General features: G+C 41.1%; 2 protein-coding genes across 3 annotated transcripts; one reads left to right on the top strand and one right to left on the bottom strand.

Moving 5' to 3' along the window:
• Nucleotides 1-47,105: 47,105 nt before the first annotated feature.
• On the bottom strand, nt 47,106-54,921 carry LOC127357984 (toll-like receptor 13). 2 transcript variants are annotated; one of them, XM_051390713.1, is made up of 4 exons: nt 54,805-54,921; nt 51,166-53,771; nt 48,754-48,871; nt 47,106-48,642 (listed from the first exon to the last, which is right to left on the bottom strand). In XM_051390713.1, the coding sequence occupies exons 2-4, from the start codon at nt 53,681-53,683 to the stop codon at nt 48,402-48,404; spliced, it is 2,877 nt and encodes a 958-aa protein (XP_051246673.1). In that variant the 5' UTR covers nt 53,684-53,771; nt 54,805-54,921; the 3' UTR covers nt 47,106-48,401. The 2 variants fall into 2 exon arrangements, with proteins under 2 accessions (XP_051246673.1, XP_051246674.1); XM_051390714.1 differs by having other exon boundaries at nt 51,166-53,074; nt 54,805-54,878.
• A 15,756-nt stretch (nt 54,922-70,677) lies between these two features.
• LOC127358101 (toll-like receptor 13) lies at nt 70,678-71,638 on the top strand. The gene is made up of 2 exons (XM_051391008.1): nt 70,678-70,835; nt 70,947-71,638. Exons 1-2 carry the CDS (start codon nt 70,693-70,695, stop codon nt 71,185-71,187), a joined length of 384 nt encoding a protein of 127 aa, XP_051246968.1. The 5' UTR covers nt 70,678-70,692; the 3' UTR covers nt 71,188-71,638.
• The last annotated feature ends 451 nt before the right edge of the window (nt 71,639-72,089 follow it).

The following is a 72,089-nucleotide window of genomic DNA, read 5'->3' as shown; positions in this document are numbered from 1 at the left end:
TTGTCTTTGTTGTTCTTCAGTAGCAGTAGTATGTTGAAGGGGTAGAATTGCAGATCACACTCATTTTATTTCTCCTTATACTGATAATAAAATATTTTTTTAGACTTATGTGCTTTTATTCAAAGAATATATCATGTTCTTTTGACACACCTAAAGCAATTTACAATATTACAGTCCTGAAACCTTCCTACTAGTTTCATTATTATGGACAGTTTCTATTACTTTTACATTTACATTTTGTTATATTTGCCCTAAATATATCATTTTGATATTAGGGAGACGGTATAGCAGTTTTTTTCTGAATAAAGGGGAACAAGAAAATATTAAGAATACTGGTTAGGGCCTCCTACAAACTGAAATATGAGATAAGACATAGGTCAAGTCAGTTTAGCCTGGATTCACTAGACGTTCTGTATTCTCCATTAGTTAACAGATAGCCTTACATCAAAGCCGAGGTTAGTTGGTTAGCCCAAATATCTGCAGTAAAAATTGTGTTAAAGTTGTGGCATTAGCAGGACACTGACCCTGTCCTGCTAATACAAAGTGTCCACCTAAAGTCGGTGTGTATTCACATCAAATGTCCACTTGATACACAAAAACCAACACTCTCTCTCTCTCACACACACACACACACACACACACACACACACTTTGTTGTTCGGTTGCTGCCAACCTCCACCAGATGTACCAACGGACAGAAGTGACACACAAACACACAGTCTATCTCCCTACAGTTAAACACCATCTGCAGGACCATATGTCTCCACACACACACGCACACACACACACACACACACACACACACACACACACACACTCCTGAGGCCAGGTGTAAACAAGCTTGTCTCCCAGCAGATGTGTTTCCTGTCATTCTGCATATTGTTCCACTACAGCTCTCTCTCTCTCTCTCTCTCTGTGTGTGTGTGTGTGTGTGTGTGTGTGTGTGTGTGTGTGTGTGTGTGTGAGAGAGTGTGTGTGTTGTTGTTGTCTAAGCTTTGACAGCTTGATGCCTCTAAACCCTCCATTGGCTTCTCAGGACTGTCACACACACACACACACACACAATATGCATCTATGCACACACACATACATACACACACACACACACACACACACGCACACACACAGCAGCAGAAGAAGAAGGAGGATTTTCTTCCTCTTCTGGAACTGAACCCAGGATTCATATTGACAGTAGTTCAGCACTAATGTACTGTATGTTTATATGTATTTAAAGACTACAATGTTATTATATTATTGTTGTTTACTGTTTATTTTAATAATCAGACTTCAGCAGTTAGCTAGTGTTTCTGTAGTGGAGACTAAACGTTAACAATGATCCATATCAGCAGTTTGAATCCAACTAAAAGCTCCCTGCACCAAACTCCCTTTAAGAAATATCACATTTTAACAATTCCTAACGTGTTCGTAACAACACGTAACTCTAGAAACACGAGCTAAAGGCCGTCATATGTCCACAGTCTGACTGTCAATACAGGATCAATATCATCCATAAAGATACAGTGTATTCTGATCAATATCATCCATACAGATACAGTGTATACTGATCAATATCATCCATACAGATACAGTGTATACTGATCAATATCATCCATAAAGATACAGTGTATACTGATCAATAATCCATACAGATACAGTGTATTCTGATCAATATCATCCATACAGATACAGTGTATACTGATCAATATCATCCATACAGATACAGTGTATACTGATCAATATCATCCATAAAGATACAGTGTATGGCGTTTATTTAGCTGGTTACTGAACTATAGAGCATATCTGGTGGGATTCGAACCCACGGGGGAACCTCTTACACCACGACATGAAGCGCTGCACAGCGTGAAGCAGGTGATGCGGGGAGGAGCAGAGAATGCTGGGACTGGAGGAGGGCAGGAGGGATGTTCAGCTGTATGCCGGGCTGTCAATCAAAGAAGGTGGGTTTTATTCTCAGAGCGGGCGGCTGGAGCTCACGGCGCTGAACAACCTGAACGCCGCCGTCAAAATCAAACACGTAAAACTATCACAGCCTCCGGAGAGCTCGCACAGGCAGGGGAGTGCTTAGGAAAGTTTTAACACTGTTTATTTTCTGACATTTCTGGGACATTTTTGGCAGAACACCAACACACAGACAAAAACATCTTTTTATCCATGTAGGGACTCTTCAGCGACTACACTTATCCCCCAGGCCCTAATCCTTAACTTAGACCTAAACCTTAACCTAGACCTAAACCTAAACCTAAACCTTAACCTAGACCTAAACCTAAACCTAAACCTAAACCAAAAGAAAAAAGACACTGGATCAGAAAACTGAACACCAGATTTCCCCACAGTCTAAATATTAGAAATGATTAAAAACACACCAGAGCACAAACTTTATCTTTCTCAGAATAAAAACAACAGCAAGAATGGCCGGCACAAACCCTTTTCCCCAGGAAATCCCCACAAGGGATACCTGGGGAAAAGGGACTTCTCTTTCTAAACCTAAACCTAAACCAAAACCTTGACCTTGACCTTGACCTTGACCTGACCATTAAAACTGGGTTTAAGGTTGTGGGTGGGAGCTTGGTCCCGATAAGGTATGAGGACTTTATTCAGGTTTGTCAGCTGTAAAACTGGTGAAGTGTGTATTTCAGATGTTTGATCCCCAGAATGGATGTGAAGAAGTCTCATTCTGTGGTAAACTGGAGTCTGTAATCTCTGCACTTCTTCGGCCTGCCCCTTTCTGGAACCTCGGTCGACTTCCTCCTTTCTTGTACTCAGATATGCTACGTGCTAGGCTAAAATATGTTGAAAATACAACCACATTTAAAAAAGATAAGACACATATATAGCTAACTAGCTAAAAGCATGGCTAGCTAGCGGAGCTCACTGATCACTGTACAAACACAACTTTATCAGAGATTTGGTCAAACTGGATCAGATTTTATGGAGAGAATATTATATATATATTGTCTGCTTTTCCCTCTGACGTCCTCCGGCTGCTCTGCCTCAACTCTGCTTACTGCTAATGTAGCTGTAAGCCCCGGGGTGGTAGGAGCCAAACCCCGTAAAAACACCCATCAAACTGTCCTCCGTCAGCATCAGATGCTGCATCCAGTCCCGGTCTGGACCTGCTGTTCACTGGGAGTTCTGGGGGGACGTAGCACACAGTTAGTCCCTCGCTAACTGCCTGTTCTTACAGGAAGTAAGGATGCAACCAGCTCTGCTTTCTGTTTCATGTGGACCTTGAATACGGCGTTAGAGAAAACCTAATTTGCATTATTTGGTGTACGTGTGTTACCACCAATGTCACGTCTTCTTCTGGAAGGGTTGGGGCACTCTGAGCTCCTCAGTGGATCAGAGAGTTAGCTTAATGCTTTAAATGTAAAATGTAAATGTAATTTGCAGCATTAAAATTTCATGCAGTCTCATTTCCATGTGGAAGACTCATCCCCCTCTTCTTCCTCCTCCTCCTCCTCCTCCTCCTCCTCCTCCTGCCGCTCTCAGCTCCATCTTAATCTTGTACAGCAGAGACTCCTTGAAAACCGTTCTGACAGTGTTTACCCCCATTAGTGGAGCAAGTTGACAAACTTCATGCCTCCACCAGGAGTTTTCTCTTCACACAAACCTTCCCCAAATCTCCCCCACCCAACCAAAACCAATTACCTCCAGCAGCTTTACACCCGGCTCGTAATCCCAGAGCCCGGCAGATAGGATGATTCTCTTTCAGCTACTCAGCGTTATTCAGAGAAGAAGAAGAGGAGCGTCTGAGGGCGAGCGTGTCCGATGAGACCGGAGGAGGAGGAGGAGAAAGAGGAAATTAAGCGATTCAATTAGAGAGGCGAGGACTCGGTCGGGGGTCACAGAGGCGGTCTGAGTCGGACGCCGCAGACAAATCTGCGAGCTCGCCGTTAATGGGTTTTCTATTTTGGAGCTGTATTTCGCCATCTGTCTGCTTGGCCTCGTTCTGCCACTTTTTGAGGGGTTTAAACTCTGAAATGCTTTGTGGGCTCTGATGAGACAACGCTGCACACAAAGAGAGAGTTTCACGCAACTTTCAGACCCCAAAAATGGAAGATTAGAGCAGATTCATTATAAGGCAGGAACCTGTTTGTTGAGAGCCAGCAGATGGAGACTTACTCACAGACCGTCATCTCATTGTTAATTAGTTTGCTGTTGAACTGAAAAGTATCCGTCCCGGCGCTCTAATACTCCTGAATAACAATAATGTTAAAAGAACGTGTGCAGGATGGCTCTACAGCAGGAGCAGGTCCAGGCTTTGTTCACTGCGGTGGCCTCAAGTACATTTATTCCCAATTTACACAATAACACTGTTTATGGACCCAGCCTGGAGAAATATTCAAATACACATGCAAAAAACGACACAATACTCCGATGTATTTAGGCATTTTTTTTTGCAGTGAATTTGTGGGAGAAAGTAAAAATTGAAGGCAACTTGTTCCAGTCAGAATAAAATCGACTGTTGGAGGGTCGATGTGAGACGTCTGCATCTTCAACACTAGAGGAAGTAAATCTGGTGACTCGTCATTTTGTGCAGCAAACTATGATTGGTCAAATATGTGAAAGAGTTGAGGTGATTGGACAAAATTGCAATGTCATTATTTTGAGATATTAAGTCAAATTATTGTTAAAGTTTCTCATTATAATGACTTACAGAATCATTTTTTTTACCTCACATTGCGGTAATTGGGCTTCCATACATTTAGCTAACATCCAAACCTCTCATTGCTCTCTGGGGAACGGGGCAGAAGGGTAACGCTGTACAGTCACAGCGAGGGAACAGACCCTGAACTTCCTGCGTGATGCTCATTGTTATTCATGCTGTGTGTCCACCGCTCACTGTACTTCCTGAGGCGTGTTCACAGCTCAGGGATCTCACACTCCTCTCTATGTGTGTTTTTATTCGTTTCATGCTGCAGCTGATAGTGAACCTGTCAGCGCTGCTCTCCCAGTGCATGCTGGGTTTATTTTTACAGAGACATTAAACTGCGCTCAGGTCTGCTGCCTCGCCGATAAACACATCAATCTCCATGTTGGTAAATGAGTCGGCCTCGGCCTCCGAGGACAGCGAGACACATGCAGGAGTTTATCTCTGTGACACCGGAGCAGGAATGTGTTTAACGCAGCAGAACGGCGACACACAGACAGCGAGCAGGGCGTCTGATTACTCACATCGGCCTGTGTGTGTCGGGGGTCAGAAACAACCATAAAACGGCCCTGTGAGGAGAAATAAACTGCCGGGTAGAAGAGAAATGTACAGACGACCTTTGTATTCGTGGCTCTTTACCACTAGTGAGATAAAAAATGTAAAGTCTGTCCTGAAGGGGGCGACAGAGGACTCAAAATGTATCTTGGTGCCATTTTCATGTTCAACAAGAAACTCCTCCAAAAACCACAAACAATCAGATATAACGAGTTATTGGATCTGTAGAAGTGTTGGTAGGTGTGTTTTTGAACTTTGGACCAGGCTAGCTGTTTCCCTCTGCTTCCAGTCTTTGTGCTAAGCTAGGCTAACCACACCCCAATCAATAATATCTATCAGAACATACTCAGAAAGAAAGAAAATAATTGCCCAAAGTTGAGCAAGCATTTTAATATGGGGCTTTATGGAGACTGACTAACTAGTGGCCATTAGAGGAACTGCAGCTTTTATTACTTCAGTGTTAAAAATACATCAGAGACCTGCAAAGGGCAGTGTACTGGTAGTCAGAGCTAACAGAGCTAACCAGCTAACGTTAGCAGCAGCTCCTTATTAGCTGAAGTACTCGTCACTGGTTGGTTATGCCAAAATAGTTGAAGAGATTTCCAGTATTTCAGAATAAAAAAGTAAAAGAGACGGAGAACTTAGAGAAAAATAAACTCTGCATAATAGTGTTTTCTTTCTCCTTTGTTCTGTCAGATTTAGCTCCCGGCCCTGAAGGCCGTTTAGAAACCCCTGACCCACTGTTAAACGCTGTCAAATGAAATCATCATAATATAACAGTTTTCCAGAGTAAAAGTTCTCAGACAGTATTTCATCCCCCTCAACAAACTGTAACTTTACTGAGAGAGACGACCGATTTCTGCCTCCGTTTAACGTGACTGACGCTTCTCAGCAACTTCGCCGCCACTGCCGAGGGGAACGCTTCCCTCCACACATTTCCCCCGTGTGCCGCCCCTGCCACCAAACCGCCGCTCTCCTGCCGTTTTGAAGCTAAGATCCATCTCCGGCTCTCTCTCTCCGTCCTGACAGCCGGGAGACCGCCTGTCATGGCGCCTGTCAGCCTCCCTTCAGGAACAGGAACGGCGACGCGTGACAAACTCAGACAGACGCACACACACTCGTTCTGCTGCTCTGTGTGTGCGTTCCTCTGCTTCCTGTTGTGCCTGTTGAGCGTTTATCCTCCATCCTGCTCCGACGCTCCGCTGAGCTCCAACCTCCACCCAAAATCTTCAAATCAACTGACTCTGGAAACTAACAATGTCTCCCGAAGTTACCTTCATAAAGAGCTCATTTGTTGGGAAACTTCCTGGTTTATATTCGTAGTTTCTTCGAGTGGGAGGTGGTCCGTGCAGGGAATCCAACAACGAGGGGGTTTTCTTGGGTTTGGCTCCTGGCACCCCGGGGCTGAGTCAGTTATGTTAGCTGCACAGCTGACAGCTAACAGCAGTTAGCGGCTCTCTACTTACTTTTGTCTTTGCTTTTTAATATATTACACCCCAAAAACATTGCAACCATTTTTTTTTCATTGAAGAAAATACCGTAAAAACGAGATGTTGTGGTATCGGACATTTTAGGTCAGAAAAAAGCCTGTGACATCCTGAAGGGATTAATTAGCTGTTAGCTACTTCAGCAATTAGCACATAATTAGTGTGTATATCTTTATTTAGTGATTTTGGTGAAACTGGATCATATTTTATTTTTTCCGTATAATCAGGTACCAAGGGAGGGTTTTTGTGGCTAGTGGCCGGACCCGGGACAATACACCATCTCCAAGACCGACGTAGCGCTGTTCGATCCCGGTCTGGTCACTGAGCGCGCTCAGGCAGATACAGTTTTTAGCTAGTTTAACTAAAGCTATCTGTGTTACATCCCCGTTTAAAAAAACAAAGAAACAATATTTTAATGGGAGAAAAAAGTCAGGAGGAAGAGGAGGAGGAAGAGGAGGAGGAGGAGGAGGAGGGAGGAGGAGAGGAGGAGCAGGAGGAGGAAGGGGAGGAGGAGGAGGAAGAGGAGGAGGAGGAGGAGGAGGAACAGGAGGAGGAGGAGGAGGAGGAAGAGGAGGAGGAGCAGGAGGAGGAGGAGGAGGAGGAGGAGGAGGAGCAGGAGGAGGTGTTAGACAGATCTCCACATTAACACAGTAGAAACAATGTGACTTTGTATGAATCACTCTCGTATCAGCGTGTTGATCAGTTCTGATAATTAATGAACCCTCCACTCTGCTGCAATCACTGCTAATTAACTGATTCTAATCAGACGCCATCTTGGATTTCTCCCCCAGACAATAAGGTGGAGGAGGAGGACGGGGGGAGATGGAAGAGGAGAGAGACAGAGACAGTACAGGAGAGAAGAAGACCAAACAACTATGAAAGGAGGGAGGGAGGGAGGGAGGGAGGGCACACAAAGACAATGACAAAAAGAAACAGAAAGAGGAAAGAAAGAAGGAGGAAAAGAAACTGTACAGAGGAGACAAAAAACTGTAAGAAAATACAATGATGGAGGAGGAAGAGGAGGAGGAAGAGGAGGAGGAAATAACTGGATGGGGGAAGAAAAAAGGGAGATTAAGAAAACTTAAAAGAGGACAAAGGGAAGGAGGAAAGGAAGGAAGATAAGTGGAGGGGAGAAGGTGATAAAATGAAGAAAAGAAGAAGTGCTGACAGGTCGGGATTAAGAAAGGAAAGAGGAGGAGGGGGGGAGGGTGTAATGATGTGGTTACCTGAGAGACGGTAACCACGGCAGCAGAGCATCTGACCTCCAATCATCCTTCCTGGATATTTAATGTTTCATCTGTCAGTGTGTGTGTGTGTGTGTGTGTGTGTGTGTCAGTACGTTTTTATTCACTGTATTTTTTCACAACACACACACCAGTAAGAATTTGGTGTATTGCTCAAGGTCACGTTTTAGTGTGACTGCTGGGAGCCGTTCTCAAACTATAGCTCTCTCTCGTAGCGTAACGTTTCTGGCTCTCCGTCTCGTTGCGCAATGCAGGACACTCAAGTAGTTAGTCCCTGTCTGATGGTCAGATCATTGAACTGTACGTCAGAAAGAAGCATTACTGAAGCATCACGTCAGAAGGATGACAGCTGGAGCCCAGGAGACCTTTGAGTGCCATTGACATCCTGAAGGGAGCAGCTGGGATGGACGAGAACCAGGTCCATCTCTTCAAGGATACAGAGGCCATCGACCGGGTCTGGGAGAACCAGCAGAAACACCTGGAGAGTATTCAGGAGACATGTACACCATCACCAAGTATATCACCCATCCCGGTGTGCCACACTAAAGCACAGTGAGAGCGAGCAACAGACTGGAAGGCTTCCAGTCCTCCCTGTCCTCTTCCAGGTCTCATCAGTGGCATTGCATGCTGGAACTCTGCTAGGGAGTCAGCCAGTGTCAGAGGCCAGAAGGGAGGAAGCACATGGTGTATGTGTCTCCTCTGATACATCGCCTCAACCAGAGGTGCCAGGAGTTGTTTGGTGAAGTGGAGGAGGACAGCAACTTTTAAAGTGCTTTTTTGGGCATTTTATGGTATCGCTATGATAACATAATTCATATTTAAGTAGAACCGATGGCTGGAATAACAGACATATCTTCAGAACTTACCAGGTAGTCAACTTTCCTCTGCTCCTCCCCTCACTAGACCTTAAATGAAGCTTCCCAGCTCCCCTTCTCATGGATGCTTCCCAGCTGAACAGGATCCTAAGCCACACCCAGTTCTGGTATTTTCAGGACCTTTTAGCCCTGCACTGTGAAACCAGATAAGTTAATTTAACTCAAAACATTGCTGAAACTGATTACATCAAAATCTTTAAGTAACACAAATTACAACTAGTTTTAAATGAATACTTTTAGGTTCTACTAACTTAGTTTTGTAGGTTACAGAAAGATTGCTGATTAATAACTTTTTACTAGTTATTTTGTTTTCATACTGTAAATAAAAATTTTAAAACTAAGTAATTCTCACTGAAAATTACTAAAGATACTTTAACCTATAAAAGTTAGTTTTACTTAAAAATTTCGATGTGATCAGTTTCAACAATTTTTTAAAGTTAAATTAAGTTATCTGGTTCTACAGTGTGTTTGCCTGCCTATGAAAAGTGAAAAATGTGGCTGTGTTAAGCACCCCATAGCCCCCCCTCCTAACTTAACATGGAACTACAATGAGGCATGGAGGATCAGTGGTTGGCACTGTCGCCTCACAGCAAGAAGGTTGTTGGTTTAAATCCTGGCTGGGGCGGGGTCTTTCTGGGTGGAGTCTGAATGCTCTACCCAGGTATAATGAAATAGGACCGAGGAATGAGCCCTGCAAGACGGTAACTTTGATTAACCCTCCCATTAACTGTGCTGTGAAAAAGGTCTAAACTGTAAAACTGCTACTTAAATGGGAACTTCTTGGTATTTTGAGTTGGGAAAACTCAACAGTAGCTGCAAGACTAAAAACTGAGTCAGGCCAACATGAAAAAGACAAAAAAAATTATTATTATTAAACAATTATTAATTTATTTTTATTTCCTTTTTTAAATAATTAGTCAGCATTAAAACAGTTCACATTTTATCAAATAAAAGGCAATTGAAAAACGAATGTTAGCATTCAATCATTGATAAATAAATACTTTTAACAGTGTCTTAGTATAATAAATTCTCACACACACACACACACACACAGTATAAAGACACACAAACAGCAGAACAGAGCAACGTGATGCTGATCAGTGAGGAAGTCTTCATATTGGACCACACTGAGCTTTATATTTTATTCATCATGTGAAATGAGAAATAAAAACTGTTTCCCACCTCGCTGAGCAGGATCTGTGAATTCTTCATGAAGTCTCTTATTGGATTTTAGATCCTGCAGGTCAGTCACGTTTATGGACTCTGGCAGATAAAGAGGAGGATGTCTCTAACGTTCACAAATCTGCTCTGATATTGTCTTCAGCTGTTCACCAGCCAGAGACGTCTCAGTGAAAAAGCGTTTTCTGTCTTTTACGTTGGATTAAATTATGTTGGTGCTGCAGGTAACGCAAGATGAAGCTGCAATTGTTCAGTTTTTCAATTTTCCAGGATGTTCATTTAATCCTCATTCAGTAACATTCAGCTGTTATTCATTATATTTCTAGTAAAGTCGTGAGCCACCCGACTCTGACTCTGAATCGGGGCATTCAACAATGATAGCAGTAATCATTACATGACTAGAAGTATATGCAAATGTTTTAACCCACGTGACCTGGACCAGTACTCGTTAATCAGTTTCAGGAAGGAAGAAATGCCTCCATTTTACAAAAAATTGTTTCCAAAGAGATTTACTATAAAAAAAATCTCCTTCCTTTAAAAGACATTCCTACTAAATGTTTTTGCCTTTCAAAAAGATTCTTCAGTTTAGAAATTTCAGTTTTTTCCAAAAGAAAACTGTTCTCGCTTTAGAAAAGAATGTCTTCTCTCTCTTTTATAATACAACTCAAATCAACTTTATTGTCACATTAACCAGAGCTTCTCAACCTGCAGTCACCCTGAAGGATCCCACGGGGGGTCAGGGCCAGACGAGGTTGAAGACCTCCATGAGCAACGTCTCCAGCTGGTCAGCACCGCTTCTGATCATTAAGGTTATGATCAATCTGCTGGTCTTCAACCTCCTGAACTTCCTTTTCTCCTCTTTTCATAAAAATGTCCTCTTTCTAAAAACATGGCAGCATGAAAGAGAATAAAAAAGCTGAGTTGAACAAATTCTTTATGAACAGATTCTTAAATCAAAAGCTCCTCAGGATGAAAAAAAACCAATCAAACAAAGAAACTTTTACTTTTTTCTCCACAGAAACAATTAAATAATGTAAATGAATTAATTCATGTAAAATTCTCTCCTAAAACCTTCAGAAAGCCAGAACTAGAAGTCATCTTCTCACATCCAATAAACACCTCCGGTCTGCCTGCCAGGAAGATAAAGAGATAAAATATTCCTTTGAAGGATCTGAATGTGATCTGAAAGCAGCCGTCAGCGATCATCAACCCTGAGAGAACAACTGCTTCAGAGCTTCTGACTGTAACTGTAGATTTACAGCCTGAAAAGAGCTTAAATTACCTTTTATTTGAACCCAGTTGGTTGATGGAGTTTTGGTGAGGCTTAAATTCACAGGTATGTAAGTTCCTAATTACACAGTTACATATCAGTCCCTTTCTAATATTAACAAATAGAAATACTTAATGATTATTTTTTAGACAAAGAATATATTGAACAATGAATATCTTCACTTTGGCACAAAAATTCCTCTTTAGCACAAAAAAAACGTATTCCTTCTCCCTTTGGAAACATGTGTCAGCATGCAACAGAAAAGTTGATTTAAACAAATTCTTTATTATTCTCAGATGAAAGGATGTCTTTATTATATCAGGAAATATGATTCACGTTGAAATAAACAGTGAACACTGAAGCGCTAATGTCGCCATAGTATGAAAAACTGGGTCACATTAACACTTCCTACTTCACAGTTTTAAATCTTCCTAGCAACTAAAAGTGGGCATCATTAGGATGTTCCACACAGTTAACAAACAGCCTGAGGGCAGCTCATCTGAAAACCACACACAATGCTAATGAAGCAGCAGCATTAGCATTGATATTAGCATGGCATTAGCATGTCTACGATCTCCGTCTCAAACAGTTTGGTCACAACTAACTGAAACTTTTCCTGCTAATATATTCTGGGATGTAAAATCTGCCTGACAACACTCAAATCTGCACAAACAACACGAGTGAGGAGTCCTGTATTGTCCCCCGCCTGGATCCTGTTTAGCATACAGCTCTGTTTGTCTTTGATCCTCCGGTGCCCTGACCTGCTTTAGATCCTGGTGAAACCCCTCATTAGAATATCAAAGTTAATCTATTTTACCCCCAAACTCGTCTTCTGAGGGCTGAGCGCGAGTTTTACCTCCTCCTCAGCGATGTGTCCCCGAGGAAAGTGCTGCGAGCCGCTCTGCAGGGAGAGAAACAAACTGCAGGAGAAGAAGACGCTGACAGAATCAGGCTCTGAAGTTTCAGATCTGAGGGAGGATGTTCAGTGAATTATAATCTGTTTACTACTCACTGAGCAGGACTGCTCAGTGGGGTCAAAGGTCAGGTACATGACATCAGTGCTTGAAAAGGACCAGAAGGTGCAGGATAGAGGTCTTCAGGAACCCAATGTGAACCCAGTGCGAAGCAGATCCGATCATCTGTTCTCCCGGCTGAGTTAAAAACTGTAATATTCCAACAGATGCAACACCAAAATAATGCCATACATTTTTAGAAATGTATTAACAGTATTAAACTTTAATCTAACTGTTAAATAAACAGTAAATATCTGCAAATATTATAGATTTACAAATGTATTTTAATCTATTTATGTGAAAAAATGTAAACTCAAAGGCTATTTTGTAATTTTGTTAATATTTTAATCGATTTAAAAAATACAGGAGAAACCCAGTAAAGTTATAGATTTTTTTAAAGTCACTCCGTTTTTTTGCTATTTCTGGATGTTTATGATGTCACCGCTGGATGGTGAAACACATACAATGATTGCCACATTTACTGTATGTATATGTAAAATTATTTAACATCAGTTCGTCAGTTCATCCAGATGGAAAAGGTCTGATTTCATTCTGAACCAAAGATTCACTCTATCAGAAGATATATTGGTAATCTGAATGAGCAAATTCTGCTCTAAAATCTATTAATTAGTATGTCTCAAAAATCCCAGTACAAAATGATCAGAAGGTGGGAAGACAACAGCAGCTTCCTATCAGGAGAAATCAGATATTCTTCTGTTTATTTAAGTTTTAGTTAAAAATATTCCTTCTCTACATCATGTTCTACAAATCCGAAGGTATCAAGTTCAGAGAGGAATGTGAGTTTGTTGGCGGAGGACTCCTGAGGGTTGAGTCTGGAGAGTTTTATCTGAAGGACAGTTTCTTCATCAGAGAATCAGGTCAGCAGGAACGTCTTTGATATGCAGATATTTGGTTTGTTCTGCTGAGGAGAGAATTAAAACCAACAGGAGGGAATGAAATCACCTTCAACTCGAACCGCTACTCAAATAAACCCCCGAAATAATTTAAATACAGCTGGAAACTCTTTCACTTTAACTCTCTTTCTTCTTAAGTTCTGGTTTTATCATATTTCAGATCAGATTACAGTCAGAATTTTTACACACAGAAATTCAATTAAAATAATTCTGTATTTTCAGAATAAATAACATAAAAACAAGTCAAATTTACATTACATTAAATTCAGTGTCCAGTTATAAAATGTTTCTGTCCCATAATCTTTTTTCAGATTCATAATAATTTTGTTGTTGAAGTAAAAGAATTTACTTTCGTTTGTTAAGAATATTAAATAATAATATCTGTTTTCTATGGACAGAGAATAATCTTTTACCTCTTTGTTTTTGTTTTCAAACATACAGTATATATATGAAACTCACACTAGAGCGCCGGCATCTCAGACCACAACAATGGGCTCTACAGCCCACCAGACTCCATCCATAAAATCATCATCATCAATCATTAAACACACTTCAACTGGACAGTGACTAAATAAAACTCACCCAAAACAGTCTTTGTTAGTCTTTCCAGCAATCACCAACTCCGGTTTGGTTGAAATAAACCTTTTATTCACTGAGATGTGTAAATAGCCGCAAAACGGACTGCTGCCATGTGACGTCAGCTAATCCTTGCAGATAAATGTGCCTGTGAATGTACGACCACTGTCTTTAGAGCTCTATTGTGAACCCAGAAATGTTGAGAGGAGTTGAAAACTGCCAGAAGCCAACTTGCATATGTTGGGCAACTAGCATAATTAGCATTAATAATCATAATAACCTCATAGAGACATTTCAGCAGCTGATTGGCTGATTTGGACAGTATTAGAGTGGTTCTGGAGGTTATTGAGGAAGCTGAATCCATTTTTGTTTCTACAAAATGGCCGTTAAAACCGGACAAAAAACATTTTGATTCATTTTGTGTCAGTTTTTATTTATATGATTAATAGCAGCAAAAACACAGGAGCAAATTATTAACCCTTTAGGCGGTGGGTTTTATTTTTAAAAATACTAGATTTTGTTACATACTTTATAACCTTTAGCGGGGTTCTATCTAGGCTCTGGCTTGAAAGTGGTTTGAGATAGAGACAAAGTGTAAATGAGACAAATATTGAGAATGACCTAAAGTTTATCTAGGGAGTAAATGTTCCCATCTAATTTGCATATTATGACGTCATATGGCGACGGCCATATTGGATTATATAATTTCCATGAAATACCTGATATTTTGAAAGAGAGTTGAACTTATTTCATCAGATTCACCCCCTCCATCCATTTGTTATGTTGTCCACAGATCAAATGAACAGGTAAAAGTAAATTGTAAGCCAACAGTCGTAAACTAGAACTATTATTACCACAAAACTCATGTAAACAGTAGGCGTTTTTTATGATTTTTTTTACCCACCACCACCACCCCCCCATTGGAGGACATTTCTTTTATTTTTTTATTCTCTTCTTCATTATTATTTTCATTATTATTATTATTATTATTATTATTATTATTATTATCATCATAATATGATAATAATAATAACAGTAGGTGTCTTTTAGCTGCAGAGGCCTAATCTGTGCCCATCCAGATAAAAGTTTGTAGTATTTGTAGAGTGTGGAACCTCTCATTGCAAGGCACAGTACAGAGACAATATGAACAATATTGAGGACCCCCCCCACCACCACCACCACCACCACCACCACCACCACATAGCCTAACAAATGGACAGCCACACTGCTGGGTCGGATGGCTGCGCCACTGCCGCGCATGGACACACTGTGACCGGCGCGGTAGAAAGAGTGAACACTAACACTGGTCCCAGCGCTATTCTCACCACCCCCGCTACTTCTACCACATCCATTAGCTCCCTTACTGATACTACGAGTTCTCCCACCTATGTTGGGCAAAGGGTCGTGTGTTTGTGCTTGTGTGCTTTCCCCGCTCTGCCCGGCAGCGCCGGTGCAAAGACGCACCGTGACTATCACGCTCACTAAACGACCGGCCGTCATCTCCCAAAGGTAGATTTTCCCCTTCAGAATCAGAGTCAGCGAATAGGAGACCCATCACTTCCCTAAGCGTCAACTTTTTGCTTGCCATTTTTGTTTATTTTGTCTCAATAACTCCTAAATCCAGCATAAATAGCGCTGTGGCACACTATTTCCAGTTTCTCACCCAATAGTTTGGACGGGACTTCCTCAAACATTTTGCATTGAAACATGACGTTTTTCTGAGCTAAGGTCTAAGTACGGGATGTCTGCCTAACTAGTGGAGGGGAGTATGAACGATATATAACACTCTATTAGGAGAAAACAGCTGTTCAGTACCGCATCCTGTCGCAATTTTGCGACTTTAACGCTTAAAGGGTTAATGCTTATTATGCTAATTGCCCAGCATATGCAGGTCTGCATCTGGCAGTTTCCAAGTGCCGGGGAGCCGTACTGTTCATTTGTAACTTTAAACTTGTGGGGTTCAGCATTTTGAAACCAGTCGGTCCCCACAAGTCTAGTGGGCTCCTAGTTTTTGCACCCTTCGAATGCAGTAAAACAAGCACACACACACACACACACACACACACACACACACACACACACACACACACACACACACACTCGGCCCCCTGCATGCTAATGAAGCAGCAGCCCACAGGTGGAGCTAAATATGGTTTTAATGAAGACAGCTCTTCTCCTCCTCCTCTCCCTCTTCTCTCTCTGCCAGATGAGCATTAGTGATGGAGCTCGGCCTCGTTTCTTCCCTGCCCGTCAGTAATTGCTGCTGATATGAGTTCGGCTGAGTCACGCCGCCTGGAGAGCTTTCCGACGGTCAACAAGGAGAGTGTGAAGACGCAGAAAATGTACAGGAATCAGTTCCACTGCTGCAGAGAAACTGTGCTGATACCATGAGGGCGGACACAGATGTTTGCTGCAGCTGTTTAACGTCTAAATAAAACTTCCAGTGGACAGTTTCACAAGGTTTCCAACCCAGGCTGTCACAATATCAGAGTTTTACTACACGATTATGGTGACTGACAGAGTTAACAGTAACAATATTAATGTAATATATCTAGAAAATGTGAAAATAAATAAATAAATGAATACAAGAGGTAGAGAGGTGGAGTAACCATAACTGTACAAAAAGAACAGTTGACCCTTCGTAAGCCATGCCCCTTTTTGCTCTGTGCTCCAATAACAGTTGAGCAAACCTCGGTCAACTTCCTCCTTTCCTGTATTCAGATATGCTATGTGCTAGGCTAATCTATGTTGGAAAGACAACCACATTTATATATAGTCACATCTTAAGTTTACTAATGTTAGCAAATCTCTGGACCTTTAATGTCACCAACAACCTCTGCAGTCTCATTTAGTCTTATTTAGAATTACAGAACAAATACTTTACTGTTTAGAAATGTATTAACAGTATTATTTAATTTAACAGTTTAATCTATTAGATGAACCGTAAATATCTACGCAATCATTTTATGATGATTTACAGTTACAGGTTATTTTTAAATGAAACATGTAAATTCACAGGCTAGATTTGTCATTTTATTTTAAAAAGCCAGTAAACGTACAGATTTGTTTTACAGTGCACTGCCTCATGAGGGAACTGAGGGAGCTAAAATGTAAAAACTGTAACTAATGACCACCTTTTATTTCTTACAACAGGAAGCAGTCTGTATTTAATGCAGATCCATGACGGACATCAACAAACCTGTTTCACAATCATTTGTTTGCTTAAATTTCTAAATCTGAAGTAAAAACAACTGTAACTCTGGTTCCTGTCTGAGTTTATCGCTCTGTTTACTGACAGACTCCCTCCCGCCTGAACCCTGCAACCTTTGACCCTGTCAAATCCCGCTGATCCAGCTGGTGAAAGCTTTTATATCTCTGGTTCTCAGGGAAGTGGATGTGGGTGTTGGCAGACGGCCACAACCTTCTTTCTCTCTAAGTTGTTTGTTTGTTCTCAGAGGAGGAATTCAACTGTCGACTGATCTGAAAACAGCTGAGAAAAGTTTCCAGCTGACAGAAGTTGAGAGGAACTCTTTTATCAGAGAGAATATAATGAGCTCACTGTGATTCAACTTAATATTTACTGTCAAACATTCAGAGATCTAAAGCATAATTTACCTGATTGAGTCACTGAGAGTAAAACTGAGACTGCAGTTTCCCAAAAGTTTGATTCCTTACACAGAATAAAAATGTCTTCCATTTCCAAGTCTTGAATTTACAAAATATCCGTATATTATATAGGACATTTAAATTGTACACCTTCCAAACATTTGTTCCCACTTGTCCTCACTTAACAAAAAATGTCCCTTTTCAAAAACTTTATGACTTTCCTAAAATGTTTTCTACTTGAAACAATGTCCAAACTTACTAACTAAAACATCTTTCCTCGTTTTGGAAATGTCACAAATTGTGCACAAATAATTTTTCTGTCTTATCTCCTATCTCCCTAAAAGTTATATCACTTTCTGAAATCCATTTCACAAAAAAATGCCTTTATTTTCTAAAAATGTCTGAACATGCCAAAACAGCCCTTGGATACCAAAAATGTCTCGATTAACAAAATGTTTGAATAATGTCTCTCTATTCCCGAAAATGGCCTCACTTTGCACATATATATATATAAAAAAGCCAACTTTCTAAAATGTCCTTACTTTTCAATCACGTCCTCACTTTGAAGGTGTAAAAGCTGTTCCTCAAAAAGATGAACATGAACAGAGATGTGTGTGTGTGTATGTGTGTGTCAGTCCAGGTCCTGGGAACCAGCAGATCTGGAGCTCCAGGGTCAGAAGGGGTCTGTCTGCTGAGCTCTGCCCAGGGGAAAGAGCAGCTCAGTGGGCTGAGTGAGGAGCAAGACTCCCTGACACGATCTGGAGCTCCAGTATCTTTATTCTTCTTTTATAGTGAAAGAAAAATCCTCTTCTAAAACAAAACCTACCTTCCTCAAAGGCACTCAAAAAAAATTCTATGTTTCATCACAATCATCAGCATTTCCACACAGTCATAAATCTCCTGTCTGACCTTTACCGCTCTGCGGCTTCATGACCTTTGACTTCCTTGCGGTTGTGGGAAACAGGAAACAGAATTTCCTCAAAAGACACGCAAAAAAACCCTTTTTGCACAATTCAGAGCAGTTTTTTTCCCCCTCTAATTTAATTCTTTCCTGCAGATGAGCTCGTGGCGTTCTCTGCGGGGGAACGGCGCTCTGAAAAGAGAATTAAACACGAGCATTTCCCTGCAGGGATCAGCAGAGGTACACATGGTATTATTAGACATTATTCAGTACAATATGTGAGTTCACACACGCAGTTTGTACAGTCGCTATAATCTCACAACCCGGAGTTCCAAGAGAGAGACTGACGACCAGAAGCCCCAAACAAGAAGTCTGAGCAGCATTTAGAGCTTAAATGTGAGAAAAAGTTCCACTAAAAGACGTCATTTTCACTTTAAGCTCTCCAACAGATATATTGTCAGAGCGTCTGCAGGATCTACAAACAGAATCAAACCCAAGAGACTAAAAACACAAATCTTCTTGTTAAAGTCTGAGCAGCTGAGATACAATAACAGGAGCACGAATGACCTTCTGGAGATCAGAGAGAAAAGAGACGATTTTAAACACGCTGATAAAAACATGAACAGTTTTTCAAATTAAAGGTCGCAGTGGAATATTACACCCTGGGTTCTGGCTGCAGGTCACAGTCAGACACTTGCTGGACTTTATGTCACATTTCTGCTTTAAGTGAATCTGAAGAAAACCACAAAAACATATTTTTCAAGACGCTTCAAGCTGAGGATCTGATGACATCACCAGCTCTGAAGTCAACCATCCAATCAGCTCACAGCGTCTCATATCTGGACATCAGAGAGAGGAACTGCTGCTGCGGCGAGGGAATGAGAAACAACATGTGGGAAATATGTGTGTGTGTGTGTGTGTGTGTGTGTGTGTGTGTGTGTGTGTGAGAGAGAGTGTGTGAGTGTGTGTGTGTGTGTGTGTGTGAGAGAGAGTGTGTGTGTGTGTGTGTGTGTGTGTGTGTGTGTGTGTGTGTGTGAGAATGTGTGTGTGTGTGTGTGTGTGTGTGTGTGTGTGTGTGTGTGTGTGTCTGTCCATCCTGCAAACAGCATGTAGGAGACAAACAGTGCCAAGTGTTGAGATGTAATTAAACTGAGTGTGTGAGAGTGCGTGTGTGTGTTGTGTGTGTGTGTGTGTGTGTGTGTGTGTGTGTGTGTGTGTGTGTGTGGTTATTATGTTGACACCTCCAGCTACTGCTGTCATGTCTCTGTGAATTCACTGAAGTATTGTGTCTCTGTATGTTGTTAAAGCTACAGTTGGTTCTGTGTGTTTGCTTTTGTTGTTGCTGAAGTTACTTTTGGTGCATTTAAAGTTCCAGATTTAAAGTCTGGTATCAGAGCTTTAAGCAGGGGGTCTCGTATTATAGTGAGTTCCCACCCAACACAAGCAAAGCTTTACTTGTGAGTAACACAAGGTGAATATTCGCCACTTTAATCTGGCTCACTATGACAGATTTTTGCTGTGATTTATTGTCAATAAACGCATCAAAATGACGCAGAAAAAAAACTACATTGTAAAAAAGTCTGTAGATTTTACAGTGAAAAACTAAAACCAAAAGACTGTAAACTCGAAATAGTATTTATACGGCATTTTAAAGGAATTTGTACAGAATAACATCGTTTTTATATATTACAGACTTTATACAGTTTACTGTAAAATACAGATTAAAACTCTAATATGCTTTTACTGTAGTCGTAGAAGAAGTTCTACCGTATTTATTACAGGAAAGTTCTGGCTGACAGTTTTTTCCATAAAAATAATGAATTAATTTTGGATGCTGAACTACATCATGATATCGATCTATAAAAAGCAAAAGACTCTTTAAATGCTTGTTTTCTGAATGGAGTTTGGTTGATCAGGGCAAGGCTTCTGTAACAAGTAGAATCAATCATTTTGTAATTTTTATTTCTTAGGGAGTATTAATTAGTACAAGAAGAAGAAAATGTAATGTGATTGGAGGAACAGACAGCACCTCGAGCGTCCAGAGAGGGCGCTGTGGGACCAAGAGAGATGAAGGAGAGGAAAGAGGAAAAGGACACAAGGAAGGAGAGAAGGATGAATAGTGCTAATTAGAAGAGAAAAGCTGTAATTGCGGTTGGCTCGTATACACACACACTCATCATCACTAATTTCCTCTCGTCTGACTGCTGCCAAACAACAACAGGTGGAAGATGTTAAAGTGTCTGATTGACATGTAAAAGACTGTAATCAGCTGTTTCAACAGGAGGCTTAAAAAAAACCTCTATGTTAATTGCTCGTTAGAGAAAAATATGTAGACTTTTTTACCTCCACATTATTCAAATATTCTGCACTGTGAGCTCGTTCTCTGGACGGTGCGTCACCTAACAACTGCAAATTGAACCTCATTAGATAAAACATTTAAAAGGATTCAATGAAATGGTCTGAAACGCCAACCCTACGAGAGGAAGGGAGAGTTGGGTAGTAATGTACAGATAAATGGAGGCAGCAGAGAGAAAACATTAAGTGTGCAGAAGAGAAACACAGACCCTGAACGGAGGAAAAGTCAGTTCTGAGATCAGGGTTAAAGCACTCAGAGGGAGAGAAGAAGACTCTTGACCTGGTGGCATACAGACAACAAAAGACTGAGAGCGACTCCTCAAAGTGTTGAGGACCCAGTGTGGCTCCGTGAAGAACTCCTGCGCTAATTAAAGACCCGCAGAGCTTCAGCCAATTATCTGTGACTGAGGCCGAGTCCTCGGGGGGAGGGGGGGCGGCCTGAAGAGACCACCAGCTGATCTGAGCTCAGCTCCTCCGACATCTGAGACAGCGGAGCGTTTTCAGGGGAAGAAACGGCGTCTGAGTTCAGTTCTCAGTGTTTTCAAGGAGGCTTCAGTACAGAAAGACAACAACGATCAATATAAACTGTAAATAATGTAAATAAATCACAGTTATATATCAGGACACCAGTCGCTGTGAACTCTGTCACTAGAGAGCAGCATTAACTGTATCTGCTGATGTGAGTTTTATAGGATCGAGCTTCAGAGAATGTTGTTGATCAGAAGTAACGGTGCGTTCCCACCAAAGCAAATCAAATGATGTGCAGATTACAAAGTCAACACAAAGGGCGACAGACAGTGAAAACAGTCTGTTCATAGTGATATTGACTCTGTACAGATACAGACGCTGTAGCGAAAGGTGTATATGTTGCAGCTATAATGCGTCAGACAAAGAGCTTCTTCTTTGTTATTTTCTTCATGTTGCTTTCTTCCTGCACGTCCAGGATTGTTTCTGTGTTTTCTGTGAAATATATTCCACCACTTTCTTTTAATACAAGAAAATATTAATACAATTACAAAAATATCCTGTGAATATGTCTAATGTAAAAACTTGTAAATAATAATAATAATAATAATAATAATAATAATAATAATAATAATAATAATACCTACTATTTAAATAAAAATAATTTACTCTTTATTTAATAGATTAAACTGTTAAAATCAAGTTTAATATGATTGATACATTTCTATGAATGACATTTGTGACATTTTACAGGAAATAATAGGTTAATAATTTGTTCAGATATTTTTGGGCGTCCCAGCTGCCAGAATATTACTGTTCTAGTACTGTGTCTTATTTCTTTTGTCGTTTTTTCAGCGCTCCTCTTCCTGTCGTCCATCCCTTCCTTTGAAACTTTTGTCCTTCATCTCTGTGGTGTATCTCTTTCATTGCCTTTCTCTTCCTCCTCCTTCCCTCCTGCGACCTCCATCCCGTCTCCTCTCCAGTCGGGCGGCAATTGCGTGTTGAAAGTCAAGGTCAGGAGGCGACGAGGCAGCCGGAGGTGAGCAGACGGGCTGCTGGAGGGTTGGAACCTCCCAGAGAGAAGAAGAGGAGGAAGAAAAGGAAGCTGTACAGAGGGATGTGGGAACAGGTTACAGAGGATCTGAATGCTGCTGCTGCTTCTTTTGTCAGAAAACTGCATTTAACCTCCTGAACTCTCCTGATGTTCCTCTTCCTCCTCCTCACCACCTCAGCTGGCTCTGACTTCAGTAAAATGTTCAGAAATGGATCCTCCAGTAAATGTTGTCTGTGGACAGAAACAGAGAGAATATCAGGAAGGAGCAACGTGGAGGAAAAGGTTTGGAAGAGCTCCGGTTCATCCTGAACGGAGCAGGATCTTCAGATTGTAGATTACTGACAACTGAACCTTCGCTGGAAGGTCCTGCTCTTTACTGACGGTGATTAACTGACACGATTCATCATTTTCCACAATAAACTGTGGGTCCAGATCTCAGTCACAACAGGTCTGCCTGTGGCAGAGATATTGTTTGATTTATAGGTGAAACTGAAAGTATCTTGTTCGCAATGTTACAATGTTTATTTCCAGTTCGCGTTATTGATGAAAACTGGGACTCGGACTTGGCTGTCAAATATTCTAGCTGGTCTCGACCGATTCAGGCAATATAGGTTTTTACTTAATGAAGTAACTTCCTCCTCAAAACAAAAGCACCGATGAAGCTTGTTCAGAAAACTGAATCAGTTTAATTAAAAGTCCACCTAGAACAGGCGCTGTTATTGGTAACCATGGTTACCAGGTGCTTTCATTGGCAAAAGCTTTTTTTTTTTTCTGTCTCAGACTTGATGAAGGTGGTCTTGACTACAGACCTGGTCCACGTTGAATCTAAAGTCATCAACAAGTCCACGCATCTGTTAAAAACCATGACGGTGTGTTCCCATGGAATTATTTGTGTTTATTCAGCCAGAATAGAGCTAGCAAACAACAACAACAACGTTTAAACTATGAGCTTTCATCCTGCCCGATCAGAGCAGAATCCGACGGGTCTTTATACAACCAGAAGCTCCAGCTTTCTTCCCCAGAGCTCCCGGCACTCAGCGGCTGTCTACCGGCTCCGTACCGCCGCCCGGGCCTCCTCCCCACACAGCAAACACAAACAGGTTCACATGCTGCTATTTTTCCGTTTATTCTCCTGCAGTCCAGAGTTCATCCCAGACTCCATTCAGGATTTCTTTCAGTCGGGATCTGAAAGGAGCTCATTCAGTCTGAAGGTTTTTATCGTTGGACTCCTCTGAGGCTGTTCAGATAACAATCCTCACATCCTTCTTTTCATTTCACCGCCGCTGAGCTCCTTTACAGTCGGCAGGTTGACTGACATTGGATCACTTCAATCCAACACAAATACAAGAGACAGACTCAGTGTCAGAGTGGAACTGAAGGAATCTGTTTCCTTACAGAGAGGACATCACACACATTTAATGAGACTGTACTGACGACTCCTGATCAACTGAACAAAGCAGCATTTTGATCTCTCAGACGTCTCCGACAGGCACAATTTAACCGCACAGAATCTGTTTTGTTGGTGTAAATATGTGAACACATTGTAGGAATTTGTAGTTAGTTGCTTTCAGTGTTACACACAGAAAAAGGAACCAATACAAAAACAACAAAGCTAAACATAATAGTGCTGCTAATGGTGGACTGAACCGTCTGTTCAGAGTCTCAGGGACACTTACCATCAGTCTGACAGTCCAACGTTAAACTGCGTTCAGGAGCTGCTCCTCGTCACCGGGACCAAAGTATCAGAGGATTGTTGTAACACGGACCTTTTCTCTGGTAACACAGGAAGTCTCTTACCGCTGCACTGCTGCATATCCTTTGTTTGAGTGAAGTTGGAAGTTATTTATTCCGTGTGAACAACCAGACGGTGTGATATTACACTGTGTTGCTGCTTGTTCTGATTCACAATCATTACTGTTGTTTAACAGGTTATAATCAACAATCAATACAGTGATATCAGAAATGTACAACGGCTAATTGACTAGAAAGCCCTAGAAGTGCCCTCCCTTTTCCAAACAGTTTCCAACAACAACTTCCTAGATGGTTCCTTGTAACAAACAATCTGACGTAGTCATTCTGGAGAAACTCAGTTGATTGTTGAGTCTCATTCTCAGGTTGTCGAATATTGACACTTTGGGTTGCCAAAGTGTTGGTTTTCCACCTTAAGGTTCCCCCCTTCAATTCTCGTCAAACCCATATGAGGAACTCTGATTCTGATCCACCTGTTCCACAGAGAGATTATTTTGGCACAAACTTTTTTTCACAGGAGATAAAACTATTTGGATGAGTTAGAAAATTGAATTTTTGTTTTCCTCATGTGCCTCTCAGGGTTCCCATACATTTCAGATCAATCACAGGAATCAGATTTTTTACTTGCTCTGCTTGTAAGTTTAAATGCATTTTCCTTCTTGCTGCTTTTTCCTAATGTTTTAATGAGAAACCTGAACACTCAGTTACAACCTCACAGTTCAGTGATTGTGTACTTTCTGTCGATCAATAAAAGCTCATTTTCTTTTCCTCTGTGCTTCCTGTTAACATCCTTCCTCCATCCGCTCAGCCTCTCTGTGCTGCTGTTCGGCCGGTCGGCTGCATTTTATTGGATTATTTGGGTTGTTCAGCGGGTGGTGCGGCTGCGGGTTCAGTCTCCTTCATTCAGAGGAAGTCAGAACGCGGCGAGCAGCTGCCGTCGGCCGCCGTCACGCTGAGAGACTCGCTGCTCCTCAGTTAACTCAGCAGCAAACAGGAGGGCACAGAAAACTGCTTTCACTCAGTTAGAAGATATGTTAGACAGACTGCAGTCGCTTTATTCCAGAGGTCATCATTACGCAGCAGGAAAAAGTACAATTTAAATCCCAAAAACATATTTTTACCATCCACTGTTTAGATCTCGGTGCTTTTTAACACTTTTTAACCCGATGAAGGAATAAGATAACGTTAGCAGCAGCTCGGCTTTAATTAGCAGGTTGTTTGTTTGTTTGTTTGTTTGTTTGGAGATTGTTCTGACTCATGTATTAATGTAAAAAGCAGGATTTTACTGTTGAAGTAGTTTTAAGGTGGACTGAAACTGATGATTGTTTTCATTATGGATCCATCTGATTATTTCTCCATTAATCCATTGATTGATCGGTTTGTAAAAATGTTTTCAATAATGAGAAACGCCATCACAATTACCCAGAATCCACAGTGACACCTTTACAATGCGTGTTCTGTCCAACCGACATATGTCACTGAGCATTAGCAATAATCGCTCTGTTGACACAACCACATTACAGGTGGATGCTGAGCTGCCCTGGAAACACGTTTTAAAGATCAGATCAGAGTAATATTTCCTCTGTCTGGATGCAGCAGTGTGCGTTCGGATCAGAACAAATGTTTATTTTCCAGAAGAGTCAGACCTCCTCCTGCGACATGCGATGATGAAGGTGAGGAGGAGGCTCTTTCAATCATTTCCTCCGAGGGAAAACTCATCAGCACTATTCAGATCTGTGAGCAGGCCTCCACGTTTCCTTCCCGGCTCTCATAAAGGACGTCTGATTAGCTGCCGCAGAACGAGGCTCAGGTGTGCAGCGGGGAACCTGCAGCCGGTAATCTGCAGCTCTGATGAACAGGCAGGGATCTGGATCTGAGGACGCCAACGGCTTCACGCACTTCACTGTTTGTGTTCAGAAATCAGCTTTCTGCACACATCATCACTTTCACAAATACTGCTGTCACGTGTTCGAATGTCTATGGAAGCCCATTTCTGCCAATGTGATTCTGATGTCATTAGAATGAAAAACTTGTTGACGTTGTGATACTTAGTCAATATTTTAAGAAACTTTCTCATTAACATGACTTACAGACTCACATTGGCAGAAATGGGCTTCTATAATGTGGATAAACTCAGGTAAAAAAAACTGGTGAAAAGTACAAAGGAAATGTTGATTTCTGCAAACAATTTTGACAAAATCATGTAATAATGATGCTTAATTCTCCAATAATCATAATTCTTTTTTGGAATTGTTGCAGCTTTTTAAAAAACCTTTGCGATGCATGTTGTGAAGATTTTAGACATTGGAAAGTTATCAACTGGAATAAAAGCACAAAAATACGATAAGATCCAACGTGTGATGTAATATAATATAATATGATATACAGATCAATAAACTTGGATAGCATTGGATCTTTCTGCATATTGTCCAGTTCAGTTGTGATTTTGTGTTTTTGTTTTGTATAATTTCTTAAAAATCGAAGGCAGTGAGAATAAAATGTCGGTGTCTCAGAGTTTTTATGATTAGTGAAGCTCACATGAAACTACAATGATTGGACACATTTGTGGAAAGGTTGCACAGAATTCACAGGGATTGGTTGAGTTGAAATGAAAATAATACATAATAATAATCTGGCAGCTGTAATTCACTTATTCAGCTGGGGATGTTCTGATACCATTATTTTCTTCCCAACTGATAAACTGACTGTACAATTAACTATGGGCAGGTAATTTCCTGTGAATATTGATCAGATATTAATTTTCATGATATTTTAAGGAAGTTTTTGTACTGTATTATGTATTTTAACCATGTTTAACAATCATACATACTTAATATTCTTCTTTTCTATATCTTAAATAATAATATCCACTTTAAAATGAGCAATTTAATTCATTTTTCTTCTTCTTCTGAGATATAGGCCCATTGTGTACCCTCAGCAAATCTGTCATTGTTTGAATGTGTGTAATTTGTGTCTGTTTTCCCGACTAATTAACTGAATTGTGTCCTCGTCTCCATCCAACCATCAACCTGTTGGTGTAAAAACATTGTTTCCTCATTGTGTCTGTTGGTGGGCGACTCAGGAAATAGCAATGAGGAGTCGGTGCTGATGAAGCTAGGATGGGAGACACTCGTCCTCTTCGTCCTAATGTGAACCGCAGACTGATTGGAATTTCCTGCAAATAAAACTGAAACTGAAATGATTAAACTGTGGATTATAGAGAGACATGAGGAGTCAGTGTGACTTAATTCAATTCAATTCAATTCAATTTTATTTGTATAGCGCCAATTCATAACAGAAGTTATCTCAGGACACTTTTCAAATAGAGCAGGTCTAGACCGAACTCTTTAACATTAATAACAGAGACCCAACAGTACCACCATGAGCAAGACCTTGGAGACAAGGGCAAGGAAAAACTGCCTGTTAAAAGGCAGAAACCTAGGACAGATCCTCCGGCTCTAGGTGGGTGGTCGTCTGTCTCGACCAGTTGGGGTGAGAGAGAGAGAGAGAGCGAGAGAGAGAGGCAGAGAGAGCGAGAGACAGACAGACAGACAGACAGGTGCACAGCAACAACAGTATTGGCAATGGCAGTCAAGCAGGACCATGGCAGGAGGCTCCACCAGGATCCATGAGAACCTGCGAGACGAGAAAGCACAAGAACTCCGGGGAAGAAGTGAAGTTAGTAACATGCATTAATAATTAACTTAACACATCCATCACCTGGTTAGGCTATTATTAGCTCTATTAGCCAGAACCGTTTGGTCCGACTAACTTAGTTTCAGCAACTTGCTAGTTACTGTTAGCTGTTGGATAAATTCACATTCTTTGTGGTTATTGGCTGGAAACTTTTAGCATCTGGTGAGTAGCATGCTGTTGGCTCCTCACTAGTTGGTTTCAGCACCTGGCTATTTAGTGTTTGACTCTAATATAGCTAATAAGAGCATCAACATTTAAGTTGCTGTTTTCTCCTGGCTAGTTACATCAAGAAGTTGTTAGTAGCTAAACTTAGCGTCTGGCTAGATATTGTTGGCTGTTCTGTTTACTCATGGTTAGCTACTTTCAGCATCTGGCTAGTTACTACTGGTTGTTGGGTAGTTAAGTTCAGAGTTCAGAGACTGTTCTGACTGACTGGTCTTGGCTAGCTACTTACATCAAGAATCTGTCTACTGGTGGTTCTTGGCAAGCTAATTTCTTCCTCTTACTTGTGCTATTTGCTACAAGATAGCCGTAGTTAGCATCTGGCTACGTATTATTGGCAGGCCACTTCAGGTGTCTGGCTAGTTACTGAGAGCTTTTGGCTAGTTACTGTTTGCTCTGTGGCTATTACGTTTGTACTTTGGCAAGTTATCTAAGTGCCTGAATAGTTACTGTTGACTCCTAGTTAGTTTCAGCATCTGGCTAGCTACTCTTAGCCCCTGGAAAATCTGTGTTAGCATCTGGCTAATTACTGTCTGGCTAGCTTCTGTAAGTGTATGTCCTGTTGGACAACTTCCCAAAAATTTCATTCAGTTTTATCTCTTTCATAGGTCGCAATGTTTTACAGAAGACAATCTCATAAATCCGATAAAGGAGAGAGCGGCACGTCCAATGAACCCCATACATCACTGAAAGGTCGGCAGCGCGATGGCGTGGAAGCTATCCGGCAAACAGACAAATTTACAGCAGGAGCACGACGGAGGAGCGTGAGTAATGAAAGAAAGTCCTGCAGACAGGAGGAGGCGCATTAGTATGGAGGAGGGAAGAGGGGAGACCTTTTACGAAGGTATGAACACTCACAGAGAGAAAGGGGAGGTGGGTGAAGGTCTCCAGGATCTCAAACTGTAAATTCATTAATAAAACTAATTTATTACAACCTACTTTTAATTCATTCTATGAACATATTAGTTTTCTATCAGCCACAGAACTCAGTCACCTGCGCTCTATTTTTTACTTTATATACTCTATTTTCTACAACAGTGGCTTGTCCGGCTCTGATTGTCGCCGTGAACTTCCCTCTGATGTGAGTCTGAAATGATGGTCGTCAGTTTGACTCCCACACCGTCGCCGCGGCTGTTTTACATATATTTCCCAGCAGCCTCTGTGTGACTGTAATTCCATTCACCGCCACCCCCGAGGTGCAGAGAGGGAGAGAGGACGAAAGTGACTTCCTGCTGAAGTCGAGTCTCTCTAACGGTGACGGACCAAAGTCAGGCACATTTAAAGGTTTCAGTGTTCATGAAAAACCAACCACTTTATTTGGAAGCCCATTTCCGGCGAGAAAGAGGATGATGTAAATCTTAGGATCACAAAGTCAATATATTATAATATTACAATATACGCTAATTCATTATTTTTGAAAAGATTTCTCATTATCATGACTTACAGAATCCTTGTTGGAAATGGGCTTCCACAACTTAAATTAAACATGAACTCAGATTGAGTCAGAGTGTCAGGAAGTACACCCACAACATAAAGACCTGTTCTCAAGGTAAAAGCTCCATAAAACCACAATCTCATAAAACCAAACATTAAATGAAGCATTAAACACACTCGGTAGGAAGTAGAGGAGCAGTACTTTCACGCTGCGACGTAGAGCTGACAGAGTTTGGATTATCAGACTTGTGTTGGCTCTGTCGGTTCGTACAGGTCAGTGCACACCTGGTCCCTCCCTCTTTCCTTTAAACAGTCTGCACACGTCACCGTTACTGAGAACAATCAGCACGAGAAAGTTCATCGGCTAAAACTGGGAAACAATATCGTCCTTCAACATTATTACTGCGGAGAGAGCTGAGAGTTCAAACAGGAATATTACATAAATCATTTATGAGCTGTTAGAGCGCGAGAGCAAGGTCCGTGTGTGTGTGTTTGTAATAAGCTGCAGTTGCCCTTCAGGCTATATTGTTCTCTCTCTCTTCCAGTCTTTTCCAAACAAAGAAGGAAGCTGTGTATTCAGTGTGCGTGCAGAGGAGGACGGAGCCTCTGGGAGCTGCTGCCACCCAGAGACAGGAGGGGATGGAAATAGAAACAAGTATTACTTTACAGACTGGAACTACCAAACTCCACGAAACTGTCTACAGAGCGAGGTTCAGACCGACATGGACTCTGCTGCTGGAAGAAATCTGCATACATCTCCAGATCATTAACACTGCGGCTCATGAGCCGCTATAAATGGCAGCGGATAATTCCTGGACAGCTATACACAGTTGGGACTGAATTGTAGCTGGTGCAAGAGAGGTTGCCAAAGCTTCACAAGGGGTCGGAAGGGCCTTCTTGATTATAATGCAGCAGTTACCAACCTTTTACCTGAAGGTTTTTCTATCAGTGAGTAAACTAAGTGACATGTTTTATAGATATTTCAACAATAACAACAGAAGCAGAGAACAGCTATTAAACTGCACAATGAACCCAACCTTACGCTGCGAACATTTAAAGTCAGTAACACTGTACGGTGGACAAACAGTAAATATAATCTGACAGTGTGTTTAACAACCAGCAGCTATCAGCCAGGTCACTGTCACCAACGATAGCTTGTGTGTGCTGACGGCCGCAGACTGAAGCAGCGAGCTGAGTAGCGGGCGGGATGTGAGAGGATCTCTTATAGAACCTACATCAGGAAGTAAAGGCAGCCAATCAGAATCCAGCATTCACCCAGAACATCGTATAATTCCGGATAATTGACACCTCTTTGGGCGTCATCCTGACGTCACAGAGACAGATCAGGGTCATGTGTCTCACTACAGTAAAGCCTCCCTCAGAGACTAAAACACACAATAATCATCCATTCTCTCTCTCGCTCACTGATTTCTTCATTTTTCTTCTTCCCTCTGGAGGCTGGAGGACACAGCCAATGAGAGACATTTATTATGTGTGTGTGTGTGTGTGTGTGTGTGTGTGTGTGGATGACTGATCTTAATAACTTTGCCATCATACAGACGCACAGAGATCACACACAAACATCCATCTCACCCAGCAGGAATGAGTGTGTGCTGCACGGAAACACGTCATCTGTCTCCTCCAGGGGGACTTTCCTGTTCTGTGAGACATACATCACACACACACACACACACACACACACACACACACACACACACACACACACACACACACACACAGTTTCCTCTGTAGGTGGACAAAACAGCATCTTGTCCAATCAGAGTGCTTCCATCTCCCTAGCTGACATCCCATTGGTTGATCATCTCTATGCCCCACCCCCAACGACAATTTCTAAATACATCAGGAAACACAATGTGAGGATGTTTTTTCTTTCGGCATATTTTGCAAAATAGTCGATTTATTTACCGTCTGTAGTTTTAGTCTGTGGAACCAGATTCAGTCTGTTGCTGACATGTGTTAAAGTAAAATGAAAACTTGAAACTCGACTGGACAATAAAAAAATATAACCAAACTGTCATCTTGTAAATATTAATAATACTGAAGTCATTTTAATATGCGACAGAAAGAGACTTGCTAATGTAGACATGTGAGCTGACTTGTAGTTTGGCTCAGTGGGTTTGGGACTTGAAATGGTTTGAAATGACTTGGACCTGTCTCGACTGACCTGTGACTTGACTTCAGATTCAGACCTGACAGACTTCAGACTTGACCTGGAGCTAAATGTTTCAAAAGATTCGGTACGTAACCTAGACTTGCATTCAAGACTTGATTTAAACTCGACTCAAATGATTCGTGACTTGATTTGACACTTGCTCTGACAGACTTGTAGCTTGACTTGTATTTTCGAATGAAGTCTCGTTAATGAGTTGGAGTAGCCCTCACGGTCTTGAGACTTTTCTGAAATAACTTGAGATTAAATTTGAGACTTAATCTGATGGAAGTGAAACTTGAGTTAACTCGAACCTCTCTATAATACTCAAGACTTGACCTGGACTTGTTTCAAATAACTTAGCACTTGGCCTGGAGATGTCTGAAATGACTCGAGACTTGCTTTCACTAGCATTAGATTTGACCTTTCATGACAGACTTTTGACTTGTAGTTGTTTAAAAGTTAGGACACAAACCCTGATGTGGACAGATTTTAGACTTGTACATGACATAAAAGGACTTGAGTCTCGACTTTGATTTTCCTCAAGGACTTCACATGGACCCAAAGACACTTGTGACTTATCAATAATATGTGATAATATGTATGCCTTCATCGGCACAAGTGGTTTTCAGACTTTTCACAAGTTTATAGACTTGAACTTTAAAATGACTTGTTCTTTGACGTTAAATTGTGTCTGACACTTGCAGTAGACCTGACTTGAACCTTGCATTGTAGATGTGAGTGGAACTTGTTGAACATGACTTGTCAGTTGACTTGGAATTTAGTCCGAGTCTTGACTTTAACATTGCATGACTGACCTGATTTTACAAACTCTCTCACAGATTTGAGACTTGAGAATTGACTCAGACTTAAAACCAAATCTTCTAGTCGTTTTGAGCTCCTGTGCAGAGTCTGAATCTTTCAGCATTCAACGACAAAAGCTTCAGGAAGATGTTTTATCTCAGTGACTCGATGACTCTGAGTTTTTTCCCACTTCATGTCTGAACAGCCTCGGTTCTCTCTGATCATCTTCACACTTTAAATGTTTCTTTTTCATCCTAAAAGCAGCTGAAGACTCAAGTTCACAGCAGCCACATGAACATCAAACAGATGCTTCGTACTGTCAGTGCAGGTATGTTCACACACGCAGACATACAAACCAAAAAAACATCTGGATATTCTCTCTGAAGTTTGTGTTATCAAAGTGAAAAACAGTCGGCGTGTTCACTCTGCTCTCATTCCACCGTCTCACCCGACTGAAAACATACAAACACATAAAAACCCGCCGCCATCAACAAAAAACCTGGTTCTAAATGTTGATGTTGAGCAGCTGACCGTGAAGTCGCAGATGACGAAGTGTCCTTGAATGCACCAGCAATTTCTGATACACCTGAATGTATAAACCCTAAATTACTGGCAGGTATATATGTACAGACACACACACACACATATAGCTATGATTTCAGTACCGGCTCCTGTTAGGACGATCGTTGTGTGTGAACGAATCAAAGACGGGGTCAACAAATTACAGCCAATGTGAGCAGTCTGTCTTCAGCACCAGACAATACCACCAATAAAACTCCTCAGATACAGTCACACACGATAGACAGTTGCTGAGCTACCGGCTGTGTTGTAGCTAAGCTAGCAGCTGGGGGAGGATCAGGGAGGATGGGGGAGACTGGGGAGGCTGAGGAAGGCTGGGGGAGATTTGTGGAGGCGGACCACCGTCCTCTGATTAGAGGAAGTTAACTGTTTTCTAGAAATGTCTCACTCTGTGTCAGCACTGCAGGTGTCAGAGGGCGAGCCGAGACATTTTAATGATGTGAATATTGACAGCAGCACTGATGTCAGAGGAGGTCTTTAAAATGTTTGTAACTTTAACAATCTGACAAAAGCAGAATGAGCTTCGGTTCTCAGATCATCAATGTTACATGAAACAAGAAAGAGTGTGTTTGTCTGAGTATGAACACAGAAGGAGGAAAATTCATATTTCTATCAATAATTCAGGAGTCTGAAGAAGAAAAAAAGGTTTTTGTGTCGTTTCCAAAATTCATGATCACACTTTTTTCTTCTGGTAAAGCTTTTAGAGTATAAAAGTCAGTCAGAGTACACACACACACACACACACACACACACACAATCACACACACTTACAGCTGTAGTTTCAGTGGTCGAACATCCCTGCAGCAGAGTGACTCAGTGCTGGAGAGCTGCTCTTAAACAGCAGCCAACCTGAACACACACACACACTAAAAGTCACACTCACACACACACACACACACACACACACACACACACACTAAAAGTCACACACACACGCTAAGACACACACATACACACACACCATGAGAGCAGATTAAATTGATCCCCCTCAGGGAACAAAACATGAGTCACCGTTATTCATGAGAGCTCCTGTGTGTGTGTGTGTGTGTGTGTGTGTGTGTGTGTGTGTGTGTGTGTGTGTGTGTGTGTGTGTGTGTGTGTGTGAACCCTGACACACCTAAACTCAACCTGAAATCATTTATTTGTCGTGAATAAACCGACCGTAACAGCGATCACACCGGATGTCTAAACGCTTCTCAGTGTCGCCACGCTGTTGCTAGGCAACATCTCCATTGCTATGTCCCTCCCTCCAGCCGCAACGTGACGTCTAATTTACAATCTATAATCTGTAATCTACCCCTCCATACATACAGCTTCAAACGCTTCATTTTGAGCTCAATAATGGAAACGGCGCAAACGGTTGTTGTGTTTTGTCGAGGCTGCTGCTCGCCTAAAGGACGAGGCACTACACTGACTGATCGATTGATTGATTGATTATATGTATGTGTGCTGCACCTTAAAGTGGTGGTTACAATGAACCAGACTTTAATATTCTTCTTTTCTGACAAATTCAGTGTTTTCCTGACACTTTGTTTCATTAGACAATTTCCTTTACATTTAAAATCCTTAAAATCATGAAGGCCTCGCGACCCAGCATGAAGTGTCGGTTGGGAACTGCCGCACTAAAGCAACACAGGACAAATCATACAGATACAGATATACAGTTCCACTAATTCATAAAAGAAAAAAATTTTTTAGATTCAAGTGCTCTCATGTCTTCGAAAACCAATCAGGGTTCTTCAGACAGAAACAGGTTCCTTGAGTCATCGCAGATGGGGCAGTGAGACAGAAAATTAAATTCATCCTCAGTAACACCAAGACCACAGAGGACACATAACACTGTCAGTGGGAAGGTACCAGTTCTTAACTGAGCACACAGGGACCTCTACCTTCTCCTTTAATTTAATATGATATACAGTTCTGTGCTTTGGTTTATACCAAATCTCCTCCATTAGTCCTGATGGATCTCAGGCTGCACTAAAACTAAAGAGCAGGTCATTAGTGGTGTTTCTGTTAGTGTTTAACAGGCCGCTGTTCACATCTACACATAGTAATAAATACAGTAATATCAGAAACGTGCTACAACTAGTCGACTATTGGCTTTATCTAAACTAGTTGGGTGCTGCCCTACATGTAAAAGCAAAAACTAAATCAGCATTTTATAACCTTAAAAATACAACGAATGTGAGGAAGCTCATGAAAACAGAAGACTTGCTGATTCATGCTTTTATCTCTTCTGACAGGACGAGTTAAAACTAAAAGATCAGCCCACGTCAGCCTCTACACTGCCAGAGACTACAGAGCAGATTTTAGAGTTTTATTACTTATTTATGAATCTGTACATGGAGTCGACCATAAATACATTCTGGTTTGTTTGAGCTGTATGACCCTGCGAGACCCCTCAGATCTCTGGGGACCCGACTGCTTGCAGCCCAGGGTCAAATCTACAACTCTGTAACTCTGTATTCTCAAGCTCTTTTCCACTGGAATAAATAAAGGACAATACAGCAATATTCAACGGTGGTGATACATCTGGATATATTTACAGATATAGTCCAAGAGATTACACATTTCCATAAATTTGGATCTTTACAGTCCTTTTTGTCCATTGTTACCTTAATGTTTTTGATTAGAGCATCAAGGACGTTATTAAAAATGCAAGGAATTTTTTTTCTTCCAAAACGATCACATTTTTGGCGTCCACGACATCCCTGAAAAACTCAAAATAGCCCCTAAGAAACAGCCCTTGAGATACGTCCAACCAAAATGTATGAAAATGAATATGCATGTGTATCGTTATCAGTCTCCTCCTAGTGAATTCATCAGATTAACTTCACATTTGCTCAGTGCAATCTGAAGACCATGATGACAAAATCTTGAGTTTTTGTCGACAGCCATGTCCGTGGCTTGGCGTTGAATTTCGACGTATCGCCATGAAACAGGAAGTTGTCATAACTTCACTGTACTTTCTCTAATCTGCACCAAACTTTACGTGTCTGATGAACACATCTACATGCCAATAATCAGTCATACTCATAGCGCCCACTGCTGGAAACAGGAAGTGAGGCGTGTGTGGCAATCATCTGATCATTTAATCATCATCATCATTAATTCTTTCATAATAATTTGATCTCTTTTTATTATGCTTTTTATAATTCTGTTATTTCACATTTTAAGTGTGTTGTTTTTAACTACACTGTAAACTGTTTTTGTGGTACAATACCAGCAGTGGCCCCCGAGACTCCAGATGTACATACTGTACATATCATAATAATAATAATAAAGTCAGAGAACGTCATTGTTAAACTTAAATTCTGATGAGAAACACTTCAAACAGGAACTTTAAAAGACACTCTTAAAACAGTTTCTAAATTGAACTCAAACTTCATGATCGGGTTTAATCAGTTTCTCTCATTTAGAAAATGAAAAACAGTCTGATGAGTCTCAGTAAACGTGTCAGTTTCATAGTTCCTAATAGTTTCACACTGTATTTGTTTGTCATCTGTAATGAAGAGGCGTCAGACCAGAAACAACTAATATGACTTGCTGTCTTTAAGAATCCTTCTTGTTTTCTTTTGAGGTCGAAAAAACAAAAAACACAGCCTGAACACCTCGTTTGTTTCACCACAAACTTTATCACCATCTCGACTGATTAAGCGTTGCCTTCAGAGAGCTGGGTATCGTCCTCTGTGCGTCCTGTATCTCCTGCTGCAGTTTCCTCTTCATCCGACTGAGACAAACAGCTCTGACAGCAGCTCTCCCACACACTCCTGCTGGACTCTCAAAAAAACATGAAATAAAGCATATTTAGTTTTTGAAATCACTGCAGATGACTGGCACCGACGGCCGCTCTCGCTGCCAAACCCTGCAGCAGTCACCTCGAATGGAGGAAGAGTCCATTTCATGACAAAACTCCTGCTGAGAGGAACAGATCTGTTGACTGAAAGAGACAGTTTATGGCTGTTAAATCACTAATTTATGCTGAAATATTCCTGATGTAATCATTCTGTTAAATTCACATGGAAACTGTTTTTGAAGATTGTACAGGGCAAGGACTGTGCAACCAGGGGGCCGGAGGATACCAACTGTTGAACATCCATCATGCAAAAAAATAAACTAAAATTCTTCAGTAGCTGCTTTATTCATTATACAGTCTATAACAATCATATATACATATAGATAGATAGATAGATAGATAGATAGATAGATAGATAGATAGATAGATGGAATCAGAATTGTAAAGTTATAGAACTGTAATAAAAGTCATTATCATGGAGTTTCATAACTACGTTCGGGAACAAAGACCACGCCCCGAACTCTCCTCATTTCCGCTCAAAAAACATACTTAAGCACAACTTTTCCGTTCACTCTCTCCTTGAATCATATTCTACATCCCTCCCCCCCAACCCTTTTTAATTTATCTCCCTCTCTTATCAAAATACAGGAACCACTTGGGCTCTTGAAGAGTCAAAGAGACGGCTCCCCCACTCAGCGTCTCAGCACCCTCTTTGTTCCATCCAACCAGTTTGCTGAACTTCTCCCTCCATCGACCTACCTAACCAGTCTTCCTCCCTTTCTATCAATCCTCACCCATCCTTTTCTCATTCAAACTTGGTGGCCTGGCTGTCCTTCTCTCTGATAGTACGGTGCTGATGGGCACAGCCATTTTGAAATGCGTCCATGGTTCAGGTCGTTCAGGAGGTTCAAGCTGTTGTTTTTGTGTCTGCTGCAACAATTCAAATTACCGTGAGCTGAAAGGATCTAGAAACATGAACCATGGCCCAAAAAAAGGAAGTGATGAGCTAAACTGTAGATTCGATTGCTACCAGATCTTCCGAGGATCATCATCGGACGAAGCTGATCAACAGTTGCACAAGGCTTGTTGATACCATATTTAGTTTTTAAGATATTGACCAATGAAGTCACAGCATATGTCCACATAAGGACCTGAAACATACCCTAAAAGTTTAATTCAAATCCACCGCTAGGGGGCGCTAAAAAGCAAAAAATGGGTGTGTTTGTTCCAGTGTGTTTCAACCTTTCCAAGGTGGGGTCGTGGCCTATTGTGCGTCTCCCTTCTTTAAGATCCACACCTCCAGTTTGTCCATTCGTTTCTTTTACTAAACCTGATTTTATTCAACTCCAAACTTCTGCAAATTCAGCAACAGAGACACATAAACCGGAAGTGACTTTGCCCAATAATTATATAGTTTTCTTTTCCCTCGGGGGAAACATCCTGCCAGCAGTGTGTGAATGTTTCTCTGCTTTATAATCCCATCTGTCCCGAGCTGCCGGCTGCAGCAGATACAATCGAGTCATAAACAATAACTGAGACATCAGTGGAAACACAGCGAGGTGTTACAGTCGGACAGAAACACAACGCTCTGAACAGCCGGCTAAAAATATTCAGTTTGTTTCTGCTGACAGAAAGGAAGTCAGAGATGTGTTTGTCTGTCTGTTTATCCCTCCGTCGTTCTCAAGGTTTCACTCTAACTGGTTTAATAAGAAAACAACAACAAGCAGAAAATACCTCATTTACTTTGACTTACTGCAGTTTTAAGCATTTTACTTGAAGTTTTGTGGTTTAAAAAGTGAAGAATTGCAACAGTCGCTCGTTTGCATCACAAACACACAGCATGGTCTCACAGCAAAACCGCTGATTCACTAGATCAGTGGTTGACTACCCGGGGGTGTATACACGTCTATATCTCATGATCTGGCTCACTTCTGTGAGGTAAAGACACAGAACGATGGTCAAACAATGAATCTGTCTGAAGCCTGTTGAGTTTGTGTTCCAGAATCCAGAATTCTAGAAGAAGTCTCGACATAAAACTAACATACAAATATTTGGCAGGTATCGTGTCCACCAGCTTAGTTTGAGTGTTAGCGTACAAACATCAGCTAATTATCACCAAAGGGCAGCTGAGGCTGATGGGAATTTAATTACTTTTGTTTTGGTGCCAGAGGATCGACAAAGACTTTGTAGGATTCTTTTTCTGTGAATAATGGACACCTGGAATAATTAAAGCATTGTTTTAGTTGTTTAGTTGACATGGAAGCCCATTTGTGCCCGAGTGACGGGAAAGAAAAGATTGTGTTAGTTGTGTTAGAAGGTTTCTCATTCTAATGACACATGGCAGAGATGAGCTTGCATACAAAGAGGACAGCGGGGGGGTTTCTGACACAAACATAATCTTACACATATAAATCTAATGCACAGTCGCATACACACGCAGTGATGGAGCTTTGAAGTATGTTTGTGTTCATCAGAGAAGAGCAGAAGAGAGAGTCTGGTCCATCTGCCCCGACAAACAACCGGCTGTTTACTTGTTGTTCATTGTTGTTGATGAGGAGCTGTCATGAAACGACTCACTGAGCTCTTTATTTCCTGCTGCTCCTCTTTTACATTTCCAGCTGGAAGACTTTCCTCTAAAGCAAACATCAACCTGTCTCCATCTGACAGCCGCCGCGTTCGCCCAAAGACAACCGCAGTCACACATCTCGAAGGAACGCGGTACAGCCAGAGCGAGCTTCCCACCAGGAGGAAGACGGAGGCAACCTGAGGACGGAGGGACGACAGAAGAGTCGCTTTCCTCAGGCTAAACCAGGCTGTGCTCCAGGCTTTCTCTCTATCCTCAAGGGTCATTTACTCATTCATTTAATACTAGAAGAAAAACTGAATTTAAATGAACTTAAATAGCAGGTGGAGTGTTTTCTTCTACAGAGAGTGTTTTTTATTGGGTTCTTTTATGGGGATTTCTCCACTTTTAACGGGGGGGGTGGAGCACGCCACCACTATGCTTCGCTTCCCATCCCTGTGATCATGAAGCTAACACTGCTCTGTAAATGAGAGGAGCGGGGACTTTGACCTTGTGTGAAGCTCCACCCCCTTTTGGGTCAAGACAGTCGCTTTAATTTGACTGACTGTAAATGTAAATTCTGAGCTCTTTGCCAATTTAATAGCATTAAACAGCCAGCAAGTTACGCTGTGTCATTTCTAATCAACTATCAGCAGGAATAGTTATTGATGAGTGTCCTGACAGATACAGCTACCTTATTGAATCTCATATTTCTGTCGTCTGTCCAGTGTGAGGTTACTGTAAACTAAGTCCATGGCTTGTGTTTATTAATCCACCTTTTACTATGAAACCACAGAAGTAGAAAACAGGAGGGTTTATCTCCACTTCCTGTTACTTTCTGCTGTTTACAAGGTTCATTATTAGAAGGTAGGTCAGATCAGTTTATGGGAATTATCAAGGTTCAAATCCCCTCTGCTCTACACTGTCAAAAAAACGGCTGTTTTAGGGAACTAAAACCTCTACTGTCCCATATGAGCTGTAGACTGTGAATAAATAGTTTTATGGTGAAGTGAAGAAGTTCAAGGTCGCTGATACTGAAACCGAGTCGGATACTCCACTGATTGATATAAAATTGTTGGATTTTACTATTATTTTTATCTTTAACTTCATCCCAAGGCCTCCGGCCGCGTTTTAAGGACCTCGGTCTGAATGGCGGCGGTGTGACTGTGGAAGGAGCAGTCCTGCAGGACGGCTCGGTGTCAGCGGAGAGCCTTCCTGTTATCAATTAGAGGCGAGCTGTTTGTGTAAATTGGCTTTCAGCGCGCTCAGATGGAGTCTCACTGCCTGCAGCTACACAGGAGACGAGAGTCTGCTCGACCGACACAAAGAGGCTTCTCACTGCTCCTCTTCTTCATCCCCTGACTGACTCTTCCCAATGCAAGGTTGGTTTTCTGGTTTAAAGCCGGCGGGCGCACACACACACACAGGCACACGCACGCACGCACACACACACACACACACACACACACACACACACACACACACACACACAGAGTTCTCACTAGCAGAGGAGGAAGTTTTCAGATCCTTTAATTAAGTAAAAGTACTCATACCAGCAGGGGGCGCTCCAGTGGCTGATAGTATTGAGTCTTATGGAGAAGTTGATGTATGATCTCTGAGTTTCAGTCTTCTTCCATACAGCATGATGTTCATTTAGTAATTGATGGTCCCATTTAGAGTAAAACAGACCATTAAGCAATGAAACTAGATCTTTTAGAAAATATTTTCTGGTTTTCTCTCTGACGTTCTCCAGCTGCTCAGCTTCAAACGTTTCCTGATGGACAGACAGCTTTAACTACTAGCTAGTAGCTAACCGCTAATTAACTGGCTGTTTATCGGGATTGTCGCGACTTACAATACCTGATTGCACAGCACCGTTTCTAAAACTACTGCAATGCATGTAGCGATGTTTTTAGGCATGTTTGTACAATGAAAATGCACAAAAGAAAGACATTTTTTTATATATAAATAATTATCAAGTAAAAGCGACTTGTTCAAGTGAGAATTGTTGGTGACTTCTGGCCCTGAGTTTTGTCGCGGGACTCCTGTGGTTGGTGAATCTGGCGGGAAACTACGATTGGTCAAATGTGCAGAAAAGTTGCAGTGAACGGACAAAACAGCAACATCAATGAGAATTCCTGAACTGTATCTGCTGTTAGCCGGCAACAGAACCGGGCTCAGCAGCCGGACCGGGATCGAACACAGCCTCAGAGACTGACAGGGAATAACGTTACAGTACCGAGGTCATTTACAGAGTTAGACTGATAAGTAGCTGACCGCTAACTGCTGCCCCGGGATGCCAGGATCCAAACCCGGCAAGAAAACCATCGGCCGTGTTCACTGGAAGGTAGACGTTGAAATATGAGGAAGTTCACATGGACTTTAACTCTTATGCTGTTTCCCTGTGATGAAGGTTCTGAAGTTTTCTCAGGGACATATCACAGCTCTGCTCTCTTTCCTCCTCTTCATCCTCTTGCCTTTAAACCAGCCTACTCTCTCTCTCTCTCTTTCTCTCTCTCTCTCTGTGAACTTCCCCTTCTGTCCAGCTGACGGCTGGAGTCAAACCGGACCAGAATCAAAGGCAGAAACAGGATGAATAAGAGATGAAAGGAGAGGTGGAAGGAGGACAGCGGAGGAGAGGGGAAGAGAGGAACAAGAGAGAGACGGCTGGCTGAGGAGGAGAGGAGAGTGTATCATCATCTTTATTGATTGATTGATTTATATTTGTTGGTAATTACATACGAGTGCAGATGTGTTTGTATCTGACGCCGTATCCTGTATGTCTACCTATTAAAAATAGGTTATTTTAATTGTGTACTGTTAACTGAAAAAAAGTTTAAAAATTAGGATGTCTCCTGTTGTTTTAACATTAAATCAGAGATTACCCCACCAGCAGGGGGCGCCTCTCCTCCTCCTGCAGGTGTATTTCAGGCTCCTTTAACCTGCAGCTCGGCTCCGTGAGATAAAGCGGTTTCTGTGTGAGAGGATTCAGAGAAATGATTTTTACTGGCGTCAGCAGGCAGACTGCTGACAGAGCGAGGAGGCTGCAATGTGCTCCTCAATGACAGCTGATAACCAGACAGGAAATACAGAAATCACCAGAGTGTGTTTGTGTTCTGTGTGTGTTTGAAACCGAGACGTGTGTGTGTGTGGGATTAAGGGCAAAGGGGAGTTAAAATGGAGGGCATATCTTCCGGAGTGGACAAATATACTGATGATTAATTTAAATTCTGGGATAGAGAGAAAAAGAGGAGGCATAAACACCTTAGCTAATAGGACCATCATCGGTTTTAAAAAAGACTTCTTTATGTATATTTATTCTGCAGTTGGAAATATAACAGAGATCCTGTTCCGACCAACGTTATTATAAATTAAATGCAATACGTAAATAACAATAAATTACAATAAATAGCGTTTAAGTGAAGCAGTCTGCATCAGATGCTGCATTCAGTCCCGATCTCTTTCACCGGTCGCCTGTCGATGGCGTCATATCCCCTTTGTGCCTGCGTCAGCATTGTGGTTGTCTGCCAGAAGCTGTCATACATTGACTGTTGATCCAGTCTGAAGCCACATTGTTACCATCCACTGTTTAGATCTTGGTGCTTTTTAACTCTAGATTTGAACCGGATGAAGGATTTTAGTCATCGGACGTCTGGATCTTAAGTTATCAGAGAAACAAGCTGAGCCAATGTTAGCAGCAGCTCAGCTCGCAGCCCCTCCGGGACGTCCTTTGTCTGTCCAACAGCGTGGGAGAAGCAGTGATTGTTAAGGTGGAACTGCTTTATTCAGTGTGTTTAGTGGTTTTAATCAGCGGGTCTGTTTGTTTTGGAGAGGAGGAGACCTCTGTGGATCATTGGGCTCCCGGAGAAGCTGACTGCAATGACGCCAATGGTGGTGAGGACAGCAACTCCCATGATCCCACAGACTCTGTTGTCTTTCTTCCCTTGTGGCCGAAACTTGAAGCACATTCAGAGCCGGTAACTGGTTCTTTATTATTTTACAGACTCAACCGTCCTCAGTTTCGGGTTTGGAGTGTGACGTATGACGATGAGTCCGAGGTTGTAAACGAGTCTCTGGATTAAACTTCCTGGTGGGTTCTGGTCCTCCATAGTTAAAAGAGCCGCAGTGTTTCAGAGTAAAGACGTGTTTTTGTGTCTCTGGCAGTTAACTGCGGGCTAATGGAGGTCAGAAGAGGTGTAACGGCAGCAGATTGTTTCAGTTTGAAGGTTTTCTCCGTCTCTTCTTTTCCTTCCACTCGATGACTTTTAATGTCTCCGGCCTCTGAATGAAGAGCTGTGATCTGATGAGTGGTTGCCAGGCAACCATGTCATTTTTGGGCCATTAAGTTTTGGAGACGGCCGCGGAGCTCGTAGTTTAGAGTTTTCTATGAAAAGCACTTAAAGTAAAATGTGTCTCTGAAGGTTTGTTTTAATGCAGCTCTGCTTTTTACTTTATGGGCTTCATTCAGATTTTAATCTCCCTCTTTTTATGCCTTTAATTTGCTCGACTGCAAAATAAAACATAAAACTTTAAAGAAAAAGTTTGATGTGACGTCATCAAGCCAAAATGTTTCAGATAATTCTGTGTGTCTTTCCATTGTTCACATTCTCTGTCTGCGGCACATTTTTATGCAGGAAGACAAACATGTTTAAGTTTATCAGAGTTCAAGAAGGTTTATTAGTCCATCTGGAAACTCCATAAATCACCTCTGTACCAGAGAATCTCTAATAAGGGGAGAACTTCCACTCTCAGTAAACTTCTGGGTTCTGAACTGTTGCAGTTCCCCTCTGGCTCCATGTGAGGGCGCCCACAGGATGAGTGCAGAATGAATGGAGCTCTATGGAGCTATACCCTCAAAATCCACTTTTCTCAGGATAGAATTTTTTGTCTAGTAATTTGAATGTTGCATTCGAAAGGGGACGCAAAGAAATTATACATTGCTGGGTGTTTTTTTTAGAGACTTTCGACCTATAACCCATGTTGAACTTGCAAAAACTACAATCAAATCTGAGATTTCTCAACGACAATCAGGTGAAAGAGACAAATGTAGCCGTCTAGCTCCATCTGCTCCCATTCATTCTGCACTGATGGGCGATCGCCCCCAGTGGACCTCTGCTGGAACTGCAACCAGTATTCAGTATAATGGGACTTAATAGAGAGAGGACAGGCTCTCCGTAGACGGGCTCTGTCGGTACCCTCAAACTGCCCTCGGAGGTTGTGTTCACTGGGAGGCTGTTGAGCCCCGTTCGGTTGCTAACACTAATGGTAGCTTCATTAACAGTTAGCTAACGGCAGCTACATTAGCAGTTAGAATAATTGAGGCACAGCGGCCGGAGGACGTCAGAGGGAAAACCAGACAATATTCTCTCCATAAAATATGATCCAGTTTGACCCAAATCTCTGATAAAGTTGTGTTTGTACAGTGATCAGTGAGCTCCGCTAGCTAGCCATGCTGTTAGCTAGCTAGCTAACTAATGAATCTTCGCTCTGTGTCGCTAAAAGTTGAAGATTGGTTGACGGGTGGATGTCTGATATTATTGGTTGAAATTAGTTAGTTCATGCTGACGTAAGCACACATCACATTTTGTTTTACAGGAAGACACAATGATTGGATTTTGATATAAAAACAAAATAAATTGATTTTGTGTAAAGTGGCAGACATTGTTAAATAGGGGAACAATATAACTGAGGATGTGATCTTAGAACAAAGCTGCTACTAACAAGATTAGCACATTAGAAGTCACATTAGCTACTTTTTAATAAAACATGAAGCAATAATGAGCAGAAAATAACAGGTGAAGATGAAGAAGAGAGTGAATCTCTGATAGTGCATCTTTCATTGCAATTTGAGTTTGATTAATTAGACTGCTCACTAATGATGTATGAGGAACACACACACGGCCGGATCAATACAGGCATATTAAGGAAGTATCGACTGAGGAAATTAAAGGTTTAATTAATCAGCGAGCGGCTGGACGTGGCTGTTTTTGGGACACCGATCGACCCTGAACCAGATTTATGTCCCTGATCAATAACACACAGTGGACCTGCTGTTAAATATACAGCCGCTTTATGTAGCCATCAATAACACGCTGACGATCCTGCTGTTTGCTAGATTGTTTGGGAACCGCAGTTAAACACAAAAACAGAGACACTTAAAGGTTAATCCAATAATTTCTGTACTTTTACTTAAAATATTACACTGCATGAACTGTGAATCAGCACTGTGGGCTCAGTTAACTAAAAAGTACCAATAACTATTATCAGAGCAATAAATGTGATTATTGATTAAATAATTCTCCTGAGTAACTAGGCTATGTATGAGTCATAATTGAATATTTAATCGATTAATTAATGTCTAGAAGCTGGTTTACACATGGTATTAACACATGTTCGGATTTAACTTTTGATCTCATATTTGACTTTTTATAACATAATTATGACTCTTGACCCACACTGAGGGGCAGCGGGCCGAGCTGCTGCTAACGTTAGCTCAGCTTGTTTCTCTGATAACTTAAGATCCAGACGTCCGATGACTAAAATCCTTCATCAGGTTCAAATCTAGAGTTAAAAAGCACCAAGATCTAAAGAGTGGATGGTAACAATGTGGCTTCAGACTGGATAAACAGTCAATGTATGACAGCTTCTGGCAGACAACCACAACGCTGACGCAGGCACAAAGGGGATATGACGCCATCGACAGGCGACCGGTGAAACGCAGCGTTACCTGAATAACATTTTTGGTGAGTATTTATATTGATGATGTGATGATAAGCTTGTGTTATTGTCAGTTATCCTTCACATATTTCTTGTAGAAGTAGGAATTTTCACCTGAAGGTGGCGCTAGAGGAAATGTTGTTCTCTCCATTTTTCATTGCAACCTGTAAAATGTATTTAAAGTTCATGCATATCATCACTAAATCTGAATTACAGTGCATATACAGTGTAGTCAACTAACTGTAGCATACACATACTCAATGTGTTCAATATTAGAAGGGTGATCAATAATAACTAAAATTAAATAATTAGTCTGAAAGCCACATGCAGTCCAGAGTTCGCCATAAATAATAAAATAAATCTAAAAACATGGAATCTAATAAACTGACTGTAAAAGCTCAGAGTGAAAAAAACTCACTTAATATAATGAAATATTGATTTTTAAATGCGAAATCTATACTAATATAATGTCATTTTTCTTCATCAACAAACTGCTGTCAGTTTTTAATTTCTTCTCTTGTTCTCTCTCTCACACACACACACACACACACACACACACACACAATGATACCGACCACATACAGTGTTTAACGAGCGTCTGTGACAGGAGTGTGTGTAATCAGTGAGGTCAGACAGATTAACAAGGCTCACGGTCGAACCTTCAGACGGCCGACACATGAAGTTTATATGTTGTAGCGTAACGTAGCGTTAGCATCAGTTATTTCTCATATTAGACTTTGTTGTATTGCCGCCTTTAGGAATAACGTTTAATTATTTTAATTGTTCTTCAGTCACAGAGGCTGACACATAAGATCAGAGTCAGAATGAGTTTTAATGCCATGTAGGTTTTCACATAAAGGAATTTGTCTCCGTATATTCAGCAGCAGCATAACAATGGACACAGAAGGGAAACAAAGACTGCAAGTAAGGAAGCATAAAAAGAAAAATAGAAAATTAACAATAATATATGAAAGCAAAATGTCATAAAGACTATGCAAATATTTATAGACAGTGTGTACAAAATGGCTGTTTTAAATGGATGATGTACAGTTTGTGCAGGAACGTGCAAAAGATCACAGTATTAAGTATAAAGAGTGTAGCATCCCCGGCTGAATGATGGTCTACTCTTTAACTGATGGTTCACAATGTATTTATTGATGAGCAAACAAAACACTGTAGCTCCCTTAAGCCTTGAATACATCTGGAACACAACGAGCTACAGAAACACAAGTGAAACATTATTAATATTTTATATTCTGACGACAAAGTTATTGTACTAAAGCCTTACAATATTTAATTGATCCAAATGTCATTTTAACTTCATATATAATATTCAAATGATTAAATATCACCTTTTTAACACTTTTAGCTGAGTGACAATCTCTGATAAAGTGCTATACGTAAATATATTTAACATCAAGTGAGTTTTTATGTCACATATGCAGCTTTAATGTCATATATTGTGGCTACAGTAAACACACAAATGCAGCATTCATTAAAACCGTAACAGCAAGCAAACTCCACCGGGATAATGGCTCCTTGAGACCGACAGAGTTGCCTCAAATGAGCTAATATAGCAGTCTTGCTAGCATAAACGTTCTACCTTAAAACTCTACAAAATTACAAAAAGGCACCATAATATGACTTAACATTAAACACCATATAAAACAAAATCGTAACAAACCTTTTACCCTTTTTAGCTGGGTGCTAGGAAAACAAAATAGCGATCATTTTTTACATTAGGCAAGCATGCTTTGTTATGCAGCTAGACTTGACGAGCTACCATACAGCTTTTTCCAACCTTAATATAAAAATAATAGGCCTGAGGATAATGTAACGTAATAACTCTTAAAGATTAATACAAATGAAAAATGGTAACTTCTTCAAATATGTTGGACCATGGGCACCCAGTTAGCTCAGTGGGTAGAGCTGGTGACCCATGTACCGAGGCTGAGTCCTTGGTGCAGCGGCCCAGGGTTCGAATCCAACCTGCAGCCCCTTGTTGCGTGTCCCCCTCTCCTGTCTATCTTCAGCTATCTTTATCATAAAGGCAAGAAAAAACTTTAAAACATATGTTGGACCATATTAAAAGCTCATTTACAAAGAGTATTTGCCTTTTTACTTATGTGCAGTAGTACATTTATATGACTGGTAGCCTGTATTCCTTTTTTAAATTTTAATTCCAACAGTGGCAATGAATTAAATACATATATACACGGATATATGTATGAAGCAGAAGCAAGTGTAACAAAACCTTTCAAACCAGTCTGTCAAAAGTTGAGTTGAGACACGACAAATAACGGAAATTTAAAAACTGATGATTCTCAGTCAGTCCTTTTCAGGGTGGACATCAGAGTTACTGATATTCTATAAGTGAAAGTCACACTGAATCTAAACATATGTGCACCATGTCTGTGTAAGTGTGTCTCTGTAAGTTTAACTCTATAACGTTATTCAGTGTGGCTGGGTTGCAGCTAGCTGGCTAATGTTAGCTTGCTAACAGTATGGCTAGCAGCCTGCTGGTCCAGTCAGGAGGTCTGTGTTGTCGGCGACAGTGTCCCCTGTCTCCAGAGCTCTCCGGACGTTCTGCCAGAAGACACCTGCGTGTTGGCCGTCCTGAGGCCAGCTCAGGTAGGTGCGTTTCTTCACCAGCTTCCTCATGCGGTAGTAGGGAGACAGCTGCTGGGCCGGGATCTCCTCCAGAAACAGCAGGATCAACACGTCTTTCTGCTCGTCAAACAGACGGAAGCTGCAACAAAGACAACACAGGACAGACCATGAGGACGATTCAGAGGACTGGATCCGTTCGGGAGGTTGTGAGATAAAAGCAGGAGGTGCTGCTGGATGTGAGCGCCCTCACCTGGCCATCTGGATCTCTCTGGAGCACCACTCGCTCTGCAGGTAGCGCCGGCTGATCACACAGATGGTCTTCCTGCTGCCATAGATGGCGTCTGTAATGTTCTCAATGATGGCCTTACCTGTGGAGACAGTTCGACACAGCATGTTAATGAAGTCAAGTGAGAATCCATCACATCAAGCTTTGAGCTAGGTGGTTGGTATGGCGGCCGCTAAAGAGGTTAGTATAGATCATTGACAGGTCATATAATGGACAAGTTCCCAGGAAGTGTCTTTAATCTGCATTCTATGTCAAGGCCAGCAGGGGGCAGCTCCATTGAATGCAATAAAAACAGATACCATGCAGTCTTATGGAGAATTAGCCGACTTCTCACTTCATTTGAGCTCAGTAAACAGTTTCCTATCCTTATCTAGTTTCAGTCTTCTTCCATACAGCATGATGTTCATTTAGTAACTGATGGTCCCATTTAGAGTAAAACAGACCATAAAAGGGTATGCTTTGGGGCAGGGGCTACCTTGGGACTGACAAGTCAATTGGAAATGCATGATTAATTAGGTGCAGTTGAAAAGGTCTGCCAGTAACATTTGTAACATGTCTGTTAATGAGAAGTTGCTACAATCAATTTCGTCATTACCATCAAATATGTGCAGGAACAGAAAGATTGACATGGTTAGCAACTAAGTGGAACAAATATTAAATTGAACTTTTCATTGAATTTTCAAGAAGTTATTATTTTCTGTTGTTTTTTCAACCGTTTGTAGGGTGGAAATACACCGAAACTGAATCATGGCATGAACCCAAAGGAAGACAAATGTAATTCATCTGAGAGTTTGAGGCAGAGTTTACTGCAGCTTCTACAAACCTTCCACCCAGATTGATCTTTTTAAGGTTGACGCTCACGAAGCTGCTGAATCCTGAAGTACCTGTTTTGTTCTTTGCAAGTACATCTAATTCTGGACACCACAAACCAAGATGAAATCAGCTAAGCGAGCCACATGTCAGTGAATCTATCAAACATTGAGACCTTGTAAGCGGGAAAAAAAGATGTGAAACCCCTGAGTGTGATACAGATACTTTAAAAATACACTGTAGTACATATCTCTGCACAATGTCTCTGAGAGGAAGAAGATAAAAAGAGGAAGGAAGAAACAAGTTATTGTAGGCTCTGCCACTGAACTCAAATCAGTGTAATGTGATACTGACAGCACTGTAGCTACGTGATAACTTTGGGGAAGTTAAGCTTACCCTAGCCTCTCATTAGTGTTGCATATGTGGCGCCGTAGTTTCTACCTTGCACTTGGAAAGGGAGGGTGAAGCGAGTGAGTTGCAACCTGCCATTAAATTCTCCTCTGTGGTAACAGCTGCGAAGGTGTTGGTGCAGTGTAATGAGCATTGACAGAATATAATAAGTGGACGTCTGAGTCAGTAAAAGTGAAGCCAACGCAGGGGGCATTTTATCCCGCCTATTGATATGCACGTATATATATATTTCTTTGAACTGTTGTTGTTGTCATAAGTGCTCTCACACAGAATATTGCACTATGAGAAAGTAACATAACTGCACCACGAATAAAGTCATCAACCAATCACATTGTGAGGAAAAGACATCACGTCACAACTCATGGCAGACCAAATAATTGTTTCATCACCTTGAATTATATGACAAAAGACAGAAACATTATGAAGACAACAGTGAGTTAATGTTTATCCTCTATACAGACTGCTCTGTGGGATTATTATATCATCTAAGCTCTCTTCTACTCAGAGTGTCCGCTCTGTTGCTGGCTCCATTAGTTTGTGTTTTTGTTTGTGGCGTTTTAACGTAATAATACAGCTTATTAGACCAGACTGGAGCTCCGTGACAGGCAGCTAAGATGAACCCGGTAAGTGTGACCTGTCTTTTTGAGACACCCCCGATTGGTCTGCGGTAAGTGTGTTAATTTTTTATTCTTGTGTCACTGCCTTTGTGAGTAATTTTGATGCAACATATTCACAGGCGACTATTTTGCATTTTTGTGTTGTTTGTTTGTCTGTGTAAAGGCATTTAGGGCGGGGCTACCTTGTGATTGACAGCTCATTCTCAGTGAGTCCGTCCACCTCAAGACACCAAACTCAAATCAAACTGTCAAACAGTGCTAATCAGGTATGGATCCAGATTATGTTGTTGACTATTTCTCTCCTCAAATCTGTTCAAAAACATATTTGACCGTGTGACCAGGCGAGCTGCCATTGTTTCCTGCTACGGACGATTCAAAACTGCCAAAGAAAGCAGCCCAACTCACTGCAAAAAACAAACTTGGCAACAACCATTAGGCCAAAACAGTACTCTCAACCTGACCAATGGGTGGCATCATGATAGGTTCACACTTGGTGATGAATTAATTAAGGAGGGATAGAGATTGAGAGAGTGTTTACCTGGTTGGAAGTCTCTGTGGTGCAGACACAGTCTCCAGCCCTGTTCTCCTTCCAGCACTGGAAGCATCTCTCTGTAAACCCAGTCCTCGTCGTGAACATTGTAGGAGATGAAGGCGTCGTAGTGGTGAGGAGCTCCCTTCTTCCTCTTCCTGTTGTCATAGACGAAGGCCAGGAAGAGGTAGAAGCCGTAGGCCAGCTGCCATCTCAGAAAGTGGTAGATGAAGGATGCGAGGAGAGTTAGCACAACCAGACAAGTGCTGGAAATGAAGCAGAGGAAGCTAACGTCCATCCAGCAGGACTGGATGTCAAAGTCCAGCAACTTGTTTCCTTGCTCGGCTGCAGGAAAGGAACAAGTGTACTGATGTCCGTTCACAACCTGTGTTTGTTTGTTGTTCATCACCCATTGGATAAAACCCGCATTAGAGCAGTCACAAGTGAAAGGGTTATTGTCCAGGTCCAGGTATGTTAGTGCTGGGAGAGACTGGAAGACTGTCTCATTGATCACTGTAATCTCATTGCCACTCAGCTTTAATTGTCTGAGTGCAGGCAGGTTTGCCTGGGCCAGAAAATCCAAAGACTGGAGCCTAGTTTCAGAAAGATCGAGAGCCTGCAGGTTTGGAATTGGCTGAAACAGTTCAGGATTTAAATCCGACAAATCAGTTTGCGAAATTTTCAGACTCTTGAGCCGAAAGTTGAATTGAAATGTTTGTGGATCTGGTGCAGAAATATACACATTCTCCGCTGTGAAGTCCTCTAAATGTTTCATAGCCTGGAAAAATTCTTCCGGTACGTCAAGGGGGAAGCCATAATGATATCCTGTGCATATTATTTTGAAAATTTTCAGAGATTTTAGGTGAAATGAGGCTTCGTGATAGCTTGCTTGACTTTGAAGAGTTCTGAATCCGCCATCGGTATTGAAGTAGATTGTAAGGTTTTCTAAGTGCGGCAATTCTCTGAAGTGGTTTTCATACTCGAGTGGAAGAGATACACTAAGAGTTGTTAGGTTGTTCAGTCCGTCAAAAGCCCTACGTTTCACCCTTCCGATACGATTTGTCACCAAATCCAAATGTTTTACAGACCCTAAACCTTGAAAATCCCCTCTTTTAAGAATAAGGATAAAGTTTTTGCTCAAATCCAAGTACTCAAGTTTCTGCGGGCCTATATTAAAGGCGCCTCCAAATGTCCACAGCAGGTTGTCACTAATATCTAAAATCTTCAGATCATTAAGATTTTCAAAGACGCATCCGTCCAGTTTGGCAATGCGGTTGGTGTTCAGATAAAGCTCTGTGAGGCGCGTTGTGTTTTTGAAATCCTCACAGACCAATTCGGAGATAATATTGTCACCAAGATCTAGGATCTCAAGAGAGTAGAGACTCCTAATGTCATCTGGCACTTTGGTGATTAAGTTGGTTGCTAAAGTTAGGGACTGTAGTTGCTTCATCAGTCGTAACGAGCCTTTGGACAGTTCAGTCGTGTGAGTAGTCGAAAGGTCAAGCTCTCTGAGCTGAGAGCAAGTTTCAAGTTTTGCACTTATATTGGCGACATGGTTAAAATACAGATCCAGACTCTTTAGTGTCGGTATTTTGCAGACCGTTGCTAAGAGACCTTTGTTGATCCACCTCTCCATATAATTCAGCCTTAGATGCCTCAGTGAGTCGAGATTCTGCAGAATATTTTGGATATTGTCAAAAGGGATGAAAGTATGACTTAAGATAAGTTGAGTAATGTTCTTCAGTAGAGTCTTGTCAGGTATGTCCCATTGCATGGCTTCAGATTGGTCAAATCGAGAAAGGTCTATCATCTCGAGGTGAGGAAAGATCTGTGTTGTGATGCTGAACTTTTCAAAATTACTTTCAGAAACATCTAACACCTTCAGGCCTGAGGGCTTGTTCAGCGGCAGATCTTTGGTCTGGAAGGAAGGAAACAGATTGGCTTTAATGCTCAGATTCTGTATGCGTGGTAGCTGTAGGATGGGCTGAATGTCTGCGACTTGTTGGAGCATGTTGCTGTCTAGCAACACAGTTTGTAAGCTGGACAGGAACTGAAAGGCTGAGTTATGAATGAACTGAATGCTGTTGCTACTGAGGTCTAGCAGGGTAAGGTTTGACAACCCCTGAAAGAGGTTGGCTGTCAATTTGGTGAGTCTGTTATAGCTCATGTAGAGCTCTTTCAACGACACCGCATGGATAAAAGACCCATCGTCCACGTGAGCAATATGATTACAGTCCAGGCGCAAATCTTTCAGCTTTGAGAAGCCACTGAAATCTTTATTGTTAATCTGTTCGATCTGATTGTTGTAGAGGTTTACAGAGCGTGCGTCTCTGGGGATGTCCTCAGGGATAATAACAAGTTTACGCTGTGAGCAATCTATAATAACTTCAGCCAAGGCATCTTTGGAATAATCGATAGTGCAGCTTTTCAGCGAATAAGAAAGTGAAGGATTAAGATGAAGCAGGAGACACAGAAGTAAGACAAGACGTCTCCGTACTGAGTAAGACAAACTTCCCACTGCCGGCATGCTGATTTTTGGGACTGCCGCTGGTACGTCTGTTGAGTTACTGTGATGTGGAGATTTGTTGCTGTTAATGTTGTTGAAGGGTCTAAATCTGTAGAGAACAACATGTTACACAACATTACTTCACCCCTTAAGGTACCATACGTAAGATTCTAAAGCAAATCGCTTTTTATCGCCAGTGAGTGAACGGGTTGTAGCATAGCGACTTCCTCTGCTGCCTGTGGACGCATTTCTACATGTAGGGATCAAAGGATGTGACGTTTATGCTCCTGAGTGCCTTCTCTCTCCGCTTCCCTACAGTGTCAACAGTGTGCGACACTGGCTAACGTGGTCCAACACAGAGTCCAACACAAAGTCCCATGTCAATGTTAACATTACTGCAAAGCTTGTGGAAAATATTGTGAGATTGTATGTTTAGCTGACTGATGTTAGTTTGCTAACTAATGTGGACGAATTGCCAAGTACTTAACGTAGCAAACAAAATACTGTCAGTTATCTTCACGCAGGCTCCTGTTGCTGATCTGGCTGGCTTGCCGTTACGCTGTAGGCTGGCATTGTGGTGCAGCCAGCACTGGATAACATTATTCAGCGTGGTTGTGTTTCAGGTAGCTGACTAAGCTTAGCTTTCTTTCTCACTACCATTATCGGTACCAAAATACTATCTGAGTGTATATGTTAGTTGGCTAACATTAGTTTCCCCAGCTAATGTGAGGGCTGATGGGGTGATTTGGAGCTAGTTAGTTAATTTAAGTTACATATAGAAGCTTTAAAGTAACAGTTTCACATTTTGGGAAATACACTTCCTGACTCACTGAGAAGAGCTGCACAGTAAATATGGAAATCTCACTAAAACTTGTGAATTAACACATCTTATTTAGGGCTGTAACTAGATTCTTAAATATTATCTTCATTATCAATTCATCTACCAATTACTTTTTCTAATTATGATCATAAAACAACAAGGAAATGTTTGCACAATTAATCTCATCTTAACTACCTTGATTTGAGTGCAACAGATTTTTCTTTAAATCTCAAACTGTAAATGTAAAATTTTGATGATTTTGAACTGTGATGTTTTAACACAAAAACAGACCTGTGCATAAGTACATTTTCCATATACTCACAGTTGATCTTTAGAGTTTCCGCAGTCAGAAATCACTGAACACGAATGTGTCGTCTCCGTTCTAATATTTCCACGAGAGTCAGCAGAACAGGTGCATCTGATAGCACTTCCTTTTGTATCTGAATTATAGCCTCAACTAGCATCTGTCAGAAAATAAGAGAAGTCATGTCTGATGTGTTTCACTGTGAGCTGTTGACAGGTTTGTCACAGGCCAGTGACAATCACAGGCAAAGCATGAATGAACTAAAGTTAGTCTGATTTAAATACTGACAGGAAGCAGATACACAGCAGATGTTTAAGAAAGATACATTAATCTTGAAGAGTTTAATTTATTCCATAACAGTTCAGTAGATATTCAAGAAAATGTCAACATTCAAGTTTCAATAGTTTTTTAAAAACAATTCAGTAAATATTTGAGAATGTTGCAATAGTTTTCATTAAATAGAGCTGAGAAAACAATACAAAAGAAATGTGCCTGTCTAAACTGGCAGAGGATGTGCTGAAGGATGACAAATGTCAATCCAAATTTCTACACACTTTCAGCGCAAATGGAAAGGTGAAACAGGAAGGGCCTGAGACACTAACAACACTACCCAAAGCTTGTTGAAGCTGATGGTAAAGAAAGACACACCAGCAGTGACACTCCTCTAAATGCCAACATCATGTGCACACATTCAATTCAATTCAGTTTTATTTGTATAGCGCCAATTCATAACAGAAGTTATCTCAGGACACTTTTCAAATAGAGCAGGTCTAGACCGAACATCTTATAACATTAATTACAGAGACCCAACAGTACCACCATGAGCAAGACCTTGGCGACAGGGGCAAGGAAAAACTGCCTGTTAAAAGGCAGAAACCTAGGACAGATCCTTCGGCTTTAGGTGGATGGTCGTCTGTCTCGACCAGTTGGGGTGGAGAGAGAGAGAGAGAGAGAGAGAGAGAGAGAGAGAGAGAGAGAGAGAGAGAGAGAGAGAGAGAGAGAGAGACACAGGCAGATACACAGCAACAACAGTATTGGCAATGGCAGTAAAGCAGGACCATGGCAGGAGGCTCCACCAGGATCGACGAGAACTTGCGAGACGAGAAAGCACAAGAACTCCGGGGAAGAAGTGAAGTTAGTAACATGCATTAATGGAACATGAATGAGTGCAGAAAGAGAGAGGAAGGGAGGAGCTCAGTGCACCATGGGAAATCCCCCGATAGTCTAGGCCTATAGCAGCATAACTAAGGGATGGTTCAGGACTCACCTGATCCAGCCCTAACTATAAGCTTTATCAAAGAGGAATGTCTTAAGCCTACTCTTGAATGTGGTGAGGGTGTCTGCCTCCCGAACCACAACTGGAAGCTGGTTCCACAGGAGAGGAGCTTGGTAACTGAAGGCTCTGGCTCCTGTTCTACTTTTAGAGACTATAGGAACCACAAGTAGCCCAGCATTCAGAGAACGTAGTGTTCTAGAGGGGTAATAGGGTACTATGAGCTCTTTAAGATATGAAGGGGCCTGACCAGGAAGAGCTTTATAGGTGAAGAGGAGGATTTTAAATTCTATTCTACATTTTACAGGGAGCCAATGCAGAGAAGCTAGTACAGGAGAGATGTGATCTCTTTTTCTAGTTCCTGTCAGTACGCGTGCTGCAGCGTTCTGAATTAATTGGAGCGTTTTAATGGACTTATTGGGGCAGCCTGATAATAAAGAGTTGCAGTAATCCAGCCTTGAAGTAACAAATGCATGGATTAGTTTTGTCTGTGACAGGATGTGTCTAAGTTTTGTAATATTACATAAATGACAGAAGGCGGTCCTAGAGGTCTGCTTTATGTGGGAATTAAATGACAAATCCTGATCAAAGATAACTCCAAGATTCCTGACAGTGGTGCTAGAGGCCAAGGTAATGTCATCTAAAGTAACTATATCTTAGGCACTGAGTCTCTAAGGTTTTTGGGGCCAAGTGTTTAACATCATCACAGTCACATCATGTGACTCTATATCAAGTTTCCTTTAGATCCACCAACAGGAAAATTGCCTGCAAGAACTCAGCAAAAGGTTTCCAGCTGTGTGCAACCGATGGTGTATTGGCTCCAGCTGACATCATAAGAGTCGATGCAATGCTAAAAATGGAAAACGTGAGTCATGGGTATGAGCCCAGGTTGGTAAGGCTGATGAACCCCAATTACCTCTACACTGCAGTCTCCCCTATAGTGAACATCAAACCCACAACGATTATAAGGCATGCTGGGAAGAATTAACCAATAAGAATTAATGCTCCGTTATCGTCACAGATATCTACATAGGGCCACAGGGTGTGGAAGTGATACTTCCACCAGAACTACAAGGGTGGTTTCAGGTTCAGAACTCCACTCCCCACACAACACTATTGACATTAGAGGGACATGAGTTTCACAAACTAGGTGCAATGGTAAAAACAGCAATATAAGTTTAGGAATGGAAACCCACTGTAGTAAATGTTTATCCAAAATAAGCAGTATATCAGGGAAATGCAGAGACATTTTTAATGAGTGATGTGGGGCTATCAGACCAACAATTGAAGGTCTGATAAAGGAAGGGGTCTTAGTAAACTTAAAGGCCTTTATAACGCTCCAATCTTCTCGTCACCAAGGTCTTGCTCATGGTGGGTCTCTGTAAATAAGTACGGTCTGGACCTGCTCTATTTGAAAAGTGTCCTGAGATAACTTTTACGAATTGGTGCAAAAAAAAGTTAACCACAAGTCATAGAGCTCCTGGCATCCCAAAGGCTGAGTCAGCCAATGTTAGCTGCATAAGCTAGCTAGCTAATGGCATCTAACATTACTGTTAGCAGCAGTTAGCTTCTAGCACCACCTACACTGTGTATATAAATACACTATACAAATAAAACTGTGGTAGTTAAGCCCACGTCAAACTCCTTACCTTGAGAACCAGAGACTGTTTTGTCTTCCTCCTCACACTTTGGTTAAACCTACCATCCGACAGAGTGCTCAGGGTCACTGGAGGTTAAAAGCCTCTCCAGCACATCATGGTTGCAGTCCAGGAGACTGTAATATGACTTTCACTATACATTTACTACTAGACTGACAACTAACTGTAAACCTTTTCCTCTGCTTTGCTCACTTTTCTGCCAACTTCTCTCACACAGTATGTGGTTGATTATTACAACAAAGACACAACCTTTGTGTCACTATTCATGCAAGTCAGCAGCAGGCAGACAAGATCAGTTCAATGATATATTTAAACAAAGAGACAAAGCTTACCGACTTAGTTCAAAACCAGGAAGGCAATCCAACAGGCAAACAAATAAGAAAGTTCAGAAACACATTGGGTAATTCCATGCACATGCAGACAAAGACAAAATGGCAATGAAACAAGGAAACACAAAGACTAACTACTCAGGTGAGGGAAGGATACACAGGTGAAACTAATCAGGGCGGCAGACAATTAAAACTGGTGGGAAAAAGTGAAGTGACACAAGAGCAGAGGTAAGTATTAAAAATAAAACAGGAAATAACTCAAATAAAACCCCAAACCATCACACGTTGTTAATGGTAAACGGACTGTTGCACCTTCTACTCTCAAAGCACTTTTACACTACATGCCACATTCACCATTTCAAAATTCATCACAGACAGAAACTAACTCATTCATCCACATATACACACACAAAACATGGCATCGGGAGCAATTTGGGGTTCACTTCGTCATGCAGCAGGAGGAGCCGGGGATCGTTTTTTGAGAAAAGGGTGCAGGCAGCTGAATGAAGCAGAAATAATCATCAATTTGGAAATCCTATGTCAGAACATGACAACAAACTCTGATTCTTTCTGACCAATCAGAGTCTGCAGGGTTTCTAGCTCCACCCCACCATCCCAGTTCAGGAGTGGTTCTATTGGTACTATCTACAACTTATGTCTCTGAGGTTGTGTTCACTGGGAGGCTGCTGAGCCCCATTCAGTTGCACGCTAATGGCAGCTACATTAGCAGTTAGCTAACTGCAGCTACATTAGCGTTAGTGAGTTGAGGCAGTGCAGCCAAAGGACATAGGACACACTGATAATAATTGGATTTGATATAAATTATCAAGAAATTCTTTTTTTTCGTACAAGGTTTTGGCATAAATTGTTACATGGGGTACAATATAACTGAGAATGCAATCTTAAAGTGTTAAAAAAAATTATATTTGTGTTTCATCTGGACTTTTTGGCTGAAACTTTATTAAATAAGTTGTAAAATATTTGTTTCAACAGTGTTTATATGAGAACCAAATGTAATGCAGCAATTAATGATCAACAAACAAGTAAACAACTTACTATTAAAAAATGAGGGTTTGTGTGTGTGTTTACTGATTGAGTCATCAAATCAGACCTGGTGTTGATTGTTCTGAGCCACGAGACGGTCTCTTAGCAATCAGTTCAATTAACACACACACACACACACACACACACACACACACACACACACACACACACCTAATTATAAGAAGCAGCTTTGTTTTTATGTACATTTCCTGTTTCCTTGGCAACCGACACTACGTGTATGTCAACATGCTGAATCTTACATCTGATCAGCATTTATGGAAAATACACACATTTACAGTGAGAGTAAGAGTTCACACCTTGCCTGCATTTATTACACAGTGCTGGTGTTTCCGAATACGCTGTAGGTAATTTCTGGATGCACTGAGGAGGGTTGATGTCAGGTGACGTAGGATAAAGAGCAGGAAAGTCCAAATATGGAGGTGGTGGGGTGGATGGGTGGCTGAAACAAACACCTGACTTTAACCCAGGAGACCGCTGCTGGTGCCCCTTGTGCAGTGTTACTGAAAAATTGTAGTAAGTTACAGTTACTTCACTCAAAATTTTACTTGTTCCCCTTGCATTTGCTACTGCGGCTACAAGAGGCTGAGCTGTCTTCCCTCTCTGTCTGCGTCCTCATTCTCTCACCTGTTCTGAAAACTTTGATGACGACAGTTTTGGTGCATGAGGTTGTATTTATTTTTGAATGAAAAATGTGGATTTGGTGTGCAATGGCCTTTACTCTGGTGTTTAGGGATGTGTATCTAGACATACTAGCAAGTGGCAGTATGTATGTAGAAAAAATCAGAAGTGGCGGTATGCAGTACGGGTGATAGGGTTGGTTGATTGGGCGAAAATATCGGGTACTGGCCATTTATTTTGCTAATTTAATCATATGCCATTAACCAAACCATTTAATGGTTGTATTTTCTCTTTAAACAGGTGTTTTTGCTTTCCTTTCTTGACATTTGGTGAGTTTATTTCCTTTATTAAAGCTAATTTAGCTTGTTGCATGTCATGAGCTCATCTGAAGCCAAAACTATGTGATGACTGATGCAGCTTTTCCTAAACCTAACCAAGACGTTTTTGCACCTAATCCAAAACTGCAACCCTTTCAACATAGTTAACCTTTCAAAATAAAGCTTGCATAACCTTTATTTCAAGGTCAAACTGGATGTTTCATATTTATTGTTGCCAAAGTGACCACAGAGCCCTGCGGGTCCATAAATGACACCTAAACCAAAAGGCCTCTGATCCAATGGCAGAATTCGAGTAGGGAGCGAGAGGAATGATTAACAATAGTTGGACAGAAATCTGACTCTTAACTGTTTCTGACTGACAAAACCATGAAAATGAGACCCCGGTTGTGTAAAACGGAAATCATTTCCCTTTATAGCTCCTTTTCAAATGTACAAGGACAGACAGAATCCCAATCTTTTCAGTGAGCTGAGGACCTCCAACGTGGCCACCGCAGCGCTGATAGCATCCAGCTGAAGATTTATCTCCAGGAACCCTTCGCCATAAAAGATCTGCATTAATATTTCATCTGTATTTAATCTGGAAGATGGGAGTGAATAGAAGCAGGAGGGTTGGGGGGGGGGGCAGTCCCTCTCTCCCTCTCTCCCTCCACCTTTCTGAAAAGATAAGAGAAGGAATACGAGGCCTTTCTGTTCAGATGTCCCAGTTTTTTCTCCGTTCAGCTTCCTGCTAAGCGGTTTTGAAGCGCTGCTGCGGAGAAAAGGAGACTGCTGCCATTGAGAACAGTTATTTGAAGTGAAGTTGTTTTTTTTTTCGGGGAGGATTTCAGAAGCTTTTGTCGGGCGAGCAGAGCAATGGAGTCACGGCCCGTTGGTGGATTACGCTCCAGAAAAAAAAGAACTCGGCTCGGCTTCTTAATCACCAGTAATCCGTCCATTCTTCTCCACATTTTGCCATATTGCTGCAGCTGTGTGGAAACTACTAAGTTACTAAAGCCAACTTTAGGGTTTTCAAATATTTATCTGTGACTTTAGTTGTTGGGTTAGAGAGAAGAGAGGAGGGATTAAAGCCTCGAGTCGACACGAGTCAGCAAGAATACCAAATACATCTGTTTTTATTTGACACAAATAGAAAAACTGAGAATGAAAAGCCCAAAGTTAGCCTTTAATAAGAAGGCAATTCATGTTTTTCACACAAGACAAGAAACACAAGGCAATAAAAGAAGACACTGAGCTAAACAAAATAGATAAGACAACAGCAAAAAAAAAAAAAAAAAAATTAAGGATTTATTTCAACCCAACTAGAGTTGGTGATTGTCGGAAAGACTAACAAAGGAACATACTTAAGGTGAGTGATACAATAAGACCTTCTCTGTTCCATTTCAGGAGTGTGGACATCCTTGCAGAGTTTGAAGGCCTTTTCAAGACCTTTTTGTTAGTTTTCAAGCAGCACTTAACATCCAAAGTGAAGTGGTTGTGATGCAGCGAGGAGCACAATGAAGAGCAATTCAGACACATTTCAGACAAACTCAGACATCATAAAAGCCCTGAAGAGTCTTTGAATTCTGCATTTCAAGCTTTTTTTATATAACACATCAACAAGAAAGCAGGTTGAGGAAGTTGAAGGATACTTCATCGACACCTGGGCTTGATAACTATAACAACAAGTCTACTATTTTATTCATGAAATGTTTATGAAACAGCCTTTGATGTAATGAACTTTTATGAACATCTCTGTTCCGCTCATTGAAATCAAACCTTAAAGGAAGAATTTAATCATATCTGTCCATCCTTATCTGACCTGTGATGAAACCAATCTTCTAGCACATATACTTTTTAGCCATGACCAGGTGTTTTTTTTATAATATTACAAGTTTTTGTGGGTTTTACTCTGGTCGTTTGGTACAATGTTAAAAAGGAAGTAACACGCAAGCACCAGTAATATCATGGCTTTGCTTCTAATAGCCTTTTACAACCTTGAAAGATGTCAACAGTAACACCATGCTGATGTGTGTAATCACTATATATATATTTTAGTTTACAGCTCAGTGCTCCAAGTACATAAGAACAAACTACTTAAAAGGTTAAATGAGCAAATTCAGAACTGGAACCTCATCCATCTCTGAGTGCAGAGTTTTGGTTGAAAAGTTTCTGACTTTCTTTGGTGTTTTTGGTGTATCAACAGTTGGTTGGTAATGATTTTGTTGATCGTTTTCATATTTAAATTCTTAGATCATGTGAAAATGTTCATTCTCCAGGAGGTCTTGACTTTCCAGACCTTAAAAAGTTTCAATGAAGTTCCCTTTTGCGATGTCTGACGGATGACTCTGGGTTCATAACAACTAAAGCTTCACTGTTTAAAAGTTAAAACAAAAAGTAGAAAACTTGAAATCAGTTTAGTGATTGGTGTAATAAATAAATAAGATAAATAGATTCTTTATTGTTTTTTCCAGGAAATGTGTTGCCATAGTCTGCACAGGGCCTCACATACACAACATAATCACAAGGTAGACACCCTCACATTTTGTGGTCTGACCTGAGGAAGATGTGAACCCAGTGGATGAGGAGTCAGGTAACATTTCCTGATCATCTGGAGGTGTTGAATAGTGTTAAAGGCACAACTGAAGTCAATGCAGAGGAGTCTGGTGAAGTTACCGGGTGATTTGGTGTTGTAGGAGGTGATGATTGAATGAACACTAAAGTTAGTCATGGAGTTCCACAAGGTTCTGTGCTTGGACCAATTCTATTCACCTTATATATGCTTCCCTTAGGCAACATTATTAGGAATCACTCCAGTAACTTTCACTGTTATGCAGATGATAACCAGTTATATCTATCGATCAAGTCTGATGAAATTACTCAATAAGCTTAAGTGCAAGCATGTCTTAAGGACATTAAAACCTGGATGAGCAGCAATTTTCTGAAACTGAAGTTCTTGTACTTGGCCCCAAACACCTCCGAGACTCACTGTCTAAAGATATAGTTACTCTAAATCAGGGGTGGGCAAACTTTTCGACTTATGGGCCACACTTGAGTTCTAAAATTTGACAGGGGGGCCAGGCGAGGAGCAGATGGATGGAGTGTTTATGTGAACTAATGTACAGTGGGTACGGAAAGTATTCAGACCCCTTTAAAATTTTCACTCTTTGTTTCATTGCAGCCATTTGCTAAAATCAAAAAAGTTCATTTTATTTCTTATTAATGTACACTCAGCACCCCATCTTGACAGAAAAAAACAGACATGTAGAAATTTTTGCAAATTTATTAAAAAAGAAAAACTGAAATATCACATGGTCATAAGTATTCAGACCCTTTGCTGTGACACTCATATTTAACTCACATGTTGTCCATTTCTTCTGATCCTCCTTGAGATGGTCCTGCTCCTTCATTGGAGTCTAGCTGTGTTTAATTAAACTGATTGGACTTGATTAGGAAAGGCACACACATGTCTATATAAGACCTTACAGCTCACAGTGCATGTCAGAGCAAATGCGAATCATGAGGTCGAAGGAACTGCCCAAGGATCTCAGAGACAGAATTGTGGCAAGGCACAGATCTGGCCAAGGTTACAAAAGAATTTGAACTTTGCCCAAACTTAACCAGCGGATACGAGAGTGGTAAAGTAAGTCCTGGTGATCCGCATCGGTTTCCTCCAGGAACACAATGAACTGACGGTGCTGGAGGCTCCTTGCTCGTATACAGTTTTACCACTGGATTCACCACATGATTAAGCTGCAATACAGACTTACACAGAGATTTCTGATGAATGATGTAGTGAAGGAAAATAACATCCTGGTCAGGGTTTTCCACTTCACTTTATCCTGGATTCTCTTCAGCAGCCCAATGTTTTTTCCAGTTAAATGTGGCAATCCATCCATGGTGACATTAGCAAGTTTACGCCAAGGTAGCTTCATTCTCTCGATGACAGCAGACACACTGTCATGTAAGTCCTCTCCCCGCGTCTTGCCTTTCAGGGACTCCATGGTTAAAAACTCCTCCGTTATCTCAAAACCTTTGTTAATCCCTCGGATAAAAATTAGAAGCTGAGCAGTGTCTTTTATGTAGTTACTTTCATCCAGTGCTAATGAACATAACGTGAAGGGCTCTGCCTTTTTGTTTAACTCACTGGCAATATCTTCATCAATCAGTTCCACACAGCGAGTCCCTGTCCTTCGCGATAAACTGATCTTTTCAAACTTGCCTTTGCTCTCCGGACATAAGCGACCTGTTGTCTCTATTGTGCAGTCTTTCAAAAACTTGCCTTCTGAGAAAGGCTTACTAGCCTTTGCTAATTTGAATGCCAGCTAAAAACTTGCCTTGGTACTGGACTCTTGAATCGCAGTCTATCGGTGCAAAAAGTTTTGCTGAGTCTGTAAATTAGCCACCAACCTCTCAGCAGTAGCCAGCCGTTCTTGCGTTGACTGCTTACTAGTATAGTTAGCATGCTTCGTTGCAAAGTGACAGCTGATGTTGTATTCTTTAAAAACTGAAATAGTTTCCTGGCATATCAGACATTGATCGGACATCAATGAAAAAATATTTTGCAGTCCACTTATCTTTTCTTTGGTCCGCTCATTTTTACAGAAGGGCTCAATATGCAATGTGGAAAAAGTGAAGTTGAGAGTAATGCTGCATTCATGTGCGTTTGGAAACATCAGATAAACAAGTCCAGAGTTGATTCGGGAAAGATGTCACATTCGTCATCTAAATGTCAGCAAACGATCTTTTGTGATTTAAAAAACTTTGCCTGTCAACTTTTAGCTCAAATATTTTTAATAACAATGTCCACATAAGTGATCTAGACGTGTTAGAAAAGTGATTTATCAATATGACCGAATGTTTATTTAGGATAATCCAAGAAGCACCTGAATGCAGCATAAAACACCACACTCCAACAACGGTCATTGGGCGCAAAATGGGGAAACGTGGTCATTGCAGGGATGTCAAAATGAATGCGATTTAATGATAATTAAATTTACTAATTTAGTTTGAACAAGTCAGGCAGGCCGGATTAAAAAGCTTAACGGGGCGTAGTTTGCCCATGCCTGCTCTAGATGGTATTATCTTGGCCTCTAGCACCACTGTCAGTAATCTTGGAGTTATCTTTGATCAGGACATGTCCTTTAATTCCCACATAAAGCAAACCTCTAGGACTGCCTTTCTCTCTCTCTCTCTCTCTCTCTCTCTCTTTCTGCACACATTCATGTCCCATTAATGCATGTTACTAACTTCACTTCTTCCCCGGAGTTCTTGTGCTTTCTCGTCTCGCAGGTTCTCATGGATCCTGGTGGAGCCTCCTGCCATGGTCCTGCTTGACCCCCACTGCTAATATTACTGATATTATTGTTATTTTTATTATTACTTTTATTATATTCATCATCCCTCATTGTTGTCGCTATTGTCGTTGTTGTCATCATCTTCTTCATCTTCATCTTCATCTTCATCACCATCATCAGTCATTTCTACTAGTGTAGTTGTTGCTGTGCACCTTTGTCTCTGTCTCTGTCCTTCTCTCTTTACCCCTCTACCCCCCTCTGGGGGGGATAGGTACTGAGGAAGTCCTGTAGGAAGATGAAATGAAGAATGGGAGAAAGATTTTGTATTTGCTGTTGCAATATCAATTAAAACAATTAAAGCTTGGAGGGACGTACTGCTTATTGAAGGAATCGTTAATAACGCTGATGTTCTAGCAGAGCTCTAGTCTCATGGTGCTATCCATTTGTCTCATAAATCCCCCGGCCGCGTTGGAAAGTGTAAATCTCGCAGCTATCTTGCAATATTTCACCGAGACACACCCCCTTTTGGTCGTAATTTCAGCCGTCCCACTCGGGGCTCCTCAGAGTTCCCCCGAGCTAAACGAGGGTGAAAGTAAGACTCGCAAAACAAAGATGGCTGCGCCCATATTTCATGGTGTTGAAATTTATTTTCTTTGTATTTGTACTACGTTGGTCGTTTTAATGTCGATTTTAAACTTACACACTGTTTACATTGCTGCTTTAGTCCGGTCACCAATTTATGCATTGCACGGTGTTGTTGTGCGTGCAATACAATGTAATGTTTTGTTTTCGAGCTGGTTTGCTAAATAGGCTAATGTAGCTAACAATAACACTAGCCTGCCACTGCCCCTGGTGGCCCCTGGTGGCCCCTGGTGGCTCTTGGTGGCCCCTGGTGGCCCCTGGTGGCCCCTGGTGGCTCAAGACAAAAGCCACAGCACTTCTTGAAATAGAAATAGGTGAAAATGGCAAAATATTATTGAAATGTAAGACTTGCAATAATGGAATTACTTGAAATGTTAGTGTTTCTGTAGAAAAACATTATTATTATTTCACATTGAGCTTGTCTAGATGATCTACAAACAATAACAACACAGCTGCTGCACTGGTGGCGTCCATGTTCTTTCCGACTCGTAATGCCCAAAGACAAATGGATCGCTATAAGTGGTACAAGCCAGGCAATACTTCACGTTCTCGTGTCAGAGCAACTCAGGCGGGGGATTTATGGATAGCACCATTAGATTAGGGTTTCAAAAACTGTGAAACCTAATCTTCCCTCAGGGAACTTTTTAATGATAAGTCCTTTTGACCTTGATGTTTGATGTATCCAGACATTATTTGTTTCTTCCAGATAAGAGATTATATTATCAACTGATTTTAATGTTTCTGTTATTGAACAACATATTTTGTAAAGTAGGAGATCAATCAGTGTGCTGTACAACTATTTGAGAAAATTCCATAATACAATAAAATATGGCTGCACGATAGGGTAAAAACATCATATTGTGTTATTTTGACAGATTGCTGTATGATTTATGATAAATGATGGAAATGATTTGCATCACATACATTTTCACTCAAAAAAAATGTTAAAATCATTATAATGTTTTGGCACCTGTACCAAACAAACAAGGTTTTATTATAATACTGTGTGTCACACATTTTAGCTTTATTAAAATATTGCAGCTCTTATGATTTGCATATTGCGATTTCAGATATATTTTGATTAATTGTGCAGCCCAACAATAAAACATATTTGGTAAGAAAGTGTTCAGACAGTAAAATTAGATATAGCAGCTACAGTTTGTCACCTGTTACTCTAGGGAGAATTTCAGCTCTTTTTAAACTCACATAATGTCTGAGACCTGGAAAATAACTGCGTATATTTTTGGCATCACCGCTTCTGGTGGGATTTATACCCCTAACCCCGACAGCATTGGCGCCTTGCTCCACTAAGGGAATTCAACCTCACCCTTGTGTCACTGTGCAGCTTGTGAACCTGTGAGCGGAGATGTGCTTTAATCTCAGGTGTGACTCCTCCGAGGGTTGAGATGTAATATGTATGAGCTATATGTAGATGTGAAGAGGAGCAGCTGGACTCTGACAGACCCTGAAGGCGACTCAGCTCATTAATGGACTAATCAACGGAGAGGAGGTGACACGAGAAAAGAAAAGTCAGAAGACACAGACATTAGGGAGAATGTAGGACCACAGACCGACCACAGACCAACTGACACTCTTAACAGACCCAAGGAGAATATAAAACCAGAAAAAATTAAAACCACTGTACAGACCAATTTGGAGGTGCAGTTGTTTGTGGTGACAAAAAAACAGTGTAAACAAGTGGAGCTGCACTCTGGAAACAACAATTTTTAAGTGACAGTTTAAATCAATAAATTGACAAATGAAGAGAATCCGGTGGCCCCTAATTGTCGACTTAAAGGCTAGGTGAAATAAAAAATATAATTTTAACCCAATAAGATCACAACCTCAATTACATTGTTCCTCTTTTTATTAATGTATACCAAAACATTTACAAAAAATTATTTTTATAGGCCACAGAACCAGAGCGGGGTGGACATACAGAGGCCGGCTGATTCCCAGCGGGTCCGATCAGGACTCTGAGAGGAATGAAACGGAGGAAGAGGAGCCAGTTTGTAGCCAGTTAATTAGTCAGCAACTGTTTACATTATCCATCATCCATAATAATAATCGTATTAAAATAAAATAATAATTAAAAATAATAAACGTTTGACGACCTGTTGACTATTGGCTTTATTTAACGAATGACATCACATTATGACATCATATCTGATTTGAGGTTAAATGATTAAGAAAACTTCATGAAGCCAAACTTAAAGTGGCTTTAACTCCTGTCATCTCCTCGTGTCTTTGAACTGCGTTACCCAGAAGCCCCCAGCAGGTGACCATGACAGGAAGCCTCATTAGCAAGTCCAAACTTAGAGTCCAGTAAAAGACGAGCTTCAGTGACATGAAACGGAGAGCAATGAGAGATGAAAGCTGTGGGAGGACTGAAGGCTAATTATCAAGCCTCACTTTAATGACAGGGACAGAAGAAGAAGAAGAAAAGGTGACAGGAAGTTGCAATTATCACCTGCCAGTGGGGACCGGGTGCAGATGTTTCTGTTTTCTTTGTGCAGTGGTTTTTGCCGTCGAACACAAATCAAGATGCCTGAACATTTGTTCATTCCAGTGTTGACATCTGGTTGGAACAGAAGTCATCTTTACTTGTATAAATGAATACATAACGAAATGAATCCACAACTGTATTCAACATCCTTTAAAGTCCAGGTGAAATTAAACATTTATTTTTAACCCTTTAAGATTGCATCCTCAGTTATATTGTATGACAAAAACATTCATAGAAAATCCAATTCTTTGTATTTTTATTATCAGAATCCAATCATTGTGTCTTCCTGTGAAACAAAATGTGACACGTGCTTACGTCAGCATGAACTAACTAATTTCAACCAATAATATCACGACGTTAATCAATCTTCAACTTTTAGGGACACAGAATTTAGTTAGCTAGCTAGCGGAGCTCACTGATAACAGTACAAACACTAATGTAGCTGCTGTTAGCTAACTGCTAATGTAGCTGCTGTTAGCTAACTGCTAATGTAGCTGCTGTTAGCTAACTGTTAATGTAGCTGCTGTTAGCTAGGTGATGTCGGCTCAGTCGGTATCAGATGCTACATTCAGTCAAATGTGTGGGACAGCCAGCTCTTTGGTTTCCCTTTCACTTCATATACTGATTCTTTTGTGAATATTGGCAGAAACATTCTTGACTATTCACAAAAAGAGATCTGTTTTTGAATATTTGTTGAAATTTTCTTGTATATCTACTGAACCGTTAAGGAATAAATGAAACTCTTCAAGATTAATGTATCTTTCTTGAACATCTGCTGTGTATCTGCTTCCTGTCAGTATTTAAATCAGACTAACTTTAGTTCATTCATGCTTTGCCTGTGAGCGTCACTGGCCTGTGACAAACCTGTCAACAGCTCACAGTGAAACACATCAGACATGACTTCTCTTATTTTCTGACAGACGCTAGTTGGACTCTGTGTTGGCTTTGTTTAAAAACTGTGTTGGACCTGTGTGACCTGTGTTGTGACTCTTTGTTTTGTGGACTCTTTTTTTGATGTGTTGTGACTCTGTGTTTGGACTCTCCCCAAGATTGAGACCATAAACTCATTTGGAAACTGTTCACTGAGCTCAAAAATCAAGTTTACCACTAGACTACAATCAGACTTCTGTTTTGCAGCCAATGGAGCTGCCCATTGCCGGCTGTTGCAGGTTTAAGACACTTCCATGTGGCCTTCACTTAATAGACTCAGCAGTTCAGCCTACAATAACTTTCTTCCTTCCTCTTTTTATCTTCTTCCTCTCAGAGACATTGTGCAGAGATATGTACTACAGTGTATTTTTAAAGTATCTGTATCACACTCAGGGGTTTCACATCTTTTTTTCCCGCTTACAAGGTCTCAATGTTTGATAGATTCACTGACATGTGGCTCGCTTAGCTGTTTTCATCGTGGTTTGTGGTGTCCAGAATTAGATGTACTTGCAATGAACAAAACAGGTACTTCAGGCTTCAGCAGCTTCGTGTGAGTCAACCTTAAAAAGATCAATCTGGGTGGAAGGTTTGTAGAAGCTGCAGTAAACTCTGCCTCAAACTCTCAGATGAATTACATTTGTCTTCCTTTGGGTTCATGCCATGATTCAGTTTTGGCGTATTTCCAACCTACAAACGGTTGAAAAAACAACGGAAAATAATAAGTTCTTGTAATTCAATGAAAAGTTCAATTTAATATTTGTTCCCCTTAGTTGCTAATCATGTCAATCTTTCTGTTCCTGCACATATTTGATAAATAATAATAATAATGATTAAATTGATTGTAGCAACTTCTCATTAATAGACATGTTACAAATGTTACTGGCAGACCTTTTCAACTGCACCTAATTAATAGCCCCGCCCTAAAGCATACCCTGCTTTATGGTCTATTTTACTCTAAATGGGACCATCAGTTACTAAATGAACATCATGCTGTATGGAAGAAGACTGAAACTAGATAAGGATAGGAAACTGTTTACTGAGCTCAAATGAAGTGAGAAGTCGGCTAATTCTCCATAAGACTGCATGGTATCTGTTTTTATTGCATTCAATGGAGCTGCCCCCTGCTGGCCTTGACATAGAATGCAGATTAAAGACACTTCCTGGGAACTTGTCCATTATATGACCTGTCAATGATCTATACCTCTTTAGCGGCCGCTATACCAACCACCTAGCTCAAAGCTTGATGTGATGGATTCTCACTTGACTTCATTAACATGCTGTGTCGAACTGTCTCCACAGGTAAGGCCATCATTGAGAACATTACAGACGCCATCTATGGCAGCAGGAAGACCATCTGTGTGATCAGCCGGCGCTACCTGCAGAGCGAGTGGTGCTCCAGAGAGATCCAGATGGCCAGGTGAGGGCGCTCACATCCAGCAGCACCTCCTGCTTTTATCTCACAACCTCCCGAACGGATCCAGTCCTCTGAATTGTCCTCATGGTCTGTCCTGTGTTGTCTTTGTTGCAGCTTCCGTCTGTTTGACGAGCAGAAAGACGTGTTGATCCTGCTGTTTCTGGAGGAGATCCCGGCCCAGCAGCTGTCTCCCTACTACCGCATGAGGAAGCTGGTGAAGAAACGCACCTACCTGAGCTGGCCTCAGGACGGCCAACACGCAGGTGTCTTCTGGCAGAACGTCCGGAGAGCTCTGGAGACAGGGGACACTGTCGCCGACAACACAGACCTCCTGACTGGACCAGCAGGCTGCTAGCCATACTGTTAGCAAGCTAACATTAGCCAGCTAGCTGCAACCCAGCCACACTGAATAACGTTATAGAGTTAAACTTACAGAGACACACTTACACAGACATGGTGCACATATGTTTAGATTCAGTGTGACTTTCACTTATAGAATATCAGTATCTCTGATGTCCATCGTGGATAAAGAAATCCATGTAGAAATCATCTAAAAAGACGCTTCTCATCATTGCAGAACTGAATGATCAGTTTTAAAAAAATTTCACTCAACTTTTAACAGATTGTTTTGAAAGGTTTTGTTGTCTCTGCTGATTCATACATATACTCCGATCAGCCATAACATTGTGAGCACTGACAGGTGACGTGAATAACACTGATTATCTGGTATTGTTATGAACCAATATATAGAAGCAATTTCCTTTGTATGAAAACCTACTTGGCAATAAAACTCAGTCTGACTCTGATCATTTTTAAGTTTCAACATCTGTGACTGAAGAACAATTAAAATATTTCAATGATATTCCTAAAGGCTTTTCATAAAGATTTTCCAACAGTAGCGTTCACAGTCGGCCTGTAATGGGTTTGTAATATTGTTAAAAATTCAAAACATAGAAGAATATTAACAAGTTATAGTTAGAAGATGAAAACGGTTCATCTGCGTTCTTTGTAGGTCATTTTGATAATTTGTATTCCTGAACTGCCGGGTTTTTAAAAGTTGCTACCACAAGGAATTGTGGGCCAGCGTTCTATCTTTTGGTATCTAAAGTATGGTCTAGTGTATCCTCTGCTAAAGAGATAATAAAGGAAGCATTGAAGCTCCTTTTCTCAGCATTTAGAGAATTCAAACAGCTCTTATGATATTTGCAGTGAATAGAGTAAAACCCAATCTGTGTTTTTAACTTTAACGCACGTCAT

Source organism: Dicentrarchus labrax, unplaced genomic scaffold (genome assembly GCF_905237075.1).
Source record: "Dicentrarchus labrax unplaced genomic scaffold, dlabrax2021, whole genome shotgun sequence".
Classification (NCBI taxonomy): domain Eukaryota; kingdom Metazoa; phylum Chordata; class Actinopteri; family Moronidae; genus Dicentrarchus; species Dicentrarchus labrax.
The sequence above is the reverse complement of the archived record's forward strand: the minus strand, read 5'-3'. Positions and strand labels throughout refer to the sequence as shown.

Coding starts and splice junctions, on each gene's coding strand:
- LOC127357984 (XM_051390713.1), bottom strand. CDS start 53,683: ATGCCGGCAGTGGGAAGTTTGTCTTACTCAGTACGGAGACGTCTTGTC. Junction 48,872..51,165: donor CCACAGAGACTTCCAACCAG/GTAAACACTCTC, acceptor CTGTCTCCACAG/GTAAGGCCATCATTGAGAAC. Junction 48,643..48,753: donor AGAGAGATCCAGATGGCCAG/GTGAGGGCGCTC, acceptor TCTTTGTTGCAG/CTTCCGTCTGTTTGACGAGC.
- LOC127358101 (XM_051391008.1), top strand. CDS start 70,693: ATGCTGTGTCGAACTGTCTCCACAGGTAAGGCCATCATTGAGAACATT. Junction 70,836..70,946: donor AGAGAGATCCAGATGGCCAG/GTGAGGGCGCTC, acceptor TCTTTGTTGCAG/CTTCCGTCTGTTTGACGAGC.